General features: G+C 43.9%; 2 protein-coding genes across 5 annotated transcripts in view; both read left to right on the top strand.

Moving 5' to 3' along the window:
• The window catches only part of Endou (endonuclease, poly(U) specific), an 18483-nt gene extending 9212 nt beyond the window's left edge, over positions 1-9271 (top strand). The window contains exons 3-10 of the mRNA XM_057792200.1: positions 1-58; positions 497-634; positions 1086-1257; positions 1638-1837; positions 5741-5854; positions 6458-6564; positions 7202-7344; positions 8155-9271. The exon at positions 1-58 is cut by the window's left edge and continues 5 nt beyond it. Coding sequence (XP_057648183.1) covers positions 1-58; positions 497-634; positions 1086-1257; positions 1638-1837; positions 5741-5854; positions 6458-6564; positions 7202-7344; positions 8155-8275 — 1053 coding nt within the window. The 3' untranslated portion in view covers positions 8276-9271. The remainder of the gene's footprint in view (positions 59-496; positions 635-1085; positions 1258-1637; positions 1838-5740; positions 5855-6457; positions 6565-7201; positions 7345-8154) is intronic.
• A 7839-nt stretch (positions 9272-17110) lies between these two features.
• Rpap3 (RNA polymerase II associated protein 3) lies at positions 17111-65106 on the top strand. Of its 4 annotated transcripts, none has more exons than XM_057792409.1 (17): positions 17111-17178; positions 20113-20271; positions 21791-21931; positions 36225-36347; positions 38673-38800; positions 39045-39166; positions 40016-40086; positions 41824-41949; positions 43764-43891; positions 46548-46669; positions 49120-49190; positions 49299-49400; positions 57744-57973; positions 59337-59523; positions 60448-60545; positions 61195-61295; positions 64817-65106. In XM_057792409.1, exons 2-17 carry the CDS (start codon positions 20119-20121, stop codon positions 64897-64899), a joined length of 1986 nt encoding a protein of 661 aa, XP_057648392.1. In that variant the 5' UTR covers positions 17111-17178; positions 20113-20118; the 3' UTR covers positions 64900-65106. The 4 variants fall into 4 exon arrangements, with proteins under 4 accessions (XP_057648392.1, XP_057648390.1, XP_057648389.1 ...); XM_057792407.1 differs by having other exon boundaries at positions 17140-17205; positions 20090-20271; XM_057792406.1 differs by having other exon boundaries at positions 17150-17205.
• The last annotated feature ends 5780 nt before the right edge of the window (positions 65107-70886 follow it).

The following is a 70886-nucleotide window of genomic DNA, read 5'->3' as shown; positions in this document are numbered from 1 at the left end:
GAAGACCCGCCTGAGCCAAAGGCATTCCTGGATCCAGAGGATGAGATCCCAGTCAGCCGTAAGCATGAACTCCAGATAGTACACGGACGGGGTGAGAAAGGGAGAGGGTGCCACAACAGAGGCAAGGACCCAGGCCCAAGCCAGAAGAATGAGGCTGCGTCTGACCAGAGGAGACCCTGGTGTGATCCAAGCAGTCAAGTGGGAGGGTGACCAGGAAAACGTCTGAGGCCTGGGGAGGGAAGTAGAAGAGGTTTTATTTTTAGGGTGGGAAGATTATAAAAACAACAGGCCAGAGAGGAGAGTCCTGCATCAGAAAGCAAAGGACTTCCTGACTGCAGGGTGTGGAATCGATTAGTCCCCTGCCCCCAGGAGACCTTTAGCAAGGAGCCCAGCTACAGGTATGGGTAGAAGAATTGGTCCTTAGGCTCCTAGCACACCCTCCGGAGGTTGCCAGGGACACACATACACACACACACCCTCTTCTCTGTCCTCTTAGACCTGTACGCTGCACCAAACTCCTGCCAGGGCCGCTGCCGGGAAGCCTACGACAAGCACCAGCCTTGCCACTGCAATGACCGATGCCAAGAGTTTGGGAACTGCTGTGAAGATTTTTACAGCCTGTGCAGTGGCCATGGTCAGTCTGCTCCGGCAGCATAGCTCCCCCCCCCCCCCCCCCCCGCCACGGGAACTCTCTAGAGTTCTCCCAGTGTGGTCCTTGGACCCATGACATAACGAGCATCTGAGAATCCTTAGGCGAGGCAACCAGCCCTAGGCCTGTGCCCCAGACCAACTGCTCAGAACCTCTGGACTGGATTCACCCCTCTGATTAAATCTTTTAGGGGATTCTGATGCCTGCCTCAGTTTGGAACCTGATGTGGGCTTTCTGTGTGCACCATGGCAATGATAGGTGCTGACCTTAATGGTCTGTTACTATCTTGCCCTCGAACTGCAGAGTATTGGGTGGTGTTCCCCTCACTAGCGCAAGCTTCCTTCCAGAAAGGGCCAAGAGGGGGAAGCTATTGGTCTTCAGACAGTGCCCTGCCTTCCTCCAGCTCTCAGACCGCCCCTCTCCCAATTCCTCTTAGAGGGCTTCTCCCACCGCAGCGATGCTGTAACCAACGAGGACCTTCAGAGTATCTCTGAGACCATCTACAGGGTAGACACCAATAAAGCCCACAAGGAAGACATTGTCCTCAACAGTCAAAACCGTGTCTCCCCGTCAGAGACAGGGAACCAAGTGGACCGCTGTCCGGAGCCGTGAGTGCCCCTCACCCCTCACAACCCTCACTCTGTCTGTCCTCCGCCCTCACTTTCAGATCTTGCTCCACAAGTCAAGCAAGCTCAAAGGAGAGGGGGACAATTTAATTTCCAGAAACAAAAAAATCACCTTGAGGGTAGGTGGGTGGATAGCCAAAAGATTTCTGTGGCTGGCCAGGCTAAGATAATGCTGATCTTACGATCAGTGAAGTAGAAGACAGACCTCAGAGTTGCCTTTCAAAAGCCCCTCACGTTGCCTTTGCTCCTGAACCCTGAACCCATCCATCTCTCTGTGCTGCCCCTGGCCTGTTTGCAAGATCCTGGGAGAGTGTCTACGGCATGTTCGGGCCTCCTAATGGGTCTCCATCCACTTGCCGCAGGCTTTTCACTTACGTCAACGAGCAGCTGTTCACCAAGCCTACCTACGCAGCTTTCATCAACCTCCTCAACAATTACCAGCGGGCCACCGGCCATGGGGAGCACTTCGGTGCCCAAGAGCTGGAGGAGCAGGCTCTCTTCCTCAGGGAGGTCATGAAGACAGCTGTCATGAAGGAGCTCTATGGTTTTCTCCATCACCAGAGTGAGTGAGCCATAAAGCTGTGGGATGAGGTGTGTCTTCAGGAGAGCCAGACACTGCTGAGGTGGCGGCTGCAGTGGCGGTGGTGGTGGCGGTGGTGGCAGTGGTGGTGGTGGTATGAAAGCAGGTAATAGAACAAAGAGACACTGCATGGAGGCCAGTATCAGCCTGACGGCATCAAAGACAAGGCTAGAAAGAATCTATAGAGACTGGGTATCCTAGCAGGAGCTGGACAACCTTCTGGCCGGCTTAGATCACCTATCTTTAGACTGAAGTCAGTTATCTTGTGAGTTTCCTACTTTCTGAAGGGAATGAGCTCCCCACCCCAACTCTACCCATACGCTGGGCACTTTTCAGCCACCTCATGGATCCCAGAGTCACGTCAGAAGCTTTACATTTGGGTAAGCAGAGTTCTCCATACCTCCTTCTCCTGGACGGCAATGGAGAATCAGCAAAGGCTGATTAGGAAGTGGTCTGATTGGACCACCTCCAGAAACAGATACATGCAAATCAGACCAAAAAAGGTTTTGGCTTCGAGACTTCTTGGCTCTGGTTCTGTTTGTTAGTATCCTCCAGATTCCTTTTCTGAACTCTGGCAAGCTGGATCGTCTCAGAGGCGGATCCGGACAGGTCTCCTTTGCTGTCCCTGGGGACCGTGTCCAGGCAGACCTGCTGCTTTTGGCCTGCAATCTTAGACAACAGCAGAGTAACTTACAAACTCTGTTGTTAGAGGTGAAACACGGGAGGGGTTCTCTAAGATACGTGCAATCCTGTGATGCCCCCTGGTGTCTGCTCTGTGGTAAACACAGGAGAGACAGAGGCTTCCTAACGCTGTGACTCTTGAATACAGTTCCTCAAAGAGTGATGAGCCCCAACCATAGAATTATTTTCCTTGCTACTTCATAACCGTTATTTTGCTACTGTTATGAATCGTAATGTAAATATTTTTGGAGAAAGAGGTTTGCCAAAGGGGTCGCAACCCACAGGTTGAGAACCACTGAACTAAACCTGTGAATTTTTTTTTTCTTCAGTAAGAGAATAAGAAGTCTAGCCAGACTGGAAGACCTAAGTGAGCAAGGAGCCAGAAACAGCCTTCCAGTACTCAGAACACACTTCCCAGCACTCACCCAGCTCCGGCATTCCACATCCCACTAGCCGGCTACATTTACAAAGGCACCAACGGATGGCTCATGCCACATCTCTTCAGCCTTTGAGAGACCAGAGTATAACCCAGAATAACTCAGCCAGACAGACTTGGTTTGATACTTGGTTCTGTTACCACTGGTGCAGTTCTGGTGTTATAGTTTAAGGGCATCTCCCAAATTTCACGTATTAAAAATGTAATCTCTAGTGCCATATGTTAATGCTATTTAGAGGTGAGAACGTTGGGAGGTGCCTCCAACTGTGGATCCGTGGATCACTGAGAGTACTCTATTAGAGAATATGACTCTGTAGTATGCTTGATTTTCCTGGTCCTTCTCCCATGCCAGGACTTGTTTGATTTCCTAGATTCCAGAATGCAAGGCAGCTAAACTTCTATTAATTATAAACTGTGCAGTTACAGGGATTTGGTTTTAGCAACGTGAGGCAAGCTAAACACCTGCAGAGTGCCGTTGTAACCTCTCCTGGTCTTATCTGTGCCTTAAGGTCTTTGAAGGTTGATGCTTGCAAAACATCAAAAGGGGACACCCAGCAAGTACTAATAAGGCTAACTATTTGGTCTGTGAAACCATTCTGTTCATGTCTACTTGGTCTTGTTTTCCAACAGTGTTTTAAGTCCTTGAAAGGAGAGAATATTCCTGGTATCTGTTTTGGATCCTTCACACAATTCTGGAAGTCCCTGATTTAAAACTTCAGCTCTGACTTTTCCCTCGGGGCCCAGTGGCCTTTTCAACAGCTCCACTTGGCTATCTGTTATTTACATAACATGGCATAGAGAGAACTCACTGTTCCTCCTATTCCCCAGACCTGCTCCTCTCTAGGTCGCCTCATCTCCTGATCATCACCATAATTCATCCAGCTCTCGTGCATAAAGCCCAGGAGTTAGGGGTGTGTGCATGTGTGTATATGTGTGTCTTTGTGAGTGAGTGTGTGTGTGTCTGTGTTCCTGTATGTATGTTTGCGCGTATGTGTGTGTGTCTTTGTATGTGTGCGTATGTATATGTGCGTCTGTTAGGGTCTTGTTTGTGTGAGTCTCTGTGTGTATGCTTGTGTGTGTGTGTTTCTGTTTGTGTATGTGTGTATGCCTCTATGTGTATGTGTCTGTCTGTGTGTGGTGTCTCTATAAGTGTGTATGTGTGCGTTTGTGTGTGTGCCTGCATGTATGTGTGCATGTGTGTGTGTGTCTGTGTGTGTGTGTGTGCATATGTGTCTGTGTGTCTGTGAGGGTCTTGTGTGTATGAGTCTGTGTGTGTATGCTTGTTTGTGTGTTTGTGTAGGTGTATCTTTCTGTGTTTGCATATGTGTGTGCCTCTGTGTGTGTCTATGTGTGTGCCTGTATGTATGTGTGCATGTATGTGTGTGTGTATGTGTGCATATGTGTCTGTGTGTCTGTGAGAGTCTTGTGTGTGTGAGTCTCTGTGTATGTGCTTGTTTGTGTGTTTGTGTATGTACACCTTTCTGTGTTTGCATGTGTGTGTGTCTGAGTGTGAATAGAAATACTGTTCACAGGGCTGGAGAGATGACTCAGAGGTTAAGAGCACTGGCTGTTCTTCCAGAGGTCCTGAGTTTAATTCCCAGCAACCACATGGTGGCTCACAACCATCTGCACTGAGATCTGGCGCCCTCCTCTGGGGGGCGGGCATACATCGAGGCAGCATGTTGTATATATAATAAATAAATAAATCTTTAAAAAAAATTAAAAAAAAGAAATACTGTTCACAGTTCTAGAAATGGTAGGGCAGCATCTCACGAGGCCTTGGTGCTGTGTTGTGACATCCTGTAATGCGGAGACCGACCGAGTGAGAAAGGCTAAGGAGAGAGCTGAATTTATATTTGTTGTAACCTGTGCTGGCCCTGAACTCATTTTATACTGAGGGTGACCTTCAACTTTCATGTGACTACAGGCTTTAACTATCACACCCAGCTCTAAACTCATCTTTTTAAACTTTAAAATTGAAAGGAAACCATCCACTCAGTGTGGACACCTACAGATTGGCATTAGTTCACTCATTGGACAGAACTTCATTGCCCAATTACCTCATTTATTTTTTTTTTTTGAGACGGGGTCTCTCTCTATAACCCTGGCTGTACTAGAACTCACTGTGTAGACCAGGCTGGCCTCACACTCACAGAGATCCTGAGTGCTGGGATTAAAGGCATGCGCCATCACACCCATCACCCTAACTACCTCTGGAGACACTACATCTTCATTTTGAAGGGGGTATCAAGTGTCTAACAAACTTCTGAGAGGCACATTCAAGACAAAGTACTTCTGCCAGGTGTGATGACATATACCTCAGATTCCAGCATTTGGGAGGCAGAACTCTGTGAGCTCAAGGCCAGTTTGGTTTATGTATCATACTCTGGAACAGCCAGGACTGCTTAGTGAAACTCTGTCTAAAAACAATACCTCAAACCCCTAAACACATCCTCCTCTGGTTGTTATGGGGTACCCTTCATACTTACCTGAGATATTATTTATTACTTCTGTTTATTATTCATGTCTTTCCCTCGAAAGCAAGCTGTAAAAGCAATCTCTCTCTCTCTCTCTCTCTCTCTCTCTCTCTCTCTCTCTCTGTGTGTGTGTGTGTGTGTGTGTGTACTCCTCAGACCCTTGACCTTGTAGAATGAAAGTCTGGTCACATTTGGTGAACCCCTCCTGATGCGCTGGAGCAGATACCCTTCCTTGCTTCCCAGGACTGCTCCAGTTTCTTGCTGAAGAGTTCTTTGTTTTTCTCTCCACAGACCGCTACAGCTCCGAACAAGAGTTCGTGGATGATTTGAAGAACATGTGGTTTGGACTGTACTCAAGAGGCAACGAAGAAAGAGATTCGAGTGGCTTTGAACATGTCTTCTCAGGTAGGCTCACTCTGCTTGGCAGTGAAGAGTGTGGGGGTACAAAGATGAAGGCTTAGGGGTTGGTCAGCCCTGAGCTTTGGCTAACAGGTAGTCAAGCCACCTGGCAGGGAGGGACTCCCAGGTCAAGTATGAGGGGCATCTGAGAAGCCACACTGAGGGATGACAATCCCTCTAGAATATCTAAGAGGGAAAGAAAACCAGTCCAGGTGCTCCCAGGATTGCATTTAGTATGAGCAACTGTTGACTGGCATGTCTGCCTCTGAGCAATCCTCTGCTCTGTGGCTTGGTTAGGGGCTTCCTACAGAGGCTATTGTGCCCCCTCATCCTTGTGGTTCTCACTGAGTCTGGCTTGATCCCGCGGAAGCAGTCAGAAGACTATGTCAGAGCAGAGGATTGTCTAGGAGGAAGTCTTCTGAGGTCTTGAGCCAAAAAGAGAGAACAATCATATGAGGGTATCAGGCAAGGGGCTAAGCAAGAGCTGAATAGAATGGAAGTCAGAGCCTGGAAATTGGAGACAGGCTTAGCATGGAATGGTAGAGATAAGCGAGAGGGGAAGGGGATGGGAAGGCAGCCCGGACACCCACTTTGGGCTCTTTATTACAGGCGAAGTGAAAAAGGGCAAGGTCACTGGCTTCCACAACTGGATCCGCTTCTACCTGCAGGAGAAGGAGGGTCTGCTTGACTATTACAGTCACAACTACGATGGGCCTGTAAGTCCCTGGGCTGGAGGGGCCTCCTGCTCTTCCTCTGGCTGCCAAGCAATCAGACTTGCTTCTCACTCGGCCCCCACAGCCACCAAACAGGAACTATGGATACCATGTCCTCATCTGCTCGAGAACAGAATTCCTCCCCAAGTCCTAACAGTGAAGCCTCCAAAAGTGCCAGGGACAGGAGATAGAGGGTACCACATCCAGCTGGGGACCAAGGCCCGATTCTTAGACCAAAGAACAAAGCATGCATTTACTCCCTGCCTGAATTCCATCATCACAAGGTGGCAGGGATGCCCACCCTGGCTAACTGAGCTAAACTCCATGTTTCATAAGAAACTTTTGCTGCCCTAGGCCAGGAAATGACTTGGGGCAATAAACTGGCCTCTTGCATGTGGAGGGCCATAGGGAGCACCTGTGTCCCTGAGCTCTGGGTTGATCACATGGGTGTCACTCTGGCCTCATTGCCACTGGTAGCCTCAGACAGTGAGTGGGACTCGGGCACTTTGCACGGTAGACTGTCCCTTCTGTCTGTTTAAAGCCAGTGTCTCCAGAAGGCTCCTCAAGAACCCCCATAAATACTAGCTGACTGACGGTGCCCGGTTCTATCACGTGACTTTTGCTGTCCTTTCTTCCGCAGTGGGATTCCTACCCCGACGTGCTAGCCATGCAGTTCAACTGGGATGGCTACTACAAGGAAGTGGGCTCAGCTTTCATTGGCAGCAGCCCTGAGTTCGAGTTTGCCCTCTATTCTCTGTGCTTCATCACCAGGCCAGGCAGAAAGTGAGTACTGGGGCGACCGAGAGACCAGAGCAGCAGGGGAGTCTCTGACTATATATACGTCATCATCTAGGATGGCGTCAGGAGGCCTTAGGGCCTCCACTCTGGCTGGAAAGGTTGGAGAAACTGTTGCTCTTCCCTTCCACAGTGAGGTGGTCAGATTAGACTGGTTGCTGCCAGTCTTCACCCGAGCAGCAGCACCGTCTAGCTCCTTTCCTCCCTCCTCAAGTGAAGCATTCAGTATCGTAATCTACCAAGAAGTCAGCAGGGCGGTTGTCCTGGATCCCTGAACCCCGATTGGCTGGGAGAACCACAGAGTCCCAAAGAGAACAGTTGCTAATTACTGGCCTCTGTCACTTGAGAATTTGTTTGGGTCCTAATACATTTTGTTTTCATTTATTTATTTTTTGGGGGGGCTTTGTCTCACTATGTAGCTGGGGTTGTAGATCCTCTTGCCTCACAGCCTCTTGAGTGCAGAGTTTATGGACACGTGCCCAAGTGCCTTGCTCTGGTCCTATTATTTTTGAAGTGGAAAGCAAACACCTAATTTCTAAAGCATTCAGCTGGAGGCATTCAGAGTATTTCTCTGGGAAGGACGGGGAGCACTGTCCCATAGGCAGAGAGACACCAAAGTCCAGATTTGGAAAGCTGGCTAAGCTCAGGGAGTTGGGATAGAGACTTGGGAATGCGGGCCACTCTGTCTGGGAGGCTGAAACGCTTCTGCTAGGGATGACGAGGTCTTTCCCCCCATCTGGAATAGAGAGGGGTGAAGTGGTGGACCCCACTGACTCGCTTCATGATCTTTCCCTACAGGTGCCACTTAAGCCTGGGTGGGTATCCTCTGAGCATCCAGACCTACACATGGGATAAGACCACCTACGGAAATGGCAAGAAGTACATTGCCACAGCCTACATAGTGTCGTCTACCCAATAGAGTTGGCAGCCAGATGGGCTATGAGGGCAGGGGGCCAAGCCAGATCCAGGTGCTATTTGTTCTTTACTGGGGAGGGGAGGGACGAGTCTGGGAAGAATGCCAAACCCCAGTTTTATGAAAGAGATCTCAACTCTAGAAACGCCCATGTGGGAGAGAGAAGAAAGGATACAATTAGAAAAAAAAATGTAGAGAATCAGCCAAATCTTTGTTGTCTTATATTCTAGCAACATGAACTAAGAAATAGAGCCCCTCTCTCTCTGGCAAAGGTAGCAGCCCTTGAGAGTTCTTTAAAGTGTAGTGGGGCCATGAGCAAGTCCTTGGCCTCATATTTCCCTTTAATGTGAAGGGGAGGGTCTTCTGCCTTTCCTGTGTGGGGCTTGGGGAGAGGGTGATGCAGACAGTATTATGACTGGGAGGTGTCTTCAGGTGTTTGTAGGAAGAACCGGTGGTAGAAATTGGGGGTTTCCGAATGGCTGTCTCTGCAACTGAGACTCAGCCTTGTGCTGGGCCCCAAAGAAGCAGGTCTAAGACCCAAGCAGGAAAGTCTTGGAGAGTCAAATTCGTGAGAGTGTGTAGTCAGGGGTTGGGCGGTTGGAAGTGGGCTAGGGCAGGTGGCCTCCTCGATCCTAGATGTCTGTGTGGCCACGTGAGCATCTGCTTCTAGAAGTTTCCCCCTTGCAGACATTTAGTGCAGTAACAGACATGTGTTTTGATCCCACATAGAACTTTGTTTTGTTTCAAAAGAACAGCCCTCCTAGGAGGAAGATTGAGCATCCAAGGAAGAAAAGACTCTCTCACTCGGTGTCACTGGCAATTATACTAAAGTTTATCCAGCTGCCAGAATTTGGAACATCCTAGGCTGGTAGAAGAGGGACCCTGGGGCTCCTGTTTCCATCTCTATGATGTATTTATTGACCCCTGATGCTCAGGAGCCAGGTGTGGCCCCACAGAGCCAGCCTTGTACCACAGCATAGAGGCATCATGTTTCCAATTAAAGGCACTGGAGAAAACCTGAAATGTGTTTCATCCTTGTGTATGTTGACTCTGTCGGTCTTCTGGCCTCCTCTCTCGAGCAGGACTGGAGGTCTTTGCAGCCTGGATCACAGAATGTGGGCTTGGGTGAAGCCACTGAGGCTCAGAAGACTCTGTAGCCAGGAGGAAGAAGAATTCTTCCTGGTACACCTGTAACATGAATAAAGAGCATCACACGTGGGGTGAGGGAAGAATGGAGACTGGGGGCTTCAGCCCCAGTACCAGTCCCCTTGATCACACACGGGAGGAGCAGAAGGACACTGGGAAACAGCTCAGGAAGTTCCTGAGTGACTTCTTACGGATTCTTTAGGCCCCAATTTGAGGAAGATATCATGCAGGACTAACTCCCGGTAGGCACAGACCTGGATGGATAAAACAGGTTATCTGCCCTCCCCAGGAGTGTTCCTGAGCAAGAGAAGGGTTAGTGGGTCACAGGGGTCAAGGTGCAGATACTGAAGTCAGGTTGTATGTGTCTAACCAGGGTCTGACCACATGGGCAAATTTCTTGTTCGGATCAGCATCTTCAACAGTAACATGAGGTAGCTACTATCAGTGTGAAATTAGCAATGTTATTTGTATATTTATATTATATGGAATAAGACATGTTATTTTTATAGCATGTCATTCTTCTTAGCATTCTTTTCCCTTCCTTCCTTTTTTTTTTTTTTTTTTTTTGGACAGGGTATTTGTAGCCCTGGATGCCCTGGAACTGACTATGTAGACCAGGCTGACCTTGAAGATCTGCCGCCTCTGCCTCCCTAGTGCCGGAATTAAAGGTGTATGCCACCATACTTTTGAAAATGTTATTTTATATGTGAATATTTTTCTGCATGTATGCCTGCTTGGTCCCTGGAGGCCAGAAGAGGATGTCTGATCCTTTGGAATAGGAGTTCCAGGTGGTTGTGAGCTCTACCCTCATGCAGGCCCTGGGAATTAAAGCCAGGTCATCTTCAAAAGCAGCAAGAACTCTTAACTGCTCAGTCATCTCTCCAGCCCATGTTTATTATTCCTGTCTGTCTGACATTTCTTAGTATTCCTATTTGTCTGACTTATGCACATTTTGCTTTGCACCAGGAGAGGCAATTCACCTTCCTAGATTAACTTTAACTTCCGCCCACTGATCCCTAATACTTGTGATTCTTCTTCTTCTCTCTAAAAGTCTCCTTTAGACAACTGGGAGACAGAGAGACACAAAGAAGCCAATGTAACCCCGCGTCCATACCTAGGCTTTGCAGGAGAAGTAGCATTTGTTAAGATCTTAGTGTGTCTCAGGCTGTGATAAACAGTGTTTTTATAGACAATGTCTCATTTAGAAGGAACTTTAAAAAAAAAGATGGGCGTTATTTTTGTTTATGTGTATGTGTTTGTATCTGTGTGAGTGAATGGCACTCTTGTGCAAGTGAGTTGGAATTACAGATAGTTGTGTGTTGCTCAGTGTGGGTGTGGGAACAGAGAACTCTGGTTCTCTCAAAGAGCAGTGTCTTAGGGTTTCTATTGCTGTGAAGAGACACTATGACCATGGCAAAGTCATGCATTGAAAGAAAAGCATTCATTTGGGTTGGCTTAGTTTTAGAGGTTTAATCCATTATCATTATGGTGGGACACAGTGGCACACAGGCAGATGTGGTGCTGGAGAAGTAGCTGAGAGTCTACATCCTGATTTGTAGGCAACAGGAAGTGAACTGTGACACTGGGTGTAGCTTGAGCATAGGAGCTCTTACAGCCTCCCTCCACAGTGACACACTTCCTCCAACAGGCCACACCTACTCCAACAAGGCCACACCTCCTAGTAATGCCACTCCCTTTGAGGGTCATTTTCATTCAAACCACCCAAGCAGCAAGCATTCATAACTGCTAATCCATCTGTCTGTCCCCTATGGAAGCATTCTTAAAAAGTAGAGAGTTGTCTTATTATTACTTCTGTCTCTTCCTGCTTGCTTGATTTTAGACAAGATCACTGGAGCTTGAGATTGTACTGTGAGTGAAAGCTCTGTGCTCACTAGGAAGCAGGGATCTAGTAGGACCTTATATCTGACACTGGTAGTCATACCAGTCCTGGATTGTTTATACTTAGTCTTAGATAAGAGAAATAGCAAAGCTGGAAAGCTGTCTCATCAGTCAAGAATATTTGCTGCTCTTGAAGAGGACCTGGGTTCAGTTCCCAGCACCCATATCAGATGACTCATAACCACCTCTTCTGGCCTCACCAGGCATTCATATGATATACATACATGTAGGTGCTCTCACAGACATTGAAAAATAAATATATCTTTAAAAAAGTAATAGAGAAATATCTCCTGTCGTGTTTAAGTTACTTTGACTCCAGGCTTTCTTTCACACAACTGAATGGTATAGAGAGTCCCAAAGCTCAAATGCTGTCTTTGTAAACATGGGTGGTTCATCGCTATAGCCCTAGTACTTGGAGGCCAGAACCTGTGTGAGGGAACGCCACCTATCTACATCAGTGAGGTAAGAAGAACCTGAGTTTAAGATCTGTGGCTACAGATTAATTTTCAGGAAAGCCTGGGCTGCATAGTATTCTGAAAAGCAAACAAACCAAAACCAAAAACCAAACTCAACCAACCAACAAAGAAGTTAGTTAATAACCCTTTGTTTGTTTGTTCTTTCGAGACAGAGTTTCTTTGTGTAACAGCCCTGGCTGTCCTGGAACTCACTCTGTAGACCAGGTTGGCCTCGAACTCACAGAGATAAGCCTGCCTGTGCCTGCAGAAACCTGGGATTAAGGGTGTGTGCCACCACATCTGGCTTAACTACTTTCTTCCTTCCTTCCTTCCTTCCTTCCTTCCTTCCTTCCTTCCTTCCTTCCTTCCTTCCTTCCTTCCTTCCTTCCTCCCTCCCTCCCTCCCTCCCTCCCTCCCTCTCCCTCTCCCCCTCCCTCCCTCCCTCCCTCCCTCCCTCCCTCCCTCCCTCCCTCCCTCCCTCCCTCTTTCTTTCTTTCTTTCTTTCTTTCTTTCTTTCTTTCTTTCTTTCTTTCTTTCTTTCTTTCTTTCTTTTTTTGTTTTGTTGTTTCTCGGTAGCTTTGGAGCCTGTCCTGGTACTAGCTCTTATAGACCAGGCTGCCCTAGAATTTACAGAGATCCACCTGCCTCTGCCTCCCGAGCGCTGGGATTAAAGGCGTGTGCCACCACTGCCCGGCTACTCATAATGTTTGTCAGAATCCTTCCACACTTAACTGACTGAAAGAGTTCAGTTATCAGGATATGAAATCAACAGCACTTGCAACAGTCACTTCAGCATGTCACTTCTGCAGCAATAAGTATTTCTGTGTTTATTTCCAGTGGCCATCACAATTTCAACATATAATGCACACAAAGAGATTGTTTCTTTGAGTACAACTATTTAGGGTTTAAAAATAAATTCGTTTTAAGTACTCAAAGTAACACAGTTCTACAGAGTTAAACAAATATAACATAAAAGATGCAACACGTCTTTGCATCATTGAACAAATGTTCCACAGCATAAACAAATGTAACACATCTTAAGCTAATATTCCACAATGGGGTGAGGAGGAAAAAGAGGAGGAGATTCACCATCCAAGGGTACTATGGAGTTTTGTTAGAACAACTGATTGGCCCTATTGTCTACTTTCAATCAGTTCTGCCCCAAATTAATGAAACAAATGTAGCTTCTTTTCTTTTCTTTTTTTTTAAAATATCTTTTAAAATTTTACATACCAATCCCAGTTCCTGCTCTCTCCCTTCCTCCCATTCTCTCCACCTTCTCTCCCACCCCACCCCCATCCACTCCTCAGAGAGGGTACGGCATATTGCTTTGGGGAAGGTCCAAGGCCCTCCCTACTATATCTAGGCTGAGCAAGGTATCCATCCACAAAGAATGGGTTTGCAAAAATCCAGTACAAGAAGTAGGGGTAACCAGCAGCACAGACACTGAGAGACACAATTAATAAATGCGACCTCCTGAAACTGAAAAGCTTCTGTAGAGCAAAGGACATGGTCAATAAGACAAAACGACAGCCTACAGAATGGGAAAAGATCTTCACTAACTCCACATCAGACAGAGATCTGATCTCTAAAATATACAAAGAATTCAAGAAATTGGTCATCAAAAGAACACATAATCAAATAAAAAATGGAGTACAGACCTAAACAGAGAACTCTTAACAGAGGAATCTAAAATGGCTGAAAGACACTTAAGGAAATGTTCAACATCCTTAGTCATCAGAGAAATGCAAATCAAAACAACTCTGAGATTTCATCTTATACCTGTAAGAATGGCCAAGATCAAAAACACTGATGACAACTTATGCTGGACAGGTTGTGGGGAAAGGGAACACTTCTGCATTGCTGGTGGGGATGCAAGCTGGTACAACCCCTTTGGATGTCAGTGTGGCGATTTCTCAGAAAACTAGGAAACAACCTTCCTCAAGACCCAGTAATACCACTTTTGGGTATATATTCCAAAGGATGCTCAATCATGCCATACGGACATGTGCTCAACTATGTTCATAGCAGCTTTGTTTGTCATAGCCAGAACCTGGAAACAACCTAAATGCCCCTCGACCAAAGAATAGATAAGGAAAATGTGGTACATTTACACAATGGAGTACTACACAGCAGAAAAAAATAATGACATTTTGTATTTTGCAGGAAAATGGATGGAGGTAGAAAACATCATCTTGAGTGAGGTAACCCAGACACAGAAAGACAATTATCACATGTACTCACTCATAGGTGGTTTTTAAACATAAAGCAAAGAAAACCGGCCTGCAAATCACAGTCCCAGAGAACTTAGACAACAATGAGGACCCTAAGAGAGACTTATATAGATCTAATCTACCTAAGAAATAGAAAAAGACAAGATCTCCTGAGTAAATTGGGAGCATGGGGACCTTGGGAGAGGGTTGAAGGGGAGAGGGGAGAGGCAGGGAAAGAAACAGAGAAAATGTAGAGCTCAATATAAATCAATTAAAAAAAAAAAGAAAAAGTAGGGGTAAATCCTGGTGCCACTGCCAGTAGCCCCACAGTCTACCCTATACAATTGCCACCCACATTCAGAGGGTCTAGTTTGGTCCTATGCTGGTTTCTTCCCGGTCCTGCTGGAGTTGGTGAGTTCCCATTAGCTCAGGTAGACTGTTTCAGTGGGTGTCCCCATCATAGTTTTGACCTCTTTGTTCATATTCTCACTCCTCCTTCTCTTCAACTGGACTTTGAGAGCTCAGCCATAGTTGCTTTTCTAAGGATACCAATATCTATTTTAATAGTTTATGATTAATTTAAACATACATTAAGATTATTTCAACTTTTAATTATTTTTTAATTAAATTATTTTTTAAATTTTTTTTTTGGTATGAGTGTTCTGTCTGCATGTATGCCTGCATGCCAGAAGAAGGCACCAGATCTCAATACAGATGGCTGTGAGTCACCATGTGGTTGCTGGGAATTGTTCAGGACCTCTAGGAGAGCAGTCAATGCTCTTCACCCCTGAGTCATCTTTCCAGCTTCCTTATTATTTAATTTTTACAAATATTTTAGTTTTAACTTTATATGTATGAGCATTTTGCTTGCATGTATGTCTATGTATGATGTGTGTGCCTGGTGCCCAGGATGTCAGTTCTGCAGGAATTAGAGTTACAGATGTTGGACCCTAGAGTCCAATCACCGAGGAGGAGTCGCTCCAAGAGACCATCTCTCACACCACAGTTGATATAAAAGCATGAGGATTTTATTAATTCTGTCATGACAGGGTCTTTCAGCATTCGAGGAGCCAGAAAGACCCCAAATGGCTGGTACAAGCTATTTTTAAAGGAAAAAAACCACAGAAACAAAGAGGGTGTCTAGGGATTGTTCTTTAACTATTATGATTGGCTTATTCAAAAGGACTATTACCAATAATTGACTGGAGAGTGGTTGCCAGATCAGATGAGGTAAGGCGGAACATCTGAGGGTCACTTTGCCCCCTTCCCAGGGACTGAGTCAAAACACCAGGAACTGAGTCAACACCTAAGAGTTATTTTGCCCCTATTCAGGGAGATGGAAAGCTCCAAACATCTCAGTATGTGCATATGTAGTTGTTATGTCCTTGGTTCCCAGGGGAGGGGGGAGTATTACTGCTGAGAGGCCTCAGACATGGCTTCAGAATTGTCTTAAAGTTTTACACAGACAGTTGTGAGCCACCTATGGGAATCAAATCTAGGTTCTCTGGAAGGCAATCAGTGAGCTAGTGCTGTTAACTGCTGAGCCATCTCTCTAGCTCTATTTTTATTTTTTCAGGCTCATGGCTCTGGCTGACCTGGAACTTGCTATGTAGACCTTGAACTCACAGAGATCCACTTGCTTCTCTCTCCTGAATGCTAAGCCACATTAATTTTTTTTAAAGCTAGTTTTCCCTGCAAGGGTTTCTGCTGGTTGTGGGGTTGTGCACACAGTAGGATGTGGTGAAGAGGAAGAAGAAGGAGAATTATGAGTTCAAGGCCAGTCTTGATCACACTTTGCTAAAAGCCAGTTTATCGACATAATACCATCAACAAAATCTTTAATCCTCTAGTTTTATAAATATTTATTTTTATGTGAATAATTGTTTGCTTGTGTAAATGTATGCACACCACATGCATGCCTGGTGCTGATGGAGGCCAGAAGAGGGCATCAGATCCTCTGGAATTGGAGCTACAGACAGTTGAGAGCTGCCATGTGGGTGCTGGGAATTGAACCTGGGTCCTTTGGAAGAGCAGACAGTGCTCTTGACTGCTGAACCATCTCTCCGGTTCCCAGACAGCATTCTTAACCATGGAGACATTTCTCCATCCTCTGATCTTTGCTTTTAAATAAATTTAAAATAAACAGTCACACAGTGTGGGAAAGGTTCTAATGCTATGACCTTGTGAGGGAAGATCTAAGGTGTTTTTCATTGACTGGTCTGGGTTGGTGGCTCTCAGCTTGCACAGCTGTATCCCATGCTTTGAAAATGTCTGATGCTGAAGTTGGATTTCTGATTAGTTATGTCAGACCTCTAGGGTAAGATTCATAAATCAGCATTTGTGGAACACACACACACACCACCTGCCTCCTGCAATGATTCTAAAGTTGTCAAATTTGTGAATAACTAACTGATCTTAATTGCGGATGATAAAATTGATTCAATTTGAAAAACTGGTGTGTGTTTGTGGATTTTAAAAATCATGTTTGTTTCAACGTGCAATTCTAGAGTTGGTTTTTGTTTGCTTGGTTTTTTGTTTGTTTTGTTTTTCGAGACAGGGTTTCTCTGTCTAACTTTGGAGCCTGTCCTGGCACTAGCTTTGTAGATCAGGCTGGCTTTGAACTCACAGAGATCTGCCTGCCTCTGCCTCCCGAGTGCTGGGAGTTGTTGCAGTGGGAAAATTTTACTCACAAAGGAAGCAGAAGCAAGTGGTACAGGTTTCAAAGTCTCTGTTTTAGATAAGTCAGGACAAGACCGACACAAACCTGAGATACAGATACTCTTAGAAAAGGTTACTTACTAGCAAAAAGTACAAGGAAGACAAGCAGTCAAATGCAAGTCTTAGAAGGAAAACAACAGAGTTACCAGTGTAGAAGTAACTTTCTATGATCCTCATGCAGAGGCTACAAACATCATGTTAGCTGAAAACAAGGCTGCTCTCAGAGACACAATCGAGGGAAGTTAAATTCCTATTGTTTGGGGTGTTGGTGTGTGGGGGGGTCGGAATACGTCAGGATGGGCGCACATTTCGGGTTCTCACACTCTGTTTACTTAAATACTCAGTTTGTCCGCGAGCTACTCGACCCAGACCTGCCGGGCGCGGGAGCTGAACTCTCTGCGCACGCGCGAGCGGCGCGCGAGTCCTTGTGGGAAGGCTCCGGCGGCGGCGTGTGACGCCGCGCGTTTCCCTGGCTGCGGTGGGTGTGTGGTGACGGCCGGGGCGGGTGAGCACGCTTTCCCGTTACCGCCGGCTGCAGGGGCGCTCGGGGTGCCGGGCGGGAGCGCGGGGCCGGCCTGCGCCTGGGCGACCGGGAGTAGGCGGCGACGGCCGCCGGCCGGTTCCTGAGTGGGTTCCGCGCGCCGTCGAGGCCTGCGCGTTCGGCCTGGCCGGGAGCCGGCTCTCCGTCCCTGCTCTACGGTGGTGGGCTCCTCGGAGCCGCCGTACGGTCGCCTCCTGTTGGCCAGGGTGTGAGGGTGTTTCGCCAGGCGCTGGACATTTCTGGTTGCCCGCTTAACGAATCCCGTCTGTAGCCGGGGCTGTCTCCGAGGGCGGGTGGGTGGCGAAGAAGCGCGTTTGGCTCTGCTGCATTTCATGGTGCCGCCCCTCTCCGTAGCTCTGGCTGTCCTGCTATAAACTTTGGAGTAGAGCAGGCTGGCCTCGAACCGGCTACCTCTGCCCCCTGAGTGCTGGGATTAAAGGCATGCAGCATTACCTCATGGCTAGTTATTTATTGAACTCACTTCAGGGTCTTGTTTCGATTTGTGCTGGTTTGTTTCCAGCAAAAGCATTATACTTGTTTTGTTTATGAACGAAATGCATGCGCATAACCAAATGTGTACACTGCTTGAAGCTTAAACTGTGTTGTTGAGGCGGAGTCAGAAGATCCATTGCACCCCAAACAGTCTCTTTTTAGTGGGGAGAAAAAGCTGTTATGTCCCTACTCTGACCTCCCCATAGTTTCTCTACCTTAAAGTACCCGGTCTTAGCACTTTATCCCTTTTCATCTATCTATCTAGCTGTCTGTCTGCCTGCCGTCTTCAGGGTTGAACTTAACGTCTTTTTCAATTGTTGGTAAATGCTAAGCCTTTAAAAATTATTCTTAGGCAGGGTCTGTTAAGTTGTCCTGTTGACGGTAATTTGTAATGAACCCTCTACCTCCTGAAGAACTGGAATAGAAAACAATGGCCAGCTGTGCCCAGCTATAGTCTTCATGTGCCTTCAGTGGATTGAGTCTTAACGTTACTTTTTTAAATTTTTTTTGTTTTTTCAAGACGGTTTCTTTGTAGCTTTGGAGCCTGTCCTGGAACTAGCTTTTGTAGACCAGGCTGGCCTCGAACTCACAGAGATCTGCCTACCTCTGGGATTGAGTCTTAACATTATTAAATGCAAAGTTACCCTAGTCCCATATAATATAATTTATTTAACTCATTTCTACCCTTAAGAAAATCCTATGTAAGCTGGGCGATGGTGGCGCACGCCTTTAATACCAGCACTCGGTCCTGGTCTACAAGAGCTAGTTCCAGGACAGGCTCCAAAACCACAGAGAAACCCTGTCTCGAAAAATCAAAAAAAAAAAAAAATACCAGCACTCGGGAGGCAAAGGCAGGTGGATCTCTGTGAGTTCGAGACCAGCCTGGTCTACAGAGCTAGTTCCAGGACAGGCTCCAAAGCCACAGAGAAACCCTGTCTCGAAAAACCAAAACCAAAAAAAAAAAAAAAATCCTATGTATATTCTCATTCTTTATAGGACCTTTTCAGGTATGTGCACTCATTGGCATTTGGCATGGCTTTCCCACTTAACAAACTAATTTTCTCAGGTCTTTGGTGACAGTGCTCTCATATCCTCTCAGCTCCCTAGGTACTGATGCCTAGTTTTTCTGATGTAGCCATCTCTTCCTGGTCCCTAAGTGTTACTGTTCTTCGGGCTTTGTCCAGTTTCCTGTTTTAAGTATTCCATCAGTTACAGTGGCTAAGCATGTTCAAACGCATGATGAGTTTCTACCTTTATTAATGCTGGTGTTGCCAGGTAGTAGTGGCGCACACCTTTAATCCTGGCTCTAGAGAGGCAGAGGCAGGTGGAGCTCTATGACTTTGAGGCCAGCCTAGTCCGCAAAGGGAGTTCCGGGACAGCTAGGACCATTATACAGGGAAACCTGGTCTCGAAAACAAAACAACAACAACAACAATTTAGTGCTGGTGTCCCCCACATTTATCTCTAGTCTTTTACCTACTGGTTATCTTCTGACGACCCCTAAGCACTCATATTAGGCAGTCCAGACTGAACTGATTCTGCTATTGTTACCTCCCTCTTAAAATTGCTTTTCTTTTTCAAAAATTTTAATTGTTTTTTACTGTATGTGTATTTGATGTGTGATGGTGCATGCATGTGCTATGGTATACACGTCAGAGAACAACTTTGTGGAGCTGGTTTTTCCTTTGCACCTTTATGTGGTCACCAGGATCGGACATAAGTTGTCAGGCTTGAATGGCAACTCCAACCTTGCTCAAAATTTCATTTCTTGACTCAAAATGACGTTACCAGTTCCTACCAAACAGAAATCTAAAACATCATTTAAATCTTTATTTCTCAGTTTCTCACCTAAGCAGTCATTAAAGTATTTTTATTTTACCTGTTAGTCCCTTTACATGGCCTTTAGAACGTAACACCCCATGGTCTGGCATTTCAGGATCTGTCCCGGGTCCACTTGTAACCTCTTCATTCCCTCAGTGTTCTCTGCTGTCTTTTCCTTCCTGTTACTTTAACTGGCCCACTTTTCCAAGCCCAGCTGAGGTTTGAACACTTAGTTCTACTGTTTCACCCTCTGATTTATGTTTATTTATGCCACGCTAGCATAGTAGTGACCAACATACTTGGCAGTGTCCCGTGTCCCTGCATTTAGAAAGGGGCCTTGTTGAGCACCTCAGGGTGACCTTGGACCTTTGACACTACTGCCTCAGTCTTCTGAGGGTTGGAGTCACAGGCATGTACCACTATAGCAGGTTTAAATGCAGTTTTCTATTTCACAGTACCATTAAATTATGATGGGTTTATGGAGATGCATCTCCATTGTGAATTTAAGCATCTGTCATCCCAATTCTTACCATAGGGTGTGTACTCAAAACTTTGCAGATCAGAATGACTTCAACAAGTAAAGCCATTGAATTACAGCTACAAGTGAAACAAAATGCAGAGGAATTGCAAGATTTCATGAGGGATTTAGAGCACTGGGAAAATGACATTAAACAAAAGGACCTGGAACTAAGAAGACAAAGTGGTGTTCCTGAAGAGGTAAATGAAGGTTTCTGTTAATTTGTTATTAGTGTGTGTACAATGTATGTGTGCGTGCACGTGTGCCAGCATGCCACAAGCATGATTAGAAGTCAAAGGGCAGCTCCCTGGAGTTGGTTCTTTGTGGGTTCCAGGAAGTGAACTTGAATCATCAAGCTCTCAACAAGCACTTTCACCTGCCAAGCACGTTACTGATCCAGAAATTTATTTTTTAAAAAAGTGTGACCTTGTAAAATGAGTTCTGAAAAGCCTGAAATTGCCTGTAATCCTAGTACTCAGTAGGTGGAGGCAGAAGGCCCAAGAGTTCAAGGTCCTCCTTGGCTATGTAGAGAGTTTGAGTCTAGCCTGGGCTGCATGAGATCCTGTTTACAAAACATAAAAATGCTGAGATTGGAGTGGTTTATGTCACCGTTAACATTTTCAGAGACTCTGCTTACTGAGTTTGAATAATGTGTTAACTATCATAAGATATTCTAAATCTTGGTGTTTATTGAAAGGATAGTCATGTGATAGTCCTTTTTTTTTCTTTTTGAGACAGGGATTCCGTGTTGCCCTGGCTATCCTGAACTAGTTCTGTAGACCAGGCTGGCCTTGAACTCACAGAGATCTGCCTGCCTCAGCTTCCTGAGTGCTGGGATTAAAAGCATGTGCCATCATGCCTAGTTAGGTTGAGCTATTTGTATTGAGCTAGTATGTTTAAATCTGGTGATGTTTTCATGCTGTATGTAGCAGTTGTTAGCATGCCAGGTTGCCTTTGAACTTGTGCTCATTTATCCTACTAACTGAAAATCAGGAAGGTTTTGAAGTTTGAATTTAGAGTTGTAAATTTAAAGGCATAACTCACACTTCAGGTTAATACTTTTGTAATTGAACAATCTGCAGCATTCATCAAATAATGAGTTGAACTTACAATCACTGCTTTTTTTTCGTGTATGTGTTTTGTATGCCTAGGTGTGCATGCTCATGCATGTGCCCATGTGGTACATGTCTTAGCTCCTTGTATTTGGACACAAGGTCTTTCAGTGACCTGCCATATCCTGTGTTCTAGCAGCTAAGCTGACCGGTCTGAGAGCTCCTGAGATCTGCTTGTCTCTGTTTCCCACTGCAGTCACAGTTCAGACTCAGGTCCTTTTGCTTGCATAGCAAATGCTCTTACCCACCGAGCTATTTCTCCAGTCCCCATAATCAATACGATAAAATGAAGCACTTGCAAATTAAATTGAGAAAAAAAATTCGTATTTGAAAATATCATTTTTAGTGCCAGGCATGGTGGCACAGACCTTTAATCCCAGCACTTAAGAGGGAGAGGAAGGTGGATCTCTGAGTTGGAGGCCAGCTTGGTCTACAGAGTGAGTTGCAGGATAGCGAGGCATATACAGAGAAACCCTGTCTCAAAAAAACAAAAAACAAAAAACAAAAAAGAAAGTATCATTTAGTGATAACTTCATACATTGTTAGTATACAAAAGTAACAAAGTGTCAACGTTCTCAAAGCTTTTGTTTTTCTTTCTCTTGTCTAGAATTTACCACCTATTCGAAATGGGAATTTTAGGAAAAAGAAGAAAGGCAAAGCTAAAGATTCTTCCAAAAAAACCAAAGAGGAAAACACAAAAAACAGAATAAAATCTTTTGATTATGATGCCTGGGCAAAACTTGATGTGGTAAGTTTATCTAGTTATGTACTTCTAGTTAGATAAACATTTCTTGGCATAGATACTAGTCAGAGATTATACAAAAAATAATAGTGTCTGTGTGGCCTGTGTTTCTCTCTCTTTTTGTGGTGGGGAAGGTGTTTGTTCTAATGTGGTTTAGGCTAGTTTTGAACTTGTGATTCTCTTGCCTCAGCTTCAGGAGTGCCAGACACATCGTAGACAGGTATGTACCACCATGTCAGCTGCAATGCAAGCACGTGTCCTGGTTTGCTTCTCCGCTACTGTGATGAATGAAGTACTGACCAAAAGCTGTTCAAGGAGGAAAAGTCTGGTTACATCCTATAGGTTAGAGTGCATCACCAGAGGAAGCCAGGGAGGAGCAGAAGAATAGAGGAACAGTGCCTACTGACTTACTCTCAATAACTTGCTCAGCCTGCTTTCTTTCTTCCTTTTTTTTTTTTTTTTTTTTAAATTTCTTGAGACAGGGTTTCTCTTTATAGCTTTGAAGCCTGTCCTGGAACTCGAGCTGTAGACCAGGCTGGCCTTGAACTTGCAGAGATCCACCTGGCTCAGAAGTTAAGTGCACTGATTGCTCTTACAGAGGTCCTGAGTTCAATCCCCAACAGCCACGTGATGGCTTATGACCATCTGTAATGAGATCTGATGCTCAGTCTGTTTTCTTATGCAAACCTGGATCACCTGCACAGGACTGGTTCTGCCCATAGTGACATTAATAAAAAGATTACTACACAGACTTGCCTGCAGGCCAGTCTGATGGAAGGCTTCACTTTCCTAGGTCTGAGATAGCTACTGAGTACTGTGTGTATCTTATTTCCCATATATGACTCACACAATGGTAAGACATGCTCTGCCTCAGAACCTATCCCAAGGCTCCAGACGTCTACTGTCACATTAGTTTGCGAACCTATTAGCCAGTTAGCCTACCTTATTCTGCACTCACACTTCTTTTTTTTTTTTTTTTTCTTTTTCGAGACAGGGTTTCTCTGTGGTTTTGGAGCCTGTCCTGGAACTAGCTCTTGTAGACCAGGCTGGTCTCGAACTCACAGAGATCCACCTGCCTCTGCCTCCCAAGTGCTGGGATTAAAGGTGTGCGCCACCACCGCCCGTCTTGGACTCACACTTCTTAAAGTGATGTGGTTAGAAGTGTCTATATTTGGGGAGAGAAGTGACAAACCTATTTAGAATATATGATTTTTTTTGTTGTTTGTAAGAACATTTATTTAGTTTTGTGTGTATGTGTGTTTTGCTTGCATCTATGTAAATGTACCACTTGTGTACAGAGACCTGAAGACAGAGTCAAATTTTCTGTAACCAGAGATAGGGAGTTGTGAGCGGTGGGTGCTGGGAAATAAACCTGGGTTCTCTTCAGGAGCAGCAAGTACTCTTAATGGCTGAACTGTTTCTGTCATCATCAATGTCCATGGTGGTTCTCCAGTTGTTCCCATCCTGGGCAGTCCTAGATGCTTGTGTTATTGTCATACCCAAGGTTCCACCATCTTCCTTTATGCCGCCTATCCATTGTTTTTTGGGCCTTCCTCTTCGCCTTATCCCGTGTGCTCCTCTAAACAGTGCTCTCTTTGGGTATCGCCATCATTCATTCTCATAGCATGGCCGAAGGATCTCAAGTGCTGTTGCCGTATCCTATAGTTTACTTTCTTCTGTAGATGGAGATGTTTCTTAATGTCATCTCTTCATGTGAAACCTAAAATCCTCCTGAGACATGCCATCCCAAACACATCAGCTGCTGTTCTGAGGAGCGTTTCATTGTTCAGTTTACAGAGTTGTAAAGAAGGCAGCCCAAGACAAGTGTCTCATATACCTGTGATTTTGTTGTTGTTGTTATGTCTCTTGCTGATGAAACCTTTCCTAGTACCTGAAATGCAGCCCTTGCTATCCCTATCTGCCTCTTGAAGTCTGAAATAGTTCCTCCTTTGAACTGAGGTTTCCCCCCAGATAGACAACGTTGACTGTTAGCTTGAGGTTCTGATTCTTTATTACAATGGTAAAATCCTTATGCTCCCTTCCCAAGTGTAGCATCTCAGTCTTCCCGATGTTTCCTTTCACACCAAGGCTTTCACTTACTCCCACCACTCTATTTACCATGGCCTGCAGCTCATTCGGACTTTCAGCAACTAGTGCTGTATCGTCAGTAAGACACAAGTTATTGATTTTCACACCACCTATCTGGTTCTGCTAATAAATGACCTTGCCCATCTTTAATCACCCGAATCTGAGGACATATCTGGCAGTTATCCATCTGATAGCTTCATAGACAAGATGTGTTTTATTATGGAGTCTAGCCTTTTCCACCTCTTTGCATATACATTATATATACAGCTCTCCATCCTTCTTCGCTCTTCTTTACACCTCCCTGCCCAGATAGTTGTGTTTTGCTGCCTGCTGATTGTCTTGTTTGCCCTTTAGCTTCCTTCTTTTTTCTGCCAGGTTGATTGTCTCTGCGGTAAGCCGTTCTACTGGTGTTGCCCTTTTTGCATAACCAGGCGTCTCCTTGGGAGCCTCCTGTATAGCTCTTTTGATTTTCTCCCATTCGCTTTCTTTATTAGTAAGGGTTGTTTTCATGATTTCCCTTGTCTTTTTTTCAGCGGTTCTCTTGTACTCTCTCTGTACAGCTGTGTTCATCAGTTGTTTACAATCAATCTTCCAGTTCGTCTTGCCTGGCGTGCCTCTCCTACATTTCAGTTGAATGTTGGTCATAACAAGTTGGTGATCTGACCCTAAGTCAGCACTAGGAAATGATCGGCTGTTTTGGATACTAGATAAGAATGTAGTCAGCTTGTCTGTATGTGCATTTGTCAGGGGATGCCCACATCCAGCATCTTGATGGTTGGCCTGTTTGAATTTTGTACAAATCATTTGCATAGCAGAGGTCAAGCAGTTGTTGCCCATTGTTGTTCCTTTGTCCGAATCTATATGTTCCTATGACACTACAGTCCATTCTTTATCCAGATTGCACTCTTGCATTGAAGTCACACATTATCATTAGTATGTTATTCTTATGTGCCCTGCTTACCTCGTTCTGTAGATCTGTGTAGAAACTGTTGATGACATTCTCTTCTGTTTCCGCTGTTGGAGCATATGCCTGTATGATAGTTACTGAATGTGTCATTGTTTGAGATCTGGCTGATATAATTGGTCATTTACAGGTCTGTACCCAAGCATGCATTTTTGGGCCAAACTGGACAGCACTACAGCTCCACCTCCTGCGTGTTTTCCCCTCCACCTGAGTTTATAATCTTGCATCCGTTTACTACACATTCTTGTGTTCTTGTCCAATGCGTTTCTGTCAGTCCAATGACATCCTACCTGAAGTGACTGAGCTCATGCATGAGCAAGCCGGTTCCCCAGACTGTGTTTAGTCTTCTCTGGTCCCTGTTGTGACTCTTTTTGGTGTGAGGAAGTGCCTTTCCTGTCCATTTCTATCAGTTCCCCTCCCTCCTTTTGGCTTTAAGAGAGAAGCATCATTTGTCCTGCTCTTAGGACATGGAGGTCCTGGGGCACTGTCAGATTCTGGGACTTTTTAACCCAGGTGTTTCTGTTGAACTTGTCCATATTGGATTTTATGGTTTGAGTTGATGAGGACGACTGGCCAGGTCTCTTCCTCTTCATAATGTAGTCTTTAGCCACCTCTGTAGCCCCATGTATGTATTACCTTGCTTGCCTTTTATTTTTTTTTCTTTTAGACCAGGTTGACCTTGAACTCCCAGAGATCTGCCTGTTGCTTTCTCCTAAGTACTGGGTTTAAAGATGTATACTACCATGCTTGGTCTTTTTATTTTCAAAAAGATTTATTTAGTCTGTTGTTACAATTTCTTTTCTGGGAGAGATATAAAATAGTGTCTACTTTTCCTCCTACGGTCCAGATGACAACCTGAGGCACAGTTCTGCCAAAGATTGCTCTGGGGAATCCACGAATGTGTTGGGTTTTCTTACAGAGCCTAGATGAAGAACTACCTCCAGGGCTGTAGATACTCCTCCCCAAACCAGCTGCATCTGGAAAGCCCTATCCAACAAGGGTGTGAGTGTCCCCCATAGCCACATAGATGGAGTCCCCTCTAGCTTTCCCTCACCTCTGTGTGCTCTTATCCCTTCCCCAGGCCACAGGCTGAATACTCAGGTGAGACTCTTTTGCCCCATTCCATGGAGATAATGTGGTGTAAGCCATCACCCAACCCAGCCGGCATGATCTGTGTGTTGGGGGAACATCTAAGCTCTCCAGAATATGGTCTTTTAAAAAGTAGTGGGTGGGGCTGGAGATGGCTCAGCCATTAATAGGTATTGCTGCTCTTGCAGAAGACTTGGGTTCAGTTCCTAGCACTTACCTGGTAACTCCCAACTGCCTGTAATTCCAGTTCCAGGGGTTGATTCTCTCATCTCCACAGACATCTGTATACATGTGGTATGTACACACACACACACATACACACACCACTTAAATAAATCTTTTAAAAAATCATATTATTTAATAGCTAGGTGTCATGGTACAAACACCATTTGGGAGGCTGAAGCAGGTAGATTGCTAGGAGTTTGACTCTAGCTTGGGGTAAATAGCATGTATTATATATTTATTCATTTGAAAAATGTATGGAGATATATACATGTCCTAGAGTACAATAATGAAATTAATACATGTGCTTAACAGTCTACAGGAGACATCCCAGTGCTGTGAAGCTTTATTGTCCATTTCTTTCTTTTTTTTTTTTAATTTATTTATTTATTTATTTTTTATTCTTTTTTAATTAAAATTTCCAACTGCTCCCCGTTTCCCATTTCCCTCCCCCTCCTCCCACACATTGCCCCCTCCCCCCACTCCCCTCCCCCATCCCCACTCCTCTTCTCCTCCCCCCAGTCCATTCCCCCTCCCTCTCAATACTGAAGAGCAGTCCAAATTCCCTGCCCTACAGGAAGACCAAGGTCCTCCCACTTCCCTCCAGGCCCAGGAAGGTGAGCATCCAAACAGGCTAAGCTCCTACAAAGCCAGTTCATGTATTAGGATCGAAACCTAGTGCCATTGTCCTTGGCTTCTCATCAGCCTTCATTGTCCGCCATGTTCAGAGAGTCCAGTTTCAACCCATGCTTATTCAGTCCCAGTCCAGCTGGTCTTGGAGAGCTCCCAATAGATCAGTTCCACTGTCACAGTGGGTGGGTGCACGCCTCGTGGTCCTGATTTCCTTGCTCATGTTCTCCCTCCTTCTGCTCCTCATTTGGGCCTTAAGAGCTCAGACCGTTGCTCCAAATTGGGTCTCTGTCTCTCTCTCGATCTATCGCCAGATGAAAGTTCCTGTGCCATTCTCCTTGGCCTCTCGTCAGCTCTCATTGTCCGCCACATTCAGAGAGTCCGTTTTTTTTTTTTTTTTTTTATTTTTATTTTTATTCTTTTTTAATTAAAATTTCCACCTGCTCCCCGTTTCCCATTTCCCTCCCCTCCTCCCAAGTATTGCCCCCTCCCCCCACTTCCCTCCCCCTATCCCCTCTCCTCTTCTCCTCCCCCCACACCATTCCCCCTCCCTCTCGATACTGAAGAGCAGTCCAAATTCTCTGCCCTGCGGGAAGACGAAGGTCTTCTATCTACTTCCAGGAAGGTGAGCGTCTAAACAGGCTAAGCTCCCACAAAGCCGGTTCATGTATTAGGATCGAAACCTAGTGCGATTGTCCTTGGCTTCTCATCTGCCTTCATTGTCTGCCATGCTCAGAGAGTCCGGAATCAACCCATGCTTATTCAGTCCCAGACCAGCTGGCCTTGGTGGGCTCCCAATAAATCAGTTCCACTGTCACAGTGGGTGGGTGCATCCCTCGTGGTCCTGAAGTTTTGCTCATGTTCTCCCTCCTTCTGCTCCTCATTTGGACCTTAAGAGCTCAGACCGTTGCTCCAAATTGAGACTCTGTCTCTACCTCGATCCATCGCCAGATGAAGGTTCTAAGGTGATATGCAAGATATTCATCAGTATAGGATAGGGTCATTTCAGGTTCCCTCTCCTTAGTTGCCCAAGGTACCAGCTGGGGACATATTCCTGGACACCTGCGAACCCCTCAAGAGTCAAGTCTCTTGCCAACCCTAAGATGGCTCCCTTAGATAGGATATATACTTCTCTGCTCCCGTATCAATCCTTCCTATATCCCAACCATCCCAATCCCCCGAGCTCCTCCCATCCTCCCCTTTTCATGTTTCTCATCCCATTTCCCCTTTGCCCCATGCCACCTCACCCGCAAGTTCCCAGTTTTTGCCCTGCAATCTTGTCTACTTCCCACTCTCCATGCGGATGACTATATGATTTTCTTTGGGTTCACTTTCTTATTTAACTTCTATAGGATCACAAATTATATGCTTAATGTCTTTTATTTATGGCTAGAAACCGATTATGAGTGAGTACATCCCATGTTCCTCTTTTTGGGTCTGGCTTACCTCACTCAGGATAGTGTTTTCTATTTCCATCCATTTGCACGCAAAATTCGAGAAGTCATTGTTTTTTACTGCTGAGTAGTACTCTAATATGTATATATTCCACATTTTCTTCATCCATTCCTCCATTGAAGGGCATCTAGGTTGTTTCCAGGTTTTGGCTATTACAAACAATGCTGCTATGAACATAGTTGAACAGATACTTTTGTCATTTGATGGGGCATCTCTTGGGTATATTCCCAATAGTGGTATTACTGGATCTTGGGGTAGGTTGATCCCACATTTCCTGAGAAATCGCCACACTGATTTCCAAAGTGGTTGCACAAGTTTGCATTCCCACCAGCAATGAATGAGTGTGCCTCTTTCTCCACAACCTCTCCAGCAAAGGCTATCATTGGTGTTTTTGATTTTAGCCATTCTGACAGGTGTAAGATGGTATCTCAAAGTTGTTTTAATTTGCATTTCCCTTATCGCTAAGGAGGTTGAGCATGACCTTAAGTGTCTTTTGGCCATTTGAATTTCTTCTGTTGAGAATTCTCTGTTCAGATCAGTGCCCCATTTTTTTATTGGGTTCATTAGCATTTTAAAGTTTAGTTTCTTGAGTTCTTTATATATTTTGGTGATCAGACCTTTGTCTGTTGCAGGGTTGGTGAAGATCTTCTCCCAGTCAGTGGGTTGCCTTTTTGTCTTAGTGACAGTGTCCTTTGCTTTACAGAAGCTACTCAGTTTCAGGAGGTCCCATTTATTCAATGTTGTCCTTAATGTCTGTGCTGCTGGGGATAAACGTAGGAAGTGATCTCCTGTACCCATATGTTGTAGAGTACTTCCAGCTTTTTCTTCTATCAGGTTCAGTGTGTTCAGACTAATATTGAGGTCTTTAATCCATTTGGACTTGAGTTTTGTGCATGGTGATAGATATGGATCTATTTTCATTCTTCTACACGTTGACAACCAGTTCTGCCAGCACCATTTGTTGAAGATGCTCTCTTTTTTCCATTGAATACTTTTAGCTCCTTTATCAAAAATTAGGTGTTCATAAGTTTGTGGGTTAAAATCAGGGTCTTCTACTCGGTTCCATTGATCGACTTCTCTGTTTTTATGCCAATACCAAGCTGTTTTCAATACTGCGGCTCTGTAATAGAGTTTGAGGTCAGGGATGGTAATGCCTCCAGACGATCCTTTATTATATAAGATTGTTTTGGCTATCCTGGGTTTTTTGTTTCTCCATATAAAGTTGATTATTGTCCTCTCAAGATCTGTGAAGAATTTTGATGGGATTTTAATGGGGATTGCATTGAATCTATAAATTGCCCTTGGTAGAATTGCCATTTTTACTATGTTGATCCTCCCTATCCAAGAGCAAGGGAGATCCTTCCATTTTCTGGTATCCTCCTCAATTTCTTTCTTCATTGACTTAAAGTTCTTGTCAAATAGATCCTTTACTTCCTTGGTTAGGGTTACCCCAAGATATTTTATGCTATTTGTGGCTATCGTGAAGGGTGATGCTTCTCTGATTTCCATCTCTGCTTCCTTATCCTTTGTGTATAGGAGGGCAACTGATTTTTTGGAATTGATCTTGTATCCTGCAACGCTACTAAAGGTGTTTATCAGCTGAAGGAGTTCTTTGCTGGAGTTTTTGGGGTCGCTTATGTACACTATCATATCGTCTGCAAATAATGAAAGTTTAACTTCTTCCTTTCCTATTTGAATCCCTTTGATCCCCTTATGTTGTCTTATTGCTATTGCTAGAATTTCAAGCACTATATTAAAGAGGTATGGAGAGAGTGGACAACCTTGTCGTGTTCCTGATTTTAGAGGAATAGCTTTGAGTTTCTCTCCATTTAATTTGATGTTAGCTGACGGCTTGCTATAAATAGCTTTTATTATACTTAGGAACGACCCTTGTATTCCTAATCTCTCTAAGACCTTTATCATAAAGGGATGTTGAATTTTGTCAAATGCTTTTTCAGCATCTAATGAAATGATCATATGGTTTTTTACTTTCAGTTTATTTATATGATGGATTACATTGATAGATTTTCGTATGTTGAACCAGCCCTGCATCTCTGGGATGAAGCCTACTTGATCATAATGGATAATTTTTCTAATGTGTTCTTGGATTCGGTTTGCCAGTATTTTATTGAGTATTTTTGCGTCGATGTTCATGAGTGAGATTGGCCTGTAGTTCTCTTTCTTGGTTGTGTCTTTGTGTGGTTTTGGTATCAGAGTAACTTCAGCTTCATAAAAGGAATTTGGCAATGACTTCTCTGTTTCAATATTGTGAAATACATTAAGGAGTATAGGTATTAGGTCTTCTTTGAAGTTCTGGTAGAATTCTGCATTGAAGCCGTCTGGACCTGGGCTTTTTTTGGTGGGGAGGTTTTTTATAACAACTTCTAATTCTTCGCGACTAACAGGTCTATTTAGATTGTTCACCTGGTCCTGGTTTAACTTTGGTATATGGTACTTATCTAAAAAAGTGTCCATTTCTATAACATTTTCCAATTTTGTGGCATACAGGTTTTTGTAGTAAGATCTAATGATTCTCTGAATTTCCTCTGAGTCTGTGGTTATGTCTCCCTTTTCGTTTCTGATTTTGTTAATTTGCATATTCTCTCTCCGCCGTTTGATTAGTTTGGATAGGGGTTTATCAATCTTATTGATTTTCTCCAGGAACCAGCTTTTTGTTTCATTGATTCTTTGGATTGTTTTCTGTGTTTCTATTTTGTTGATTTCAGCCCTCAATTTGATTATTTCCAGTCTTCTACTTCTCCTGGGTGAGTCTGCTTCTTTTTTTTCTAAAGCTTTCAGGTGGGCTATTAAGTCTCCAATGTGTGCTTTCTCCGTTTTCTTTAAGTGGGCACTTAATGCTATGAACTTTCCTCTTAGCACTGCTTTCATAGTGTCCCATAGGTTTGAGTATGTTGAGTCTTCGTTTTCATTGAATTCAAGAAAGACTTTAATTTCTTTCTTTATTTCTTCTTTGATCCAGGTGTGGTTCAGTAGTTGACTGTCCAGTTTCCATGAGTTCATAGGCTTTCTGGGGATAGCATTGTTGTTGAATTCTAACTTTAATCCATGGTGATCTGATAAGACACAGGTGGTTACCGATATTTTTTTGTAACTGTGTAAGTTTGCTTTGTTACCGAGTATGTGGTCTATTTTCGAGAAGGTTCCATGAGCTGCAGAGAAGAAGGTATATTCTTTCCTATTTGGGTGGAATGTTCTATAGATGTCTGTTCTATAGAATAGATTTGATTCATTACCTCCCTTAATCCTCTTATTTCTCTGTTAGGTTTCTGTCTGATTGACCTGTCCATTGGTGAGAGAGGAGTGTTGAAATCTCCTACTATTAGTGTGTGTGGTTTGATGACTGCCTTGAGTTTTAGTAACGTTTCTTTTACATAAGTGGGTGCTTTTATATTAGGGGCATATATATTCAGGATTGAGATTTCATCCTGATGAATTGTTCCTGTTATGAGTAAAAAAATGTCCATCTCCATCTCTTTTGATTGATTTTAGTTTGAAGTCAACTTTCTTAGAAATTAGTATGGCCACACCTGCTTGTTTCTTAGGTCCGTTTGCTTGATAAACCTTTTCCCAGCCCTTTACTCTGAGTAGATGTCTGTCTTTGTGGTTGAGGTGTGTTTCTTGTAAGCAGCAGAATGTTGGATCCTGTTTTCGTATCCAATCTCTTAGCCTGTGCCTCTTTATAGGTGAGTTGAGTCCATTGATATTAAGTGATATTAATGACCAGTGGTTGTTAATTCCGGTCATATTTCCTTTCTTTCTTTCTTTCCTTTGGTAGTAGAGTTTGTGTGTTTCCCTTCTTCAAGTTGTGCTGGTGAAGGGTCATTAGATGTCTGAGTTATTGTGGGCATTGTTGGACTCCTTGGTTTGTGATTTTCCTTCAATTACTTTCTGAAGGGCTGGAATTGTGGCTACGTATTGTTTAAATTTGTTTTTATCCTGGAAAACTTTGTTTTCTCCATTTATAGTGAACGAAAGCTTGGCTGGGTATAGTAGTCTGGGCTTGCATCCATGGTCTCGTAGTTTCTGCAGTATATCTATCCAGGACCTTCTGGCTTTCATGGTTTCCATAGAGAAATCAGGTGTAAGTCTGATAGGTTTACCTTTATAGGTAACTTGACCTTTTTCCTTTGCGGCTCTTAATATTCTTTCTTTATTCTGTATGTTTTGTGTTTTGATTATTATATGACGAGGAGATGTTTTTTTTTGATCCAGTCGATTTGGTGTTCTGTATGCTTCTTGGACCTTCAAAGGAATATCTTTCTTAAGGTTGGGAAAGTTTTCTTCTATAATTTTATTAAATATATTTTCTGGACCATTGAGCTGTACTTCTTCTCCTTCTTCTATCCCTATTATTCTTAGGTTTGGTCTTTTTATTGTGTCCCAGATTTCCTGAATGTTTTGTGATGAGAATTTGTTGGTTATGCTGTTTTCTTTGATGAGAGCGTTTATTTTCTCTATGGTATCTTCAGTGTCTGAGATTCTTTCTTCTATCTCTTGTAATCTGTTGGTGGTACTTGTCTCTGTAGTTCCTGTTCGTTTATTCAAATTTTCCATCTCCATCCTTCCCTCGGTTTGTGTTTTCTTTATTACTTCCACTTCATTCTTCAAGTCTTGAACCGTTTCCCTTACCTGTTTGATTACTTTTTCTTGTTTCTCTTGGTTTTCTTGGGTATCTTTGAGAGATTTATTCATTTCCTCTACCTTTTTGTTTGTAATCTCTAATTGGTTGTGGCAGTTTTTCACCTCCTGTTTAAGGTCCTCTATTATTTTCATAAAATTCACTTTTGAGTCGAATTCTTCTAATTCTTCTGGATTAGGGTGTAGACTTCTCATTTCGGGATTCCTAGATCCTGGTGATGTCACGTTGCCTTTCAAGTTGTTGGGGGAATTCTTGCATTGGCGCCTGCCCATCTTTTCCTTCAAATGGAGCCAGGAGAGGCCTGATGTCTTGGACCAGTCTTTGCTGTGACTAACTCTCTAGGTGTATCTCCTCAGTGTAGGGGCAGGAACCATTCCCTTCCAGATGAACTCCTCAACACCAAAACATGGATGTGTGGTATTCCAATGACCCGCGTAAAGAAGGCCGAATGCAAGGGGTCGGGCGGGGTCGAGTAGAACACAGGCGACACTGCAGTACAAGCTGGAGGTGCCTGTGCTCCCTTCGGGGGTTGCTGAGGCCTGCCCGTTAGGCAGGCACTCACTGCTCTGGTTGGGTAGCCTTAGTGTAGGGGCGTTTGTGCTCTCTACCGGGACCTTCCGCCCCAGGATAGTACACACTCACCTGTCCCGATGAAACTTCTCGGCACCTACACAGGAACTCCTGGATGCCCCAATGAGCCAGGGACTAAGGGAAGTAGGGCGCAGGCAGAGCAGGTCCAGCAGATCACAGCAGAGACTGCAGCCCCAGCAGCGGGGACCCGCTTTCCCTGGCGGGGACCTTGAGGCCTGCCCTCTAGTCAGGGACTCACTGCTCTGGGTTGGTAGCCTTAGTGAAATGGCAGGAAACTGTTCCACAGCTAAGGACCTTGCAGACAAGGCAGGCTTGGGGGTGGGGGTGGGGGCAGGTGTGTAGGAGAGAAAGCCCTACAGCAGGAGCTGGGGGAGGGGCGTTTGTGCTCTCTACCGGGACAGTCCGCCCCAGGATAGCACACACTCACCCGTCCCGATGAAACTTCTCGGCACCTACACAGGAACTCCTGGATGCCCCAATGAGCCAGGGACTAAGGGAAGTAGGGCGCAGGCAGAGCAGGTCCAGCAGATCACAGCAGAGACTGCAGCCCCAGCAGCGGGGGCCGCTTTCCCTGGCGGGGACCTTGAGGCCTGTCCTCTAGTCAGGGACTCACTGCTCTGGGTTGGTAGCCTTAGTGAAATGGCCCCATTTCTTTCTTTTCACATGTGTAGAGACAGTAGCTGCTGTTAATTTTATGTTTATTGTCTTTGATTTTTTCTGTTTAACATATATACTAAAGTATAATGCACATAAATTCCCAATGTTAAGTGAGTAGCGTTCTAAATTTTCCTCCTATATACACATAGTAAAACTGTATTCTTTCCAGTTGTAAAGCATTTCAGTATCCCAGAAGCCTACCTGTGCCCTGTTAGATAATCCCTCAAAGCCGCAGCTCTTCTGACCTCTCATACTCTAGATTATCATAGTTCTGTGTTCTAGAGTTTATATAAATGTTGTATGCAGTATGTACGCCTGTGTTTGGTTTCCTTTGTTAGCTTTGTTTGCTGTTGGTCTGTGTCTTTACAGTGTAGCGCTACTTTTTGTTGTTTTCATTCTGTTGTGTGGATTCATTACAATATGTATCCATTCTCTTGTTGATGTACACATGGTTTTCAGTTTGAAGTCATGTGGATAAGCATGCTATGAGTAGTCCCACACAGGTTTAAGGATATAAGCACCTAAGAGGGGACTTGCTGGTCATAGTTCATTCTTCATTGAACAGTTTTCCCAATAAATTGTGTTGTTATTTTTGTTAATTAAACCAAAGCTAATTGACTCAAGTGTGTGTGTGTGTGCGTATGTTCACACTTGCAGAGGGGGCAGGGGAAGAGAGAGAGAGTGGGGAGGAGGAGGGTTTTGCTATGTAGTTATGACTGATCTGGAACTCATTACATAAATGTAAAAAAGAAAAAACCCTTTCTTTGTTACTGGGTGCTTAGAAACAGTAGTGTATAAATTTTGCAAACTGTCATGTCATTCATAATACCTCATTGCTATTTGTGATATGCGGATTGTGTTGACTGAACTTACTTTATGAGTTTAAAGTCATATATATAATAGATATTATGTATTTTGAGAAGGACAATGTATTGGAGATGGGGAACTCTTACACTGTAACCCAGGCCAGTCTTAAACTCACAGTAATACTCCTGCCTCAGCTCCTGAGTGCTGGGGTTAGATGTGTGAGCTACTTACCATACTATACTTAGTCTAAGTCAGATTCTGTTTATTTATGTGTGTGTGTGTGTGTATGTGTATGCGGGCATGCACATGCCATGCATGCGTGTGGAGTCAGAGGACAGCTGGTGAGCTTTTCTTTCCACTACGTAGGCACTGGTTATTGAGCTCAGGTCATCAGGCTTGGTGGCAGGCACCTTTACCCACTGACCATCTCACTGTACCCCAGAGTTGATTCTTTTTTCTCCCGCTTTGTATTCCTGAACTCTGTAAGTCCTCGAAGTCTGTGGGCCGGACTGGCTTCAAACTTATAGATCCACCTTCCTCTGTCTCTTAAGTGCGGGGAAGTGTGTGCCACCACGCCTGACTCGAGCTGGTTCTTTTTGTGAAAATTTATTTTTACTTTACTATAGGTAGGTATGCGTGTCTGCATATGTGTATGTGCACATGAATATGAGTACCCTGAGACCAGAGGTGTCAGATTCCTGGAAATGGAGTTACAGGTGGTTGTCAGCTTTCCGGTGTGGGTGCTAGAAACTGAACCCAGGTCCTCTGCAAGAGCAGCTACTGCTCTTAGCTGCTGAGCATCTCTCCAGCCCCTCTGTTTGTAATCTTAATTGAAGGAGATTATTTGGCTTTCATTTATGTTTATGTAAGTCCCTAGATCCTAACGATTTAAGTTCTGTTGAAGGTAATTGATTTTCTTTTTTTTTTTTTGGTTTTTCGAGACAGGGTTTCTCTGTGGTTTTGGAGCCTGTCCTGGAACTAGCTCTTGTAGACCAGGCTGGTCTCAAACTCACAGAGATCCGCCTGCCTCTGCCTCCCAAGTGCTGGGATTAAAGGCGTGCGCCACCACCACCTGGCGGTAATTGATTTTCTTAATTTCCACGCAAGTATGAGCACTGCTCTGCTTATGATTTCAGGACAGTATCCTCGATGAACTCGACAAAGAAGATAGCACCCACGATTCTGTGTCGCAAGAGTCAGAGTCAGAAGATGACGGTGTTCGTGTGGATTCCCAGAAGGCTCTCATTTTAAAAGAAAAGGTACCTTAGGCTAGTTTTAGATTCCTTAGAGGAAGGCTGTATATAAGATTATGCAAATTCTAAAATTCTTAGCATGGTTCTGGGGATCTTCACATTTGAAATTGTTATTGGCTATATCCTTGTTTGGCCAGGAGCATATTCTTTAGAGCCAGATTAATTGCCTGGTTCTAAATCTGTGACAAGTTCTTTAAACTTCTTATAGCCCACTTTCTTAGCTGTACAATGGGAACAGAAGTGTTGCTAAATCTCCAGTGTTGATGTGTTCAGTGAATTGATTCCAAGTGCTTGGACCACATCTGGGATTATGCATGCTTTCAGTGGTAGACAGTAGCATCTTGAAATGAGTGTATGATTGTTGGTATAAATGTTACCTTCCACTTCTCCATAGCATAGGCCATCTTTGGTTACTTTTGTGATGTTTAGTATCTCTTATTTCTCTTGGAGAGGATTAATAAAATATTTTAAAACAGGCTTAAGTAGAAGAGTTAAGAAGGGTGCTCAGAAGGAAAGACAGTCCAGAGCATGGGTGTGGGCTAGCAGTCAGATGTGAGGTTGGGTGGGTTTTGAAGGTGTCTTTAAGGATTGCTAAGAAACATAAATGAGATGACAAGGTGGGTTCCAGGGGCACCTGGCAGAAGTACTGTTGGTGATGTAGAATGTGGACTACAGGGATGCAGGAAGGTAGGACATCTCCACTGTAGACAGAGTAGTTGTTGCTAACTCTGTAGTAGTTTCCTAACTACTTAGTAGATTCTCAAGAGTGTCTAGGGAAGGAATCAGGCCCTATCCAAGGTCTTACGCATTTAAGCTCTAAGTGTGGGCCACTGATATTTTAAGAGAATAATATTTTTATGTTAGCAACCTTCGTAGCAAATGTTAATTGTCCTAGAATTTTTGCTTCTCAGCTAATGTGAGGCTTTACTGAGAGACTCTCGGGTGAAAGGTTTCTTTTCCTTCTCATATCTCAGTAATTTTCCCTGTCTTTCTGTCCTGCCTCATTTGCCCCTGTGAGACTTTGATTTCTTAATCTTTAGGGCTTCTGATACTGAACAGGGGCATGGAGCCTCCCCATCCAGGCACCAGAAGTTTCAACCCCGTGTTCCCTAAATGGGGCATGAGAGAACTTGGGCTGTATCTTGGTGGGTTGTCATTTGAAGGTAATCTGGAGGAGAGGATGTCATTGCTTGGGGCATCAAGCTATATATAAGTAATAAAACATATAGGGAATTGTTCCTAAGGTCAGAACTAAAAATATCAGGGCCTGTTGTCCTGAGAACTGTGATGTTAATAAATCATTAATGCATAAAGGCAGAATCTGGAAGAGATTTAATTAGGGTATGCAGATCTTAGAAGACCAGCACATATTGTTCCGGTTGTTAGGTGAATACTACACAAGGTTTGTATTGTATCTGTTTTTATCATCTTCTAAGTGTGAGAGCCCATGGACTGTAAAAAGAACATACTGATAGTGACATATCAATACTATAGGAAAACATAAGGGTAGTTTTAAGAAGTGGAATAAATTAAAAGGAAAATAGCTTGAGATTATAATCACTGATGCATATCAACAGTGCCCAGGAGAAGAAACAGTGTAACAACCAAACCATGCAGTAACACTGTAACTACCGATAAATTAGAAATGGGGCATATTGTATTACCGCTAGGCTTGCTATGAGTGTCCTACCTGCCATGTTAGCATCTCACACTTAGGACTAATGGGGACGTCCTGAATTATTGCTGTCTGTCCCTTTGAAAAGTCTAGTCAAATTGTTTGTTCTGAATTATTACCAGTTGTTTTGCTTTTTAGCTATACTTCTTGCTGGGTTCTTAAGACCATACAGGTTGCCAAAAATCAACCGTTTTTCTTTAACTTAAGGTCTCTTGGCTCTTTCAGTCATCTTTTATCATTGTGGCATCTGTGGGCATAGGTCAAGGTCTTGTAAGCAACATGACTTCTTAGAAGCATTTAGGGCACTTTTCTTGGTGTTGACCCTCTTTGTAGAGTGAACTGCTTACAGTCCAACTCTGAAATCTGTGGCCTCTCTGACCAAGAAGACAGGTGATTAAGGAGCTTTAGGACACTTAGAGGTGTCCTGTTGTCCCCTGACCCCCTAGAACAGAAGCAGCCTGGGAGCAGAGTCCAAAGTATTGGAGTTTTTTTTTTTTACCCCTGTATCCTCAGTGGTGTTGAAAGGCTCCCTTTCTCCTTCAGGCTGTCGCGTTTCTGTGAGCTGGTGCTGTCTGGGAGAGCAATGGGAACTGTTTTCATTCCTCTGGCAGAACTCGTGGACTCAACCCATTTTGATTGATTCTCTTTTCTTTCAGGGCAATAAATACTTCAAACAAGGAAAATATGATGAAGCTATTGAATGCTACACAAAAGGCATGGATGCTGACCCGTATAATCCTGTGTTGCCAACAAACAGAGCATCAGCTTACTTTAGATTGAAAAAGTAAGGGCTTTCTACACATGTGTGAGTGGTTGTGCGTGTGTAGAGATGGGGTTTCTAAATTTTTGTTTGTTTGTATTTTAATTTTTCTTTTCTTTTTTCTTTACTTTCTTTTTTTCTTTTTTCTTTTTTGAGACAAGATCTCATTTTGTAGCCTGGAACTCATTGTGTAATTTCAGAAATTAATTTTGAAGTTTTTGTCTGTTATTTTTATAACTTCATTTATTTTAATTTTTTTGAATTGCAGATTTGCCGTTGCTGAGTCTGACTGTAATTTGGCAATTGCCTTAAGTAGGACTTACACCAAAGCTTATGCCAGACGAGGTGCTGCTCGGTTTGCTCTGCAGAAGTTAGAGGAGGCTAGAAAAGGTACTCATCTTCTTAGGTCATCATTTAAATATTTCTTCATTCGGTAACACAGAATACAGAGAATACTAATAAGTATAGTGCCCTTTATAAATACTTAGTGTTTTGAACAAAGCTTGTCTTTTTGGCAATTAAATTTTATTTTACAATTAAAAAATACAGGTGTGTTTGGATGTGTGTGCATGTCCCAGCGTGTGAGTTGATGCTGGAGAACAGCTTGAGGGAGTCGGTTCTCTCCTTCCAGGGTGTGCAGGGGTCCCAGGGATCAAACTTAATTGTCAGGCTTGACAGTGGGTGTCTTTACCTGCTGAGCCATCTTGCCAGTCCTTTTGGTAATCTAAACGATGTCTTCTTATTTTGGGAAGAATGCATTGTTTGCTGCGATCAGACTTTGTTTCAGACTCTTACATAACTGAACAATGGAACGGCACGTGTGACTCATGTCTTCTGACCTTTAGTTCTCATCTGCAAAATAAAGGTGAAGTCATCTTGTTGGCTATTGTGAGGCAGGACACAGAACAAAGTGTTTTTATTTATTAGAAAATGCTGTCTTGTTATTCCATAACAAGCCCTGTGTAATTACAAAGAATGAATAAAACTGATGTCTCATGGATGTTGTTCTGTGTGGCTTGGTGGTGTACATTTTATGATGACATAACCACCTGGGAGCTGGTGGAAGATGGTTTGCTAAAGGGTTTTCTTAGGGTTCTGTCTGCCTGAGAGAGAATGAAAAATGCTTAGTAGATTAATAGTGTTGATAGTTCATTTTATCGTAGAATAATTGCTATGGTTTTGTACAAGTTGTAAAATTATCCTCCTTTTAAAAAATTCTCTATCTTCTGTTTTACTTAGATTATGAAAAAGTATTAGAACTGGAACCAGATAACTTTGAAGCAACAAATGAACTCAGGAAAATTGATCAGGTAAATGATAAACATTTAAGTGCATCAGGTTTGACTTTTATATCATGAAGGTGAAACTTTTTGCTTAGATTGTATATATACTATAGATTTTTTAAAAAGCATATTTATTTATTATTATGTGTCTGAGCATTTTGCCTATATGCACATGCTTGCCTGTTGCCTCTGGTGGTCAGAAGAACGTCGGGTCTCCTAGAACCAGAGTTACAGATGTTTGTGAGCTGCCATGTCATCAGCTGGGTCTTGAACTCGGAAGATCACACAGTGCTCTTAACTGCTGAGCTATGTCATCAGCCTCCCAGCCACAGTAGATTTCAGTACATAGTTCAGGCAACTTGTGCAAGCTTCAGCTTCCCAAGTGCTGGAGTTACACAGAAATATTATAATTTTATTTCATGTACTATACAGTTTAACCAAACTAGCAAGGCAGAGGTACTGTAGAGATGCAACCCTAACTGGTAAGTCAGGGGTACTCTACAGATATGGCCCCTACTTATAAGCTTTTTTATAAATTGGCTAACACTGATTTACTTAGAACTAATGATTCTTAATAATTTTATTTCTTTGAATTCTGTTTGAAGCACCATCAAATCGTTCCGTTATACATAATTTGTATTGCTATAATATATATAATATATATATAAAATAAAGTATGGTTTAAAGAAAAAAGTTGGCTGAGATTTCTAAAACTTGCCTCTTTTTTCCCAAATGACGGTTTTTAAATTTTTTCTTTTTTAAAGATATTTTTTAATTTAAAAATGTTAAAGATTTATTTTCAATTATGTGCACATGTGTGTCCAATAGAGGGCACTAGATCCCTTGGAACTGGACTTATAGGAAGTTGCAAGCCACTGATGTGGGTGCTAACAATTGAACCTGGGTCCTCTGCAAAACCTGCAATTGCTTTTAACCAGCCCAGTTTTAAAATTATTTCAGTGATTATTTCTTGGATAAATGTTTGCACATTATGTGATTCTCTGCTGTGTAAGCTGTATGTTAGTAAAATTACTAACTTTATAATAATAGAATCATCAGACATGGTGGCTCACTCCAGTGACTGACATGTGGGACAAGAGAGATGTGAGCACCCAGATTTGAGGCCAGCTTGTGCTACATAATGAGTCTGTGACCAAAAGAAAAAGGACCGTAGATGTTATTAAATGGGAGATCGGTGCTCTGATGGCAGAGAGCAGTTGCGTACTCTTGGCCTTTGAATTAAAACGGCAGTTGTTTTGCAATCTTGGCACATTGTGAAAAGTGTGACAGTCATTGAGGAAATCTGGTTTTAAATATTACTCATTGCACATAAAATTGATGATAAGTATATCAACTTCGTTATTGTTGAAAAAGGTATTTTCTTATATATTAGGTCAAATAATAGTTGAATAATAAATCTGGGAAATTTAGTAATGTGATCTCAGTTATTTTATGCTTGAAAAACAGCACCTAGAATAGTGCCCGGACTATGTAGAAATTTGACAAATATTTGGAGTTTAAATGATCAACTATATTTGCTGGATACAGCTCATTTTATCGAAACAGGCAGCATATTCAATTTATTTTACATATATTTACACAATACTGCTTTTACTTTAATAAGTACAAAGACTGAATGCGAATAGAAAGTATCCCAGTGTTGGAGTGTAGCAGACATTTTACTCTATTTAATTGCGTTTTGGGTCTAATACAGATGCATCTTGCGTTACTTGTTTTATTTTAGTTGAGTGCTGTGTCTCCTAGGCTTTAACATCCAAAGAAAACTCATGTCCCAAAGAAGCTGCTGCAGTGACTAAGCCAGCTGAAGGGGAGAAAAAACACATTGAAGAACAGCAGAATAAGCAGAAGGCCATTTCAGAGAAAGATCTGGTAACCCAGTGGGCTTCTGATGTTCAGTGAAATGTTTGCTTCTAGTGTGCTGTTTGTCGGCTACGTTTCTGTCTATCACATTAAAAAACAAGTTTTTTGAATAGGAAGTTGAAATTAAGTGCATTAAAACCTCTGGTGGCTAGTAATGCAAAATTTGAGTTATTGATGACTTATACATAAGAATAATCATGTTCAAAAGAATTATAAGCACATTTAGGTTTAGGGAACAAACTAAATGTATTTATATGTAGATAACTACAGATTTAATATAGAACTAAGTTACAATTCATTTTTTTTTTCTCTTTTTTTATTGAGCTCTACATTTTTCTCTGCTCCCCTCCCTGCCTCTCCCCTCTCCCCTTCAACCCTCTCCCAAGGTCCCCATGCTCCCAATTTACTCAGGAGATCTTGTCTTTTTCTATTTCTTAGGTAGATTAGATCTATATAAGTCTCTCTTAGGGTCCTCATTGTTGTCTAAGTTCTCTGGGACTGTGATTTGCAGGCCGGTTTTCTTTGCTTTATGTTTAAAAACCACCTATGAGTGAGTAAATGTGACAATTGTCTTTCTGTGTCTGGGTTACCTCACTCAAAATAATGTTTTCTAGCTCCATCCATTTTCCTGCAAAATACAAAATGTCGTTATTTTTTCTGCTGTGTAGTACTCCATTGTGTAAATGTACCACATTTTCCTTATCTATTCTTTGGTCGAGGGGCATTTAGGTTGTTTCCAGGTTCTGGCTATGACAAACAAAGCTGCTATGAACATAGTTGAGCACATGTCCGTATGGCATGATTGAGCATTCTTTGGATATATACCCAAAAGTGGTATTACTGGGTCTTGAGGAAGGTTGTTTCCTAGTTTTCTGAGAAATTGCCACAATGACATCCAAAGGGGTTGAACCAGCTTGCATTCCCACCAGCAGTGCAGAAGTGTTCCCTTTTCCCCACAACCTCTCCAGCATAAGTTGTCATCAATGTTTTTGGTCTTGGCCATTCTTACAGGTGTAAGAAGGAATTTCACAGTTGTTTTGATTTGCATTTCTCTGATGATTAAGGATGCTGAACATTTCCTTAAGTGTCTTTCAGCCATTTTAGATTCCTCTGTTAAGAGTTCTCTGTTTAGATCTGTACTCCATTTTTTTTTATTGGATTATTTGTTCTTTTGATGACCAATTTCTTGAGTTCTTTGTATATTTTGGAGATGAGACCTCTGTCTGCTGTGGGGTTATTGAAGATCTTTTCCATTCTGTAGGCTTTTTTGATAGTTTCTAATGTAAGTAAAGACTTAGTGTAATGTTTGAGCCTTAACTGTTTAAATAATGATGTTGTAGATAATATAGTAGTATTTTTGTGCTGAAAAGAAAATAGCGCCATTTAAGAAATCCATGTTCTAATAGATACTAAATGTCTCATGACGTAGATGTTTGTAACATCTGTGTAAGGGGTATGATTGTGTGAAGACCAAAGATCATCTTTCTCTGTTACTCTTTATCTTATTATTATTATTGAGACATGTTTTTTTCTGAACTTGGAGCTTAAGCTGGCTAGACTGCCTGGGTAGACAAGCCCCTGAGCTCCTTGTCCACCTCCCACAGTAGGGCTGCAAGCTGGTGCAGTCACTCCTGGCTTTTCTGTGGCTCGGGTCAGTCCTCCAGCCTACTCAGCATGTCATTCGCTTGCCTGTCTACATCTCTAGATTATCAGCAGTGGGAATATAATATAATTACTGATTTCATATTGGTATTTGGTATGTTTCTTTAAGATTTTAATTTTTCAGCATGTTTTGATTTTCATTTCTCTCTCCCAAATAATAGGGGAATGGATTTTTCAAAGAGGGAAAGTATGAGAGAGCAATTGAATGTTACACTAGGGGGATAGCTGCCGATGGTGCCAATGCCCTCCTCCCAGCTAACAGAGCCATGGCCTACCTGAAGCTTCAGAAGTAAGTATGATGTTTGCTTTCAGGGTGAAATTTACTAAGAGTGCATTTTAAATTAACCAATTAATAAAGTTTAGTCGATTTAGTATTTTTGTCATCTGTCTTTGATTCTTTTTCCTCGTTTCTTTCTAGTTTTTTCTTTCTTCTTGGTGTTAGGGTTAGAATCCAGGACCTCTCATACATTAGAGATGTGCTCATTAACTTTAATGCAATGCTTAAGAATAAATCAACCCCCAGCATTGCATTAAAGTTACTGAGAGTAAAATTTAGAGACAAGGAATGTGTGTACATGTGGCGTAGTATGTATCATGTGAGTTTTTTATCTTTACATTTTTAATAGACATTGTACAACTTATAATTATACTGTTGTGTACTATTTAAAAATTATGTTTATTACATTTATTATTGTGTGTGTTTGTGGTATATGTGTAGTCAGAGAGCAGGTTGCAGAACTGACCTCTCCTTCCATATCAGTTTTGGGGATCCGACTTAGGTCGTCATGCTTGTGGGCAGGACCTTCACCTGCTGAGCCGTCTTCCAAGCACTACAAACTTCATTGCTATTGTTTTTGAGGTGGTGTCACTTGCAGGCAAGCAGTAGGTTGAATTTCTGCTGTGATTCTGAAATAATAATGAGCAGTAAGGACTTTTTGAGATCTAATGTAACATTGTATTATACATAATAATATCTGTGTTTTATTGGTTCAGGATTATAGTACTGCTTTACTAGTGAGCGTAATTATCTGTTTGTAATTGAAAGAAATTGAAATTTCACTTCAGGATTTCTGAGACTACGTAATTTTTCCCCTTGCAAGTTTTCAGACTCCTCAAAGGACTCCAGGTTCTCTCTATTAAGGAGAGAAATGTTGGTTGTGTTTTTAACCTCACTTAAGCCGATAGACACAACTTGAACTTTGTCTTTTCTTGATTAGCCAGTAATGGTTATTCCAGCTTTTGGGAGCTTATGAATCTTGTTGCTGAACTATCATATGTTGTTTTAGACAAAGACCCAAATGGTTTGACTAATGTCAAACATAATACCTTCATAGAGGTGAGATTTTGTTTGTATTTGTGAGTGTATGATTGTATTGATTTATTGCTTTTGTTGATAATCACCTTAGTAATGTATTAGGTCAGCACAGTACAGTTTAGCATCACAAGCCTTCTCCTGTACTTGGAAGGTGTTTATATATTAGAGGCAAATGTAGAACATAAAGTACAGTATTTAAGCTTCCACAACCTTTTGTTTAAGTAACAAGCGGTGACTTGATTTCCACAGCTGTCAGGTTAGAGCCGATTAGATGGACAGGGCAGGGAAGGGAGATGTAGGAGTGGGTGGGAAAGTGGGCTGGAAAGGGAGAACTGGTTCAGTTCCCAACATGGTAGTCTGAGTTCGCATCCCTAGAGCCCACATGCAAAGCATGGCAGCACACATCTGCAGTCCCAGGCCTGGAATCACGGACTTGCCAAAGCATAGTCTTATCAGTTGGTGAGCTGCAGGGTCACAAAGGTGGAGGATCATCAAAGACAGTTCACACTGACTTCTGGCTTCCACATGTAGACATAGGAGCACATATTCCACACACAGGAAGAAAAAGGAAAAGAAAGACTATTCAAGTTGTTAGACTAGCTAATTTATACAAGAAATACTGTTTCTTGAGGTGGTAGTCTGTGTTGGTAGTTGGTTTCTAGTAGATGAGTAAGGCAACCTTGAGCTATAGTGATGGAGGTCTACAGGCAGGCAAACTGGACTGTAGGCTGGTGAATGGTTAGCTTCAGAAGATCTGTCGAGTTGCTGGGATATAAATGATGTATCCAGGCATGGGAGGCAGGATTTTAGTACTTGAATAAAGTGGATCCAGGACAAATCTGGGTCCTATTCTTGAGGTGCATATTGAAGTAAGACATATAAAAATAACTCAGTAGTATGCTCTTTGTTACTCTTAGACTAGCACCAATTAGTCTGAACTGATTGCTGGTTGCATTACTGATTAATATTCATCCAGATATCAGACGATGTGCAATGGCTCACATACATAGCAATCCTTTAATTTTCTGTGGGTTTTTCCCTTACGTTAGCTGCTCCGGGGTTTGGTGAGCTTTACCTTGAAGCCAGTGGTGCCAGTTGTGATTGTCATGTAGCCCATTGCGCACTGAGACTGGAGAGCTGTGTAGTGGCAGTGCTGTTCTTTAGACTACTCTATGGTCATGGGCTCCATCCTTCCCTGACTCTCCACAGTCTGCGACTCTTTTCTTCCTTTCCAGATGGTTCAGAGATTTAGTGGGACTAAGAAATTTTGAAAATAATCTTTCCCCCCAAACAGAGTTTTGGGAATTGTTCATTGAAATTATATATGCTAGACTGAGGAGAAAGTATAGCCAATTCTAAGTCAGCCCTCTCTCTCTCTCTCTCTCTCTCTCTCTCTCTCTCTCTCTCTCTCTCTCTCGTATGCTTTCATGCATGGCTTGTGTGTGCATGCACCGTGGCATGTGGCATGGAGGTCAGAGGACAACTTGTGAGACTTGATTCTTTCCTTCCACCATATGGATAATGGCCTGGCAGCAAGCACCTTTATCCACTGAGTCATCTCACCAGTCCCAGTATTATGTTTTCTATAAGCTACATGTTCTCCAGTTAGTAATTTTATCTTGTTCAATAGATATGAAGAAGCTGAAAGAGACTGCACACAAGCTATCTCACTAGACGGCTCGTATGCAAAGGCTTTTGCCAGAAGAGGAACTGCAAGAACATTTTTGGGCAAGATCACTGAGGCCAAGCAAGGTAAGGCTATAATAACTCACATACTTACCCTGATAAGACTCCTATGGGCAGAAACAAAGATTTCTGTAACTTCCCACAGTTCAAGGATACTGAATTTCACGAAGCACACCGGAGAGCAAGGTGAGTTTGAAAATAGCACCTTCCATAGTATGCTTGATTATCTATAACATCTCCGTCAATCACTAATGGAAGGAAGGAAAATGTGAATTGTAGACAAATAGGAAAAGTGAGGAACAGTCAAGAATGAGAAGAGGAGGCATCAGTAGCTGGCATTGAGAATAACATAAGGGCTGTAATGATTCCTTTCTTATTCTTTTTGTTTTGTTTGAGATGGTGTCTTTTAGTAGCCCTGGCAGTCCTGGAACCCACAAATACCTTCCTACTTCTGTCTCCTGAGTGCTGGAATCAAAGACACGTGCTTCCACACCCTGCCATCCTTTCTCAATCTTATAAGCATTCTTTTTCTCTTTCTTTGTTATCTTGTCCTGTGGGATTTCTTTACTTTCTCTTCAGAACACTAACTTGGTTCTGCTACTTGTGTTTTCTTTTGTTTCATTTTGCACTTTGTTCTTCATTTTTGGAGTTCACTTGTTTCTCACTTTTTGTTTCCTTTGAAGTCTGTGCTGGTTAGTTTTTTTTTTTTTTTTTAAAATATTTATTTATTATGCATACAATGTTCCGTTAACATATATACACCAGAAGAGACACCAGATCTCATTATAGATGGTTGTGAGCCACCATGTGGTTGCTGGGAATTGAACTCAGGACCTCTGGAAGAGCAGCCAGTGCTCTTAACCTCTGAGCCATCTCTTCAGCCCCATGTGCTGGTTAGTTTTATCTCAGCTTGACACAAGCCAGAGTCATTTGGGGAGAGGAACCTCCAATTGAGAAAATGCTCCTCCCATACTGGCAACTAGGCAAGCCTGTGGTACATTTTCTTGATTGTTAATTGATGAGTGAAGGCCCAACTTACCGTGGGCAATACTACCCCTGCTGGCCTGGTGGTCCTGGGTTTTAAATTTGGACTTTTTCATTTGAGGTGTATATTTTCAGTAAAAGTGTATTGTCAGTGTTGTGCAACTTTCTGTCTGTATTCCTTCTAAACTTTGTGTATCGGATGCTAATTATTCATTTTACTCTTCCCTTTGCCAGCCCCTGGTAATCACTGTTCTGTGTCTGTTAACCTGACTATTTTACTGTTACTACTGCGTTTTTGAGACAGGGTCTTACTATATAGCAGACTGGATTTGAACTCTTTAGCCTCTTGAGTGCTGGGATTACAGGCATGTGCCACCACACTGGGCTAAGTTTGAATATGTTAGATATGCCGCATAGGTGGACTCGTGACCGAATTTTTATGTCTGGTCCTTTTAACTTAGAATGTTTTTAAGCTTTACACATGCTGAGGTATCAGAAGTTCATTCCTCTTTTTAAAGTTTTCTAAAATTTTTTTTTTATATTTTATTTTATTGAACATGTGTATGTACATGCATGCATGCCACAGACACACATGCGGGGGTCAGAGGCCAACTTGCAGAGAGTTACTTCTTTCGTTCCACCACGTGGGGCCTGGGGATAGAACTCAGATCAGCCAGGATTGTGGCAAGTGCCTTTTCCTGCTAATCATTCTTTTTTTTTTTTTTTTTGATTTTTCGAGACAGGGTTTCTCTGTAGCTTTGGTGCCCATACCGGACTAGCTCTTCTAGACCAGGCTGGCCTCGAACTCCCAGAGATCCGCCTGCCTCTGTCTCCCGAGTGCTGGGATTAAAGGTGTGCGCCACCACTGCCCGGCCCTGCTAATCATTCTTACTGAACTTTTTTTTTCAGTGTTTGAGAGATGGTCTTGCTATATTAGCCCTGGCTGGCCTAGCATTTGATATGTAGTCCTGGATAGGTGTGAACTCATAGCAGTCCTCCTGCCTCTGCTTCCCAAGTACTGGGGTTACATGTGTGTGTAGCCGCACCTTGCTTTATTGCCTTTTAAGCACTGAGTAATATTCTAGGGTATAGTAGTCTCGTCCATCATCTGTTAAGTGTGAGCTGTGGTTAAATTCAGTGCTCTCTTTGTATCATCTGTAAACCAGGGCTGTGTAAGAGTTCCCTGGAATCCCCGTGAAACCACTAGAGAGCTGAACAGACACTTGTTCTTACTGTTGCCTGCCTGTTCCTTAGTGTCTGAAGTAGAGCTCACTGGATAGCAGTAAGATTTCTGTCGGCTATGGTGACATGCTCATAGTCCCAGCACTCGGGTGATAGAGGCAGGATAATTAGGGGTTCAGGTTATCTTTGACTGTGTAGCTGGTTTGAGAACAGTCTGGACTATATGCAAGAGTCTGTTGCAAAAAGCCAAAATGAATAAATAAAATAAAGGGATTATTAACGAAAGATGTCGTGTTTTGAATATCATAAAGTAATTTCACTGTTTTGTTCCTTTTTAAAATACCCATTAGACTTTGAAACTGTATTACTTCTGGAACCTGGAAATACGCAGGCCATCACCGAACTTTCCAAAATTAAAAAGGTAGTATATTTCTGTACCAAAATATCATCATGACATCTGGTACATAAATTTATTAGTTACATAATTAACTTAAGAATATTTGATAGCTATTATAAATTTATTTTCAAGGAATTAATTGAGAGAGGACATTGGGATGAAGTCTTTCTTGACTCTACACAAAGACACAATGTGATAAACGCTGTGGATAATCCACCTCACCGTGGGTCACCTGTGAGTACTACGCTTTCATTTTTCCCTGCCCTTGAGTATCTGATGTGGGATTCCCCTCTGTCTGCTGTCAAAACCACTGGTTAATAAAGAAACTGGTTTGGCCTGATAGGGTAGATAGGTGGAGAAAACTAAACTGAATGCTGGGAGAAAGGAGGCGGAGTTAGGGAGAAGCCATGTAGCCCCACCAGAGACTAAACCACAGCAACATGGTGATACACAGATTAATAGAAATGGATTAAGTAAATATGTAAGAGTTAGCCAATAAGAAGCTAGAGCTAATGGGCTAAGCAGTGTTTTAAATAATATAGTTTCTATGTGATTATTTTGGGGTTGAGCAGCTGGGAATCAACAAGCGGCCTTTTTGCAACAAATATCATTGTAACAGGATTAGAACTGGAAACAAACTTTGTACTAGTAAACGTAAAATGTTGGAAACTCTTGGTGTACCTAGTCAATACTCTTAATAAATGCCTCATAGAATTATTGACAAAATTAGGGAGAATTCATTCTAGAGGAACTTACATTTCACTTATATATTTTTACATATTTTTCTTATATAAAGAAATTTTTATATTGTGTTATTGGCTCAACTTTGTCCTCCATCTCTGAAATTTTGTTTAGTATTGTCCATTGATGATGCTTTCTGATGTGTTTTAATTTATTGATGCTTCCATTTCTTAAATTCCCATTTGGTTCCTTTTTAGCATCAGCTTACTTGTTGAATTTTTCCTTTAAGTTATGAATTATTTCACTTACTTTGGTAACTTCTTGTCTGTGTCCTGAATTGATTTCCTTATCTTTTTCTTTGGGTCCCTTATATGGTCATCGGTTCTGTTTGGGGTAGAACTCAAGTTTTTTTCTGGCATTTCAGGTGTCTCATCATCTCTGTTTTTCTTACCCAGAAGGTGTCAGCTTGGTGGGAGTGTGCCACAGTGGAATGCTTTCATGGCTTTGGTATTTCTTTCTTTGTGTTTGTGTATCATTTGGGATGTATGTGGTCTTTGGATTTTAGTTTTCCCCAATTGATTTTGTTCATCCTGATGGATTCTTTGCTTGAGGTTATGTTCAGGAGAAGGCTAACATACTTGGAATTTTACTGTGCTTAGAGTCAGACCACTGGGGTATTGATTGGAGAAAATGTAGTTTATGGTATTTTTGTTTCAGAGCTAAGGGTATCAGCATTTAAGTAGTGATTGAGGGGGAGTGGGAAAGCAGTAAAGAGGAGGTAAAGAATGAGAAGAGTGTTGGAGATTGAAAGACCCCCTGAAGGGGACCTTCCCTCAGGTGGAGACCCCCGGACCCAAAGACCAGGCCGAGACCACGGATCGGATGCAAACTGCAAGAGGTTTATTAGGTAGACACAGGTACCTGCGGGCGGCAAAGTCTTTCGGAGGACTTGCGTGCCGCAGACTGGGTGAGGGTTCCTTTTATAGCAGAAGCAGGGCACAGAAGCAGATGCATGGTTACAGGGATTTCATTGGTCAGTACAAATGAGGCGAAGGGTTCACTTTGAGGACAAGTTCCTCAGGAACATGAAGATCTGATAATAACTGACTTGGCTCTATCTAGGGTGCATGTGGTTTTCCCCAGAATTTTCCATTCCCCTCCCAGGCCAGAGGTCTGGCCACAGATATCCTGTTTGTCAGCCTAAGAGCACTGGCCTTGCCCTGAACCTGTTCCTGTTCGTGTAAAGGCCTTGCGAAATGGCGTTACAATGGCTAATCTGGGTTTAGGCAATGTAGCAGGGCTGGGGGTCTTTCATTCCCCCGTTTTCTTTTATCATTGAGTAAAATCTTTTACTCCAAGTAGTTATGGGATCTCAGTCTCCTGTTGTTGTAATCTTTGATATTGATGGGTCAGTACTAATGCTTGAATGACAGTCTGTCCTTCATAAATTGGACCAAGCGGTTTAAGATGCAAGGTCCAAACAGGAGTATCAAAAGGAGGATAATCAAAGGACCCATCAAGGTGGATGTTAGAGTGTTAAACCAGGGAGACTTATTAAACCATCCTTCGAACCATCCTTGTTGTGCTTCAAACAGCTTCTGTCTCTGCTTTAACCTTTCCCTAAGTTTTGTCATGTTGCCCCTTACCAGCCCGGTGTGGTCTACATAGAAGCAGCATTCTTCTTTGAGGGCTGCGCACAGTCCTCCTTCCCATAGGAACAATATATCCAAGCCCCTCCTATTTTGGAGGACCACCTCTGAAAGGGAGGTCAGTGATTTTTCAAGGGCACTAACTGATTCCTCCAGTGCCTTAATGTCTGTATGCATGGCTACCTGTAATTGCTGGAACTGACTGGTTGCTATGAGGGCAGTGGTCCCAGTGCCTATACCAGCTGCAATCCCTCCCATGGTGATGCCTCCTAAGAGTAGGGCCAGGGTGAGGGAGATGGGTTCTCTCCTGAACCGAGGCCTGCCTTCAAAGTGGCTGTAGATATATTCAGGCTCATGGTAGGTAACCTTGGGCCATAATTCTATTAAAACACAATAATCAGAGGCTACATTTAGCACGGTGGCTGATACACATGGGGTCAAGCCGGTATTGCATGCCCAATAAGTCCCATTGGGGGCAGCTAGGTAATAAGATCCAGTAGACACCTCCTGGGTTGAGTTACACAAAGCCTGGTGGGTTGTAGGGACTTTTCTTATATAGAGCCCCTTTCCAGAGACCTCTGACAGGGTCAACCTGTGCTGAGGGTAGGAAGAGCAGCTAAGGGGTGCAGAGGTCTGACTCACGGCCATAAGAAGTCCAGGGTTGTCCTTTCCCGGGGTGTATAGTCTTATGCCCCATCTTTTTTTCCCCTGGACCAATCAGCCTTCTTGCCTGTTTCTGTAAAACTCATGTTGATTTTGGAATCTCCTTTATCGGGGGCTGTGAATTTTATGAGATCTCCCTTCTTAGCTTTCCACCATCCTCTAGTATATGTCTCACATCCCCAACTAGCACAATAATAAGACTCGGGACCCCCGCGTTTCCATACCAGTCGGAATGCCTGCATTCTGGATAGGAATCTCCTTTGACTTTAGTAGTCCCGCTCCAGCTTCCCTCGGCCAAAGCGCACAAATCAAACTGCAAGGCTGGCCACCAGGCATCCTTAGCATGATCTCCTGTGGCAAGGGTGGCCTCTATTCCAGTCTCTAAATTGGTGATTATCCAGCTAGTCTGGAAAATCTGGTGGGGGCTCCTTCCTTGAGCCGTAACTGTTGGCCCCAGTAGGATCCCTAGCATAGTTAGGAGTCTGTTTGGGTAAGTCTTATCTTTAGAGGATTCTGAGTGCACTGGACCTTCCATGCTGGGGTCGCAATCGACTCCACTTTCCCAGTGGTGTGGGTGGCCTTGATGTGGGGGTCGTGGATCCAGGCTGCAATCCCATCCACCACCGAGGTCCCAGGTTCTTGATCTGGTGTTGCCGGGCCCAGACAGAATCGCCAATCCGGAACCGGTGTGACACAGCTTTGGAGTCAGCTGTTTTTAAGCAGCTGCAAGGGGTCTCCAGACCTCCCTCTGCACCAATTGTAGGGCCTGCAAATGAGCTTCCAGAGCAGGGGTGTTAGCAAAATCAGCAATGTTTGAGTCAAAGAAGTTTATAGATGGGGGAGGGGCCCCATATAGGATCTTGGAAGGAGTCAGTCCATAGGGGCCCAGAGTGTTGCGGGCCCGGTATAAGGCCAACGGCAAGAGGAGCACCCAATCTCTAGAGCCAGCTGCAAGCGTTAATTTAGATAAAGTCTCCTCAATTTTTCTATTTATATGCTCTAACTGTCCTGAACTTTGGGGTCTATATGCACAATGTAATTTCCATTCGATCCCCAAAAGCTTAGCCACCAACTGACTTACCTGGGAGACGAAGGCAGGCCTGTGCTCTGTGGGGTCATAGGTGGCCCCCATTTTTTTTAGGAGATCGATATAATTACTTTCCGCCATCTGAAGCGCCTGGGTCAGTTCAGTGAGTTCAACCCTCTGAGCGGAGGTGCCTGCTGGGAGAGCCTCTGCCCAGATTACCTCAGTCTCTGTGGTCGCCGCTGTCTCCGCTTTCCGCTCCCCATAGGCCAGGCAGCTGCTACCGTCCGTGTACCAGGTGTAATCAGCGTTCCAAAGGGGTTGATCCATCAGGTCCGATCTGGTCCCGTGCATTTCCGCAAGGATCTGGGCAATCATGTTGCTCTGCCTCCTCCGGCAAGGGGAGCAAGGTTGCGGGGTGTTGAGAGTGACCACAGGTCCAAATTGCACCCAGTCCGCATCCAGGAGCATGGCTTGGTAATGAGTCATGCGGGCATTTGAGAGCCAGCAGTCCGGAGGTTGTTTGACCAAAGCCTCCATTGCATGGGGTGCCAGGATGGAGCTGGCCCAGAGTCAATTTACCTGCGTCTTTGGTAAGGACTGCAATAGCTGCTACTATTCGAAGACAGGTGGTTTGGATTTCCGAGGTCCTCTGGGCTTCCTGGGGCAGTCCTTGACCCAATGTCCTCGTTCCTTACAGTAGGCGCATTGGTCCCTGTCCGCTTTGGCCCCCTTCCGGTCTCCCGGCCTACCTCCCTCTCTACTCTGTCCTTGAACTACGGTGGCAAGCAACCTGCTTAACTCCTGATTTCTCTTTTTATCCCTCTAGTCTCTGTCTCTGCAACTTACTTCTAATGTCTGGACTGGACTGCCAAATGAAAGACATTGACACGCTAGTAGCTTGTCCAGGGTCCTCGGGTCATAAGGAGTATACATTCTATATGCTTCCTTAAGTCTCTCTAAAAATGCTGAGGGTATCTCCTCATTTCCTTGTATCACTTGCTTTACCTGGGCCAAATTAGTGGGGCGGCGTGCTGCCCCTCGTAGACCCGCTATGAGCAACTGGTGATAGAGACATAGGTGTCCCCTACCTGCAAGCGTGGTGAAATCCCAATCAGGGCACATCAAGGGGAAAGCCGCATCAATTTCGTTCGGCAGCTGGGTCGGGCGTTCATTGTCGCCCAGGACATTCTTCCGCGCCAGAGCCTGCAAGAGCTGCTGGCAGTCGTCCCAGGTGGGCTGATGTGTGACTAAAATGGACTCAATGAGATTAGTCAGCGCCACTGGATCCTTGGAAAAGGGAGGTTATGTTGTTTCCAGTTGTAAAGATCAGAGGCTGAAAATGGCCAGCACTGTTGTTGGCCATTTGGGCCCTTTTTTAAGGGGAGGGCCTGAGAAGTGGAATCAGGGAGCGGCTCGCGTTTGCCCCGAAGTTGTCCGGCCATGGGCGAGGGAGCCGGAGATTCCTGTGGGGGCAGTCCGCCTGCCACTACTTCTGGTCCTTCTGGGCTTTCTGGAGCTACATGAGGAGGGGGTGGCGTGGGGACAAGGGAGGTGAGAGGTGGTTGGGGTTTGTCGGAGATGACAAAAGGCTTAACTCAGGATATCCTGTTGTATAGATGTCCTATTTCACAGATATCCTGCTTTACAGCCAGGGGCCCTGACCTCACTCTGCACTTACATTTATTTGTCAAAGCCTTTGTTAAGCTAAGAGGGCTCTCTCATTAGTGAACTCCCCTGTGGAGTGGGGTGTGGTGGCGGAGGCTCAGTGTCACCCCAGGATCCGGCACTTAGGGGAGAGTTATGTGCCCTGGGCTCCTGCGATGATGCTAAGGAGTTCAAGCGTCTCTGCATCGGCGCCCATAGCAGAGGCTCCTCGCCTGGGCAACTGTAGCTGGAGCCCATGGCGAATCTTCCCGGGGCCTGCCTTTTTGCCCATGGTGACAGCTGAGGCGGCCGCTGCTGGGCCTGGGACTTACGTGCAGATGTGGGGCCACAGCCAGGGTCACTGCCATTCCCTGCCCTGTGCCCTGCTGAGAAGTTTGCTCTGGGCTGGAACTGGTTGCCTCTCCTAGGCCTGGCTCCAGGCTGCGCTGCAGGAGATCACCAGCCCTGCTCCCCCCCCCCCCCAGATGTGCCCTCTGGGGAGAAAGCATGCCGGCAGGGCGGCAATCGCCTCAGCAAGGCACAGCCTAGAGAGGTGAAGGAGGGGCAGACTGTCAGCGTTTCTTTTCAATTTCCACAGCTGGGTCTGCAAAGAGATGGTTACTTACTGCCCCATGGTACCAAATTTAGACTTGAGTACAAACAGATGTACAAAAACAAAGAACATATTAAACACAAAAATCCAACAATTAGACACAGACAATATAGACGCGTAGCGCGGCTTCGGCGCAAAACCGAAAGCAAAAATTCAGACGGAGATTGCGAGGGTCCGGATCCCTCTTCTCCTACCAGGACCACGTATCCTTCCGATACGGCCTGAGCCCCGAAAAATCGGGCTCCAGACACCCTTGGAACGTGGCCCACCAGATTCAGAACCAAGTCAGCAAAGCAAGACTTTGGGTCTGATACAGATTGAGCTCCGAAAAATCTGCCACCTAATTTTGGGCTCCAGACACCCTTGGAACGTGTTCCAGGGCTGCAGGGTGGAAGTCCGAGCTCATCAGCTCCTTCCTGGGCCCGCCAGATACAGAGCACCCAGATCTGAGTGTACAGAGTTAACAAAGAACCTAGACAACGCAGACACAGACTAACAAATTGGTGCTGGCCAGCTTACCTCCCGGTGGTGAGTCGGTGGTCCCTGGGTGGGGGGGGGTCTCGAATCCCGGACAAGCCCCCAAATGAAAGACCCCCCCCCCTGAAGGGGACCTTCCCTCAGGTGGAGATCCCCGGACCCAAAGACCAGGCCGAGACCATGGATCGGATGCAAACTGCAAGAGGTTTATTAGGTAGACGCAGGTACCTGCGGGCGGCAAAGTCTTTCGGAGGACTTGCGTGCCGCAGACTGGGTGAGGGTTCCTTTTATAGCAGAAGCAGGGCACAGAAGCAGATGCATGGTTACAGGGATTTCATTGGTCAGTACAAATGAGGCGAAGGGTTCACTTTGAGGACAAGTTCCTCAGGAACATGAAGATCTGATAATAACTGACTTGGCTCTATCTAGGGTGCATGTGGTTTTCCCCAGAATTTTCCATTCCCCTCCCAGGCCAGAGGTCTGGCCACAGATATCCTGTTTGTCAGCCTAAGAGCACTGGCCTTGCCCTGAACCTATACCTGTTTGTGTAAAGGCCTTGTGAAATGGCGTTACAACGGCTAAGCTGGGTTTAGGCAATGTAGCAGGGCTGGGGGTCTTTCAGAGATGTGGAAAGTAGAGAAAATACTGTGTATTATGTTTAGAGAGAAAATACAAACGTAAATGCTTTTTCCAGTGAGACACAGGTTACTGTATAACTGACAGTACAAAATTGTAAATGCTAATGTAAATAAGGCAAAAACTAAAAAACAAAACAAATATAACAAAAAACAAAACAAAGCACCAATGGGTGGAACACTTGTCACCAAGCCTGACTTGCTCAGTTCCATCTCTGGGGTTCACATTGTTGGGAGGGAAGAGAGAACTGACTTGTAAGTTGTCTTCTGACTTCCACATGACCCCTCCCATTAGGTAGATGTAAGATTAAAATGATACAAACAAAAATGGACAGTCAGACCAGGGAGATGGCTAGGTAGGGGAAAGCAGGCTCTTTGACTCAGGTTCAGTCCCTGGGTTCAGTCCCTGGATTCCATGTGAAAAGCTGGTTTTGGGGATGTGTGGCTGTGGTTCCAGTACTCTGACAAATTGGCTGGAAGCTTCAGGGCAGCTGGTCTGGAGAAGACATCATAGCAGCAGAAGCAAGAGCAACTCTGCCTGTTTGGTTCTTCCTTGATCAGTAGTGAATGTTATTAAACTGGAAAACCATTTTGGGTAACCCCCACCAAGCTTGTAAATGTGGTTTGCAGATGTGTATCCTGGACTGGGCTTACGCAGCTGTCACACACTTGAGAGCGTGCTTAGGGTATCAAGCTAGACTTTTCATATGCAGTGCTGGCTCCTGTGTGCTCCTGTACTACTTCCTCAGCCCTGAGGATGCTGTCAGGATGGTTCTGGGTATTCCCTATTGTCCTGAAGGTAGAGTCCAAACTCTGGTTTGTTCCTGTACTGGCTGTCCTCATACCCTCCCAGGTGGTCTGTACCTCTCCTCCCTCTCCATGGGCTACCTTGCAGCCTTCTTTCTACTTTGCCATTCCTGCTCTTTGCAGTCTGAGCTTTCACTTTTGTAACTGGTGTTATGTATATCCCTTGCCTACCATTTAGGTGCCAGGGGTAGGCAAATAGCTTTTTATTGTTTGTATTCTCAGATGTATTATTATAGTCCTAAATCTGTCTAGCCAACAAATTGGATTTACTTTTAACTGGGATATTAGCCGTAAGAACATAGCAGTCTTTTTAGACTTGTGACTTTAGGATGGGAAAGTTTTTAATGTATTGATTTAAAGAATCAATTTTAATTGTTTTAGAAAGCACTCAAGAAGATTTTTATTGAAGAAACTGGCAAGTTGATAGAGACTGTTGATTCTCCAGATAGTACTGTCACTGCTCCCCAGAGTAATCGAGCAAGTGCAACAGCAACAACGGTGGGCACCGAAAGCAAGAAGAATTCAAACCAGGGGGACGCCTTGCCTGCAGGTGATACTCCAAGAGCCAAAGTGTTGAAAATAGAAGAAATCAGTGACACTTTGGTCCTACAGTGAGTAGCTACTGTTACGACAGTCTCTATAATGATAATTCCACAAGCAGTCGGTATTACAGAGAAGAGTTCTCATCATTGATGTTTAGCAGCTAGCTGTCTGCAGACTCTAGTGTGAGATTTTGCTTAGGGAACCATCATTATACCTTTACCAAAGTGAATACAAGTGATTTAGAGGTGTTCAAGTGTCTTCATTCTTTGTGTGTGTGTGTGTGTGTGTGTGTGGTTTATCGAGACAGGGTTTCTTTGTGTAGTCCTGGCTGTCCTGGAACTCACCCTGTAGACCAGCTGTCCTCCAACTCACAGAGATTTGCCTGCCTCTGCCTCCCGAGTGCTGAGAATAAAGGCGTTTGCCACTACTGCCTGACTTGATTCTTGATCAAATTGATTTTGCTTATTTTCTTCTCTAGAACCTCAGTAATAGCTGTTCTACTTCTGTTCTACTGGGATGTGTGTGTGTGTGTGTGGGTATGAGAGAGAGAGAATATGAGAATGAGTATTTGACAGAAGTAAGCATCATAAAAAAATGAAGAGTTGATCTTTGAGTTCGAGGCCATCCTGGTCTACAGAATGAGTAGTTAAAATGTTACCATTGTTATATCCATCAATACTGAAGACTATTTGCACTCTTTAAAGATATAGTTTAGAATTGAGAGTCAAAACCAAATAAGGGAGGCTATTTCAGGGAGGAGGGACCTCAGCGATAGAGGCAGAGACAGGGTGGTTGTGGAAGTGGGGTGAATTAAAACACAGTATAATGATATGTGTACAAAAATACCTTAATGAAGCAATCCCATTTGTATTCTAGCTTAAAATTAATTTCACATTATTTTCCTACTGACAGTAGAGAAGACATAAATCCACTGGCTTGGCTTGGGCTACTGGTTAGTCTTATATTGCCACTCAGTAAACACGCAAAGTTTGTCTATTTTCAACATTGAACTTTAGTAGTTTATTTAAAATAGTGTATGATTGTTCAAGAATGCTGTTCAAAGGTGGCTTTAAAGTGAAGTATTTCTTCCTCAAATATCTTGAAGCTGAAATTCAGATTTCTGAAAGGCTGAGTTGTACTAGATAAAAAATGATATTCTCAAAGAATGGCCTAACTCATGACCTAGCAGTTGATTAGAGCCATTGTATAGCCAGAATGTGAAGAGTTATAAGGATGGGGACACACACACACACATTGTAAAGGTACATGTTGTGTGTGCACACACACGTTGAAAGAATTGAACATTATCAGAATGCAGATAGGAAACACAATGTCAGCAAAATCAGAAGTTAAAAGTTTCCTGTTGCTCTTTCCTTTTGTTGGGTTTTGGCTGCTTCTTAACTGGTCGCCTAACGCTCTAAAATACTCCAGACCGCAGGCTGATTTGAAGCAGGACCTGGGCCAGTCTTTCAGTGAGAAGACCTCTGTGAAGGTAGAGCAGACACCGGATCAGTTTGCCACTGCTGCTCTGCCTCCAGTTCCTGCCAACTCCTTCCAGCTCGAGTCTGACTTCAGACAGCTGAGAAGTTCCCCAGATTTGTTGTATCAGTATTTAAAGGTGAGTGGAGGGAGCTAACAGCGCCCCTGGGCGCAGGTCAGAGACTTTCTTCTGGTTGCTGTAGCAATGCTATGTTTGCCTTTTGTATAATGAAACTGCATAAAATGCTTCTCCCTTGCCTGGCGTGCTTTGTCCTGGACAGACTTCTGGACATGTAATCAGAAAAGTGAACTGTGTGTGAATTCCAGGGCCTAAAATGACTTAAAGTCTAATTTCATATTAGACTTTGATATGAAAGTCTAAGCTTTAATATTTCATCTTCTAAGAGGAGGGGAAGAAAATTACAATCCTTGAGTGTCTTTTGTATGTCAGGCAGTGCTTGTGGTATCTGGACATTTATTTTCCTAAAAGCGAGCTTTTATTTGTCTCAAAATAAGTTAAATTGCATGAATTTCGCAAATCATAGATTAGTACAGTCTTCAGGTGTACTGACGCTGCCTTACACTTTCACAGTGAACGGTCACTTCAGGCACTATCTCAGGCCAGGCTGCCTTTATCTCTCCATGTAGTTGTAGTTTGGGACTTTCTCATAGGACCCATCTCTTCTGTTCATGGATTGTTCTATTTATAATTTTTAATTATGTACATGTGCATATGTGTATGTGTATACATATAAGAGTGTGTTTCAGAACCCCTGGAACTGGAGTCATGGGCAGTTGTGGGATGGTACAGGGAACTGAACCTGTGTCCTTCATGTGAGCAGGAAGTACTCATGAGCATCTCTCTAGCTAAGAGCTGTGATTATCTTATGTCCCTATCATGTCCATCCTTCTTTCAGAGCTGTGTTTAAGTAAAACCTCACTATTTCTCATTAAATATTAGTGTTTAGTAATTATTCATAATATTTTACCTGAGGAAATATTATATAATACATGTACTATGAGTGTTGTCGCAATTTAACTTTCTAACTCTTCTTTTTCCAAGAAAATCGAACCATCTTTGTATCCGAAGTTGTTTCAGAAAAACCTAGATCCAGATGTATTCAATCAAATCATTAAAATTTTACATGACTTTTACATTGAGTAAGTTGGATCTTTCAGTTGTCTTCTCACTTTGTAATGTTCTGTCCAGTGATCTGGAAAGTTCATTCACTTTGATCCTAATATCTTGTCCATAACAACATTCGGTTCCTAGTAAGATTTACTCTTACAGAAACGAAGAGATGACAAGAACAAACCAGGAAGAAGGGAAAGTCTATGGGGACAGACCTCTTCTTATAGTAGAATACAAGTGCCCTGTGTGAGAGACAGCAGTAGCACATGTCGTGCTCCCTTAAGATAGAGATTTACAGTCGGGTGGTGGTGACGCACACCTTTAATCCCAATACTCAGGGGGCAGAGGCAGGTGGATCTCTGTGAGTTCCAGGCTAGCCTGGTCTACAGAGAGAGTTATTAGTACAGCTACAACTGTTTCACAGAGAAACCCCGTCTTGAAAAACAAAGCAAACAAATATATATATATATATATATATATATATATATATATAAATATCTATCTATCTATCTATCTATCTATAGAGAGAGAGAGAGACAGACAGACAGAGAGAGACAGACAGAGAGAGAGAGAAACAGACAGAGACTGACTTACTTCAAGGGAAAGTGAAGAATTTGTTGTTAGGAAAAAATGACTGCCTATAACCAATGATTTGTGTTCATGTTTGGACTGTTTCAGGAAGGAAAAGCCATCTCTCATCTTTGAAATCTTACAGAGGCTTTCTCAACTGAAGAGGTTTGACATGGCAGTGATGTTCATGTCAGGACCCGAGAGGAAGAGTAAGTTCGGAGAGAGCTTTCCTGCAGCTCCTCACCCTCCTCTGCTGCCGTTTTACTACTAGCTGCTTACCATGTACAAGATACATGCAGTCAACTCTAGATGCTTGTAATTAAGTTAATTGATGTGCAGCTGGATTACATAGAGTTAAAACTGTAGTTCTTGGCAGTATTTTCAAATGTAGATACTATTATCATTTCCTAACAGGAGGAAGCCAAGGCATGTGGGGGTTAAAGGTGTTTATGAAGGTTACAGAGTTAAGGAAACCATACTGGAGCTTTGAGCCCAGGCTGTCCCCAGTTGTATAGAGATTGAATTCTGCTATTGTGGGGCATGCAGAGGCTCCTGCCACAGAACTGGGTACAGCGTGTGTCTCATCCCTTCTGAGGGGCTCCCTCCCTGAGTATTTAATTTCAGCTGAATTCTAAGTGCAGAAGTTAGTTAGCCAAAGGAGTGGGGTCAGCATGTGCTGGAGGCCTGGACAGTCACACCAGTAGCATTCAGAGCGTGTAGTGCAGCTGGATTCTAGTTGGGGTCAAGAGTGGCATGATGACCCTGAATTCTAATCCTTATTTGTACTGCTGGGTGGCATAACAGTTAAACTCTATAAAAGTTTCAGTTCTCAGCATTTGGGGGTCTATTTCTGTTTTTGGGCAAAAGATAAATCACTCAATTAAAAGAATGCCCTTTTTGTCTGTTTTTTAAGACAAGGTGTTCTGTGTAGCTCTGATTGTCCTGGAACTAGCTCTGTAGGCCAGGCTGGCCTTGAATTCAGAGATCCACCTGCCTCTGCCTCCTGAGTGCAAAAGCTAGAAGTGGTGGTGCACGCCTTTAATACCAGCATGTGGGAGCCAGTGGCAGGTGGATCTCTGAGTCAGACACAAGCCTGGTCTACACAGCGAGTTCCAGGACAGGCAGGACTACACACAAAAGCCCTGTTTTGAGAAAATCAGCAAGTATCTTCAGTGCTCCCTGCACTAAGCATCCGTGAGCTCCTCTTAGGTCCTTGTTCCTAGTTGTGACACACAGGGGCTCTCAGTCAGTACTCTGCTGTCGACGCTCTCAGCTGAATGTGCTGGGCGTGCACTGTGATCTCAGCCTTCTGGAGGATGAGGCAGGATTTTGAGTTTGAGGCCAGCTTAGAGTACAATAGGGAAAGACCTTTTTTTTTTTTATTGTTATTAAAACAAAACACCCAACAGCTGTGAGAGAAGCACCCTTACATCGGGAAGTGAACAAACAGGGAGTAAAAAGTAGAAAACTAGTTAGGAACTGGAGAGATGGTTCAGTGGTTAAGGGCACTGCTTGCTCTTGAGGACTTGAGCAGTTCCCAGCACCCACATGGTGGCTGACAACTGTCTGTAACTCCAGTTAATAGGCTGTGATGCCCTCTTCTGACTCTGGGCACCCGGCACATACAGGCAAACCACTCATACACATAAAATGAATCTTTAAATAAATTTAACTTAAAAGTTTCTGTTTTATCTTTTAAAAAAATTTTAAATAATTAAAAATATTTTTATGTTAGTGTAAGAGTGTGCTTAGTGTGCGTGTTGATACTTGTACGAATGTGGGTTGTTTGAGGACAGCCTTTGGTACTAGTTCTTGTCTTCCGTCTCGTTTGAGGCAGGGTCTCTTGTGTGCTGCTGCATACACTAGGCTAGCCAGCCCTCAGACTGACAGGGGATCCTCCTGTCTCTGCTGTCTCCTGTTCACCGCAGTGTCCAGCTTCATGCAGGCACTGGGGATCTGGTCCTAAGAATATCTGGCAAGTGTTTTATCCATTGAGTCATAGCCTCAGACTCTGTTTTTTCCTTCCTTCCTTCCTTCCTTCCTTCCTTCCTTCCTTCCTTCCTTCCTTCCTTCCTTCCTTCCTTCCTCCCTCCCTCCCTCCCTCCCTCCCTCCCTCCCTCCCTCCCTCCCTCCCTTCCTCTCTTTCTTTCTTTCTTTTTTTCTTTCTAATATTTGGATAGAAACAGAAAAGCCTTTGGGATATTCAGAACTCAACTAAGTATATACAGTCATTCTGGATTTATGTGGAGAGAAAGTATGTCAGAACCAAACTGGCCTTACAGCTTCATGGAGTCTAGTAAATAGTGATGTAAATTCACTAAAGAGAATGAGTCATGGAGTCAAAGATTGTTATTTTTCCTTTGTTTTGAGACAGGTTTTCATGTATCTCAGGCTAGCCTTTATTCACTTGTAGCTAAGGATGACCTGAACTTGTGACCTCCTGTCACTATCTCGGAGCAGAGTGTTGGATTTTAGGTGTGTGCCACCACAACCATTGGCTCATGTTGAACCTAGGGCTTCATGACTGTGAGGCACTCTGCCAGCTGAAACACATCGCCAGCCCTGTTTGAGCTCATCAAAAACATTTCTCTCAAATTCCTAATCAGTTTTGCTAGTATTACTATTCTAGAAGACTTTTTTAAAAACCACAATAGAGCTTTGCATTTTAAAAATTATCTCCATCATCATGTTATCACCAGTGTGTGTACACACCTGCGTGCCTGTATAGCTCAGAAGACAGCGTTTGTTATCACCAGTGTATGTGTGTGTACACGCCTGCGCGCCTGTATAGCTCAGAAGACAGCCTTTGTTATCACCAGTGTGTGTACACCTGCGCGCCTGTATAGCTCAGAAGACAGCTTTTGGAGTAGGTTCTTTCCTTCCATCTTGAGTGGGTCGTGGGGGTTGAACTCAGGTCATTAGGCTTGCATGGCAAGTACTCCATCTGCTGAGCCGTCTGGCCAAGCTTTGCCCTCCAAAGACTTTCTCTGGTCTTGCGTACCTACTCCCATATCTTCACCACTTCATTCTGTTGTCACTTTATTGCCATCAGCTCTGACCGAATAACTTCCTGCCTTCCACTGTTCATCCCCTTCTCTTTCTCCTTCCCTGCTTACGCATTTATTTCCCTTCTCAGACAGAACGAAAGCTCCATGAGAGCAGAAATTGTGGCTCCTTCCCTAGGCCTCAGTGCCGGGACATAGCACATGAGTGTCTTTCCCTCCAGCAGCCTAAGTTCAGGGTGTGCTCTGAGCGTGAGCTGGTTCTTCAGGTCACCCTACCAGCAGGGTCTTGGTTGGTCTCTGCTGTCTGCTGAGTGAGACGTGGAAGCAGGTTCAGTCGCTCTGTTCTAACTCAGCCTTCAGAAACATCAGCTCCAGTGACCTGCTTTATTACCACTGTCAAGTGACAGTTTGTCCCAGTTTATTGTTGAGAAGTATGGTTTGTCATCGTTTGCCAAGTGTTGAGTGTGGACTGCTTAGATTAATGTCATCAAGGATGTAAGGGAAATTTATACTGGTAGCAAAATACTTTAGAAATACTGAATTGCTGTATTCTTTTCATATTAGCCTTTTAAATCTATAAACTAGAATTTATGAAAGATGCTATTATTGCTTTTATTTGACAGGTTAAAAATCTCTTGATTTGACAGGTTAAAATAACCTCTTGAGTGTATGTTTTGCATAGTTTTTTAAAGCGAAAGTGATATACAATCTATTTTCTTTTTCAGTCACAGATGTATTATTCAATCACTTAGAAAAATCAGAATTGAAGGATTCTCTTGAAGAACTCAAGAAAAGATATGGTGGCTGATCATGACTGCTGAGGTTGTCTTTGTCTTTTATGTATACATAATTTTTCTCACTGAAATCAAGTGTTTTGTTTGACTTTTAAAAATGAATGAAATCATACCTGAGAGGACTCTCATCTCGATGGTATTAATTCATGTAAAGTGTACTAGCAAGAAATGGTTCAAATAAACTAAGTTTTTATGAAAATAAAAAAATGTAAATAATGAGATATATTTGTAAGGGTCTGTATTTTATAAATAATTTTAAATGTTATATTTAGTTACATTCCTCACGTAGGTGAGTATTGGTGGTGAGTCCTGGAGCAAGCCCTTACGTTCTGTAACCCTTGGCTGTTTGCAAAACCTTCCCTGTGTGTAAGGTTCTTGGGTTCAAGTGTTGACAGATCTTAATGTGTGCTTGCTTCCAACACTCCTAACACTTGGGAGGTGACCCCAGCTGGATCGTCAGCTAGGAGGGAGTGAGGAACTGGTGAGCCTGAGGGAGGGTAGGAGAGCCTGTTCAGCCTACACATCACAGAGCTGAGTGTAGCCGATAGGGGCTCCTGATATACAACGAGAGGCTCCACCAAAGTGAAGACAGCCTGGGTAGACATGAGGCAGCAGCCACGGGGAAGACAGGTCAGCTGATCCTCCCTGCAGAGAGCAGTCTCCAGTTACTTCAGCTCGTATTTAAGTTTCTTGAAAACAAACAAAACTATTTTTGGTAGTGTTTTTACTTATTGAATTAAAAATACTTTTATCTGTCACTCCCCTTCATGCATTTGACCAATGTACACTTAAATTATTGAGCAGCCATTGTCTCCCACCCCACCCCCATATCCCTTCCTTCTTTTTCTCCTTTTTTTTTTTTTTTTTTTTTTTTTGGTACACTTTTAGAACTAGTTTGACTATCTTGTTAGGTTTTTGTTGTTTTTAGAAAGGCTTTATGTTGCTGGGCGGTGGTGGCGCACGCCTTTAATCCCAGCACTTGGGAGGCAGAGGCAGGTGGACCTCTGTGAGTTCGAGACCAGCCTGGTCTACAAGAGCTAGTTCCAGGACAGGCTCCAAAACCACAGAGAAACCCTGTCTCGAAAAACTAAAAAAAAAAAAAAAAAAAAAGGCTTTATGTTTTGACTTTTTATTCTCCTTCATTTATGATTACTGGCTTTCTCATTGTGATTTTTTTTCTAATATAAGTTTTCCTAACATCCTTGACTTTGTGTCTTTTCTTTCATAACATTCTGCTTCTCTCTGATTTGTTTCTTTAGCTTTGATCCTCTTCTTCCCCCTTTCCCTACCCCCGTCCGTTTATCTCATTGTTTATAATGTCTGCACTTACCCTCACTGACTTTTAACTCTGGCTTACTGCATATTGGTTTTGCCATTTTCTGTGGTTTTAATTGACCTTTTATTGCACATTTTTATTTACGGAAAGCAAAACATTTTAGTGTTCATTTAACCTTTCTTTTGGCAACAAAACAAAAAATTTGACAGGCGAATCCCAAATCAATCAGACTCCCAGAACTTGTCAGACATTGTGGACTGGGCACAGCGAGAGATTTAGTGGATATGCAGCCGCATCACAGATGGGAAAATAAACAAGGTCCGAATTCACCTCAGCAAAAATCTGCTCACCAGCAGGAAGGCTGGAGAGGAGGGGCAGTCTCTCTGCTGCAAGGGAGGGAGTAGGGGTCTGTGATAGAGGCAGGGATGGGAGAGACCCCTTTCCTAAACTAGAGAGCTAGCCTTATTTTCAATTCTCTCACCATGGAGAAGGAAGACAATACAAAACTACAATGCCCTGACCACTCACTCACCCTCAAAAAGCTGGAGAGGCATGTGGGGACTGCCCCTTCTCATGCACAGCACATGTGTGAGTGTGTGAGTGGGTGTCTGTAAGCATCATTGTCGGTGTAGGCCCAACACATGTCTAAATGAGGTGGAGCCATATGCCACTTCATGGACCCTCTGTCTCCGTGATTCCCCACTGAGACAAATTAGTGCAAATTTCAGAGACAAACATGGGCAGAAGGGAGTGGGGTGGTCAGGGAGCAGGGAAGACAGTGCTCCGGAGAGGGAGGGGAAGGAAAGCAACAGTTAGAAATGGCTTATGTTATCAGAACATTTCACCTGCCCATCACTCCCACCACTCTGGGCTCTTAGCTGGCAGAAGTCAAGCTCCTCCACAAGCTAGTGGCAGAATTCCTCAGTGAGGCAGTTCCCTGAGGCTATGATAAAACACCAAGACCAAGGCAACTGACAGAAGGAGGAGCTTACTTGGACGTGTAATTCCAGAGGATTAAAGTACGCCACAGCAGGGAAATGTAAGAACAACAAGCTGAGAGTTCACTTTCCCCAGACAGTAAGCAGAAACAATAAGCCAAATGATGTGTGTCTTTGGAATCCCAAAGCCTGTCCCTAGTGACATACCTCCTCCAGTAAGGCCACACCTCCTAGACCTACCTGCGACCCAGTATTCAGCCATCAGAGCCTGTGGGGAGCAGTCTCACCCAAACCACCAGAGGCAGCCATGCAGTAGCTGAGCAGAGCCTGATGGAGGAAAGTCATTGGTTAATAAAGAAACTGCTTGGCCTGATAGGTTAGAACATAGGTGGGTGGAGTAAACAGAACAGAATGCTGGAAGTGAGGCAGACGCTATGCCTCTCCTCTCTGGGAGACACGATGAAGCTCCAGCCCAAGATGGACATAGGCTAGAATCTCCCTGGTAAGTCACCACCTCGTGGTGCTTCACACATTAATAGAAATGGGCCAAGCAGTGTTTATAATACAGTTTGTGTGTTGTTATTTTGGGTGTAAAGCTAGCCAGTGGCTGGGAACCGGGTGGCAGGAACGCAGCCCGCAGCTCCCAATACAAGAGGCTGTACCTGCTGACAGGCCTTTGCAACTGAGGTCGTAGTGCCATATGAGATGCAGAAGCCCCACTTCTCAGTCAACTGTGGTTGCTGAGTTGCACACAGTGACTTACATGCTTGTCCATCGTTGGGCTGAGAGACAGGGACCCACCTGTCCTTGGACACTTAGCAGGTCTGAAGCACTGTTAAATCACCACTGTATGCTAAGTAGTGGTGGCACACGCCTTTAATCGGGAAGCAGAGACAAGTGGATCTGTGAATTCGAGTTCAGCCTGGTCTACAGAGTGAGTTTCAGGACAGACTCCAAAACTACAGAGAAACTCTGTCTTGAAAACAAAAAAACCAAACAACAAAATATTATTGAAATCTAAAAAAAATCACTACTGATATTAAGTTCTTTCATGTATGTTTGTAAGCACTGTTTATGTTTGTTTTCCTATAAACAAGCACCAGCATGGGGAATGGGGCCATTTGACTACCTAATGAATAGTTCTAGCACGCCTAGGCAGCCTGAAGTGCCTTGAACAAAAGGACTATAAGTCACCTGACTCCCCTTATGCCAGCACTGGCCATCTGGAATACTGGGATCCCTTGACACAATACACAAAAGATTGCAGTGTGCTGATTACCCTGGCTCCGGAAGGTGCGGCCTCTGCCAAGGCTGTTAGAAACAGCATGCTCCAGGCTTTCTGCAATCGCTAGCTTAGATAACCACTTTCACCTTGTCCAAGAGAGGGGCCCACTCCCCGGGGGAGGGGCTACTACAACAGGTGTCAAGGCTGTGACTAGTCTAAGCACCCCTTCTTGGCCTATGTAAGTAGATGGCTTAGGATCGCTCAGAATTGTCTGGGGACTCTCCTGCACCATCTCCCTTGGTGTTACAACATAGGTCTAGTAAAGACTCCTCTCGAGTGGCCTTTCTTTGCCTGCTTTTGGTAATTCAGGCTGAGCTGGTAACAAAACGGAAGCAGAGGATGGCTGCCGTGGAGACGGTGGCAGCAGGCACGGCTTGACAGTCGGATGAGCGCCAGCCTTGGCACTGGCTTCAGGTAGCAGCTTGCTGGTTGGACAAGCTTCTGCACTGGGCCATGACTGGACAGCCGAGGGTCCTGCAGGTGCTGCTGTGAACCTAACAGCACACACACGCACAGCCTCACAGCCTGACAGCTGTAAATTGTGCAGAGCTGTCCATAGCTACCAGTGCTGCCCAGCTCACAAGCCTCAGGTCTGTCTCTCCAGCCAAAGGACTGACAACCGTTCACTGCTGAAGATGTGGTGGGGACACAGTCCTTGGAGACCTGTGTCCGGGCACTGTGTGAAGAAGACAGCAGCAGAAGCCTCAGTACTAGAAATAGCCCTGGTGTCGATCCACCTGTACACTGGTGTGCTGCAGCGGCCTCAGACGGCTCCGAGTCTGCCCAGGAATCCCACCTGGCCACTGGGTTCCTGCTCACTGCAGCAGAGGATGCCTGACTGATCCTAGCCACACCCAGCATCCAGTTCCTCACTGGCCCTCTAGATGCCTCAGATCCTGAGTGGAGGCAGGAACCCCAGCTCTACTCTGCCTCTCCTATGTCTCCACAGAGGCAAGTACTCATAAGTCTTGGCAGTGGCCATTAATAAATGAACAGCATTTGAAGACTTTAAGAAAAGCCATGGAGGGAGAAGAGAGCCAGATACCAGAGAAAGATGGCAACGGCATTTAACATGTAAAGGCAGAGCAGAAGCAAAAGATATTCTGGGGTCTGGGGTCTTAGGGTCCTGCCCGACCAAGATTGACCCATCAGGGAGTTTCCTCCTGGTGGGCTGACACCTTGAACATCAATTGCCACCGGCTGCTTCTCTGACATGGCCACCAGCATTTAATAAATGCTCGTTTGTATGTATGTGCATATTATCACAGTCTAATTGATTGTGTGTCCTCAGGTTCATATATTGAGAACCAATTACTTAAATGATGCTCTCTCTCATGAGGAAGATACTTTGTGGCAGTGCCTGGGTCACCAGTGTTGTTGTTTGGCGGTGACTGGAAGGAAAATAACACCATACATCTGAACTCACCAGGGAGGCTTACTGGGGGGAGGGGGGAGGGCGCAGAGGGCAGTGAGAGCTGCGCTGCGGGAGGGAGAGGGAGGGGTGGGAGCTTCTCTTTAGTGAGCGGATGTAGCACCTGCGCCTTGGAGAGGGGCGGTAGCCGATGCTGTGTTTTGCCAGGACCCTTAGCGCTGGCCAGTGTGTATGCCTGAGTACTAATAAGCACATGTGTACAGGGCTCTTAGTGGCTGCAGTTGAAGACCCTGAGGGCAGGCCAGCATGATGCCTGGATGCTAACAACCAGGGTCCAGGCTTAGGGTCTTCATGGAGAGGGCCCAGAAAACCCCCTAACCTCTGCTGTGTGAACTCACAGAGGGAAGGCAGGCCCTCGCCTGACACCGCTTTACCTTGAGCTTGGCCTTCCCTGTGACCAAAACGTGAGAAATTTCCATCATTCTTAAGTCACACAATTTATGGTATTTTGTTAGAGTGTGAGGCCGAAAAAGATTCAATTTCTGTTCTGGGCCATTTTGGAACCTTAAACTATACCCCAGCCACCAGGAAAAGCTGAAGACCATAGGACCCCTCTTTAGAGAAGTATTAGCTAATGGAGAAACCTAAGTTACATAAAGTTGCTGACTGCAGCCCATTCCCCTACCCGTAGTCATAAAGAGAATGTTGACCACCTGACTTCCCCTGTCAGTTGGGTAATATTTCAAGCAGCCCCTGCGGTCAGCAAAGGGTCAGCAGATGTCTGGAAGATGTAATCAGGGGGGCTGTTGCTTAGATAATAATAGCCTATCAGGAACTGACAGCTGGGCTTTACCTAATCTTTAGCCAATTATGATATAGGATACATAATTTTGTATTTTGAGACTGTAACCTTGTGATTGTTTTGTGGTTTTTGTCTTTACAAACCCCTTACAATAGCAGACGGGATCCTTCTCCATCTGCTGTGTCAGACTGTAAGGCAGAGGACCCATGAAAGCTCGTACCTAATAAACGAAACCTTGTTTTTGCATTTGGAAGTGTGGCTCCATGGTGGTTTTCTTGGGGGGTCCTAGAACTCAGGCACAACAAAAGTAGTCTGCCCTGATAAAGAT

Source organism: Chionomys nivalis, chromosome 17 (genome assembly GCF_950005125.1).
Source record: "Chionomys nivalis chromosome 17, mChiNiv1.1, whole genome shotgun sequence".
In the NCBI taxonomy this organism is placed as follows: Eukaryota; Metazoa; Chordata; class Mammalia; order Rodentia; family Cricetidae; genus Chionomys; species Chionomys nivalis.
Note: the sequence above shows the minus strand (reverse complement) of the source record. Positions and strands in the feature narration are given on the sequence as shown.

Bases quoted from the DNA above. Each gene is read 5' to 3' on its own strand.
- Rpap3 (XM_057792409.1), top strand. From the start codon at position 20,119: ATGACTTCAACAAGTAAAGCCATTGAATTACAGCTACAAGTGAAACAA. The intron at 20,272-21,790 runs GTAAATGAAGGT...TCTCTTGTCTAG, and splicing joins AAAGTGGTGTTCCTGAAGAG to AATTTACCACCTATTCGAAA. The intron at 36,348-38,672 runs GTACCTTAGGCT...CTTTTCTTTCAG, and splicing joins CTCTCATTTTAAAAGAAAAG to GGCAATAAATACTTCAAACA.